At 41.8% G+C, this 71,436-nt stretch overlaps 5 protein-coding genes across 12 annotated transcripts in view; 1 reads left to right on the forward strand and 4 right to left on the reverse strand.

Annotated features, from left to right (window-relative positions):
* Positions 1-1,431: 1,431 nt before the first annotated feature.
* Positions 1,432-2,714, forward strand: LOC114363698 (uncharacterized). The gene is made up of 2 exons (XM_028319500.1): positions 1,432-1,871; positions 2,155-2,714. The coding sequence occupies exons 1-2, from the start codon at positions 1,515-1,517 to the stop codon at positions 2,215-2,217; spliced, it is 420 nt and encodes a 139-aa protein (XP_028175301.1). The 5' UTR covers positions 1,432-1,514; the 3' UTR covers positions 2,218-2,714.
* Positions 2,715-2,742: 28 nt separating this feature from the next.
* LOC114363302 (structural maintenance of chromosomes protein 1A-like) lies at positions 2,743-11,381 on the reverse strand. The gene is made up of 7 exons (XM_028318989.1): positions 11,350-11,381; positions 9,959-10,118; positions 9,560-9,680; positions 8,985-9,084; positions 8,391-8,539; positions 5,044-5,212; positions 2,743-2,760 (listed from the first exon to the last, which is right to left on the reverse strand). The coding sequence occupies exons 2-7, from the start codon at positions 10,074-10,076 to the stop codon at positions 2,743-2,745; spliced, it is 675 nt and encodes a 224-aa protein (XP_028174790.1). The 5' UTR covers positions 10,077-10,118; positions 11,350-11,381.
* Positions 11,382-14,987: 3,606 nt separating this feature from the next.
* Rbpn-5 (Rab GTPase-binding effector protein rabaptin-5) lies at positions 14,988-56,417 on the reverse strand. 7 transcript variants are annotated; one of them, XM_028319167.1, is made up of 18 exons: positions 56,229-56,417; positions 56,038-56,151; positions 54,787-54,924; positions 52,875-52,978; positions 44,832-44,921; positions 44,233-44,349; positions 43,414-43,483; positions 42,454-42,569; positions 31,962-32,194; positions 30,811-30,904; positions 29,569-29,673; positions 18,396-18,466; positions 17,615-17,717; positions 17,307-17,423; positions 16,924-17,034; positions 15,824-15,988; positions 15,469-15,498; positions 14,993-15,166 (listed from the first exon to the last, which is right to left on the reverse strand). In XM_028319167.1, exons 1-17 carry the CDS (start codon positions 56,257-56,259, stop codon positions 15,496-15,498), a joined length of 1,782 nt encoding a protein of 593 aa, XP_028174968.1. In that variant the 5' UTR covers positions 56,260-56,417; the 3' UTR covers positions 14,993-15,166; positions 15,469-15,495. The 7 variants fall into 7 exon arrangements, with proteins under 7 accessions (XP_028175011.1, XP_028175005.1, XP_028174968.1 ...); XM_028319182.1 differs by lacking the exon at positions 31,962-32,194 and adding an exon at positions 40,367-40,599; XM_028319210.1 differs by lacking the exon at positions 56,038-56,151 and having other exon boundaries at positions 14,988-15,166.
* Positions 24,133-29,042, reverse strand: LOC114363489 (salivary glue protein Sgs-3-like). 2 transcript variants are annotated; one of them, XM_028319230.1, is made up of 5 exons: positions 29,020-29,042; positions 28,712-28,828; positions 26,387-26,497; positions 25,424-25,588; positions 24,133-24,400 (listed from the first exon to the last, which is right to left on the reverse strand). In XM_028319230.1, exons 1-5 carry the CDS (start codon positions 29,025-29,027, stop codon positions 24,349-24,351), a joined length of 453 nt encoding a protein of 150 aa, XP_028175031.1. In that variant the 5' UTR covers positions 29,028-29,042; the 3' UTR covers positions 24,133-24,348. The 2 variants fall into 2 exon arrangements, with proteins under 2 accessions (XP_028175031.1, XP_028175023.1); XM_028319222.1 differs by lacking the exon at positions 24,133-24,400 and adding an exon at positions 24,654-24,841.
* Positions 56,418-60,230: 3,813 nt separating the features above from the next.
* LOC114363513 (uncharacterized) overlaps positions 60,231-71,436 on the reverse strand; it is a 24,895-nt gene continuing 13,689 nt past the window's right edge. Inside the window, exons 2-4 of the mRNA XM_028319252.1 lie at positions 63,519-63,624; positions 61,238-61,415; positions 60,231-60,919 (exon numbers count right to left, since the gene is read on the reverse strand). Of these exons, the coding sequence (XP_028175053.1) occupies positions 60,597-60,919; positions 61,238-61,415; positions 63,519-63,624 (607 nt within the window). The 3' untranslated portion in view covers positions 60,231-60,596. The remainder of the gene's footprint in view (positions 60,920-61,237; positions 61,416-63,518; positions 63,625-71,436) is intronic.

A 71,436-nucleotide genomic window follows, 5' to 3' on the forward strand; every position in this document is an offset into this window, starting at 1 on the left:
TATTTTAATATCAAGGTTTCGTAAAATTTTGAATATTGGGTTATCTGGTGACTCATTTGCAACTACTTTTTTATGTTTATCTATAATATTCTCATAATATTTAGATAACATAGATCTTAATTGTTTTCTTTTCAGTGAGCGCCTTTGTGCTGTTTGTTTTGCGAAATGAGTTTTTGTTTCCAAATAGTCCAATTTGGCCATCAAATTGTTATCTATTTGTTTGTTTTCTTTAAATTTTGAATTTTGTGTTTTGTTATGTGTTGTTATTTTATGTTCTAAAATTAAGGCCAAATATTTGCAATTTTTAAATTCTGATCTCAAGATAATTTTAATGCTAATAATATTATGTTCTTTTTCAGAGTTACAACGACGGACGAGGCAGTTGAAGACCGGGATAGTTGTGAGCTGGATGGTGTTATCGCCCGGGGCAACCTTAGCAGTACGCCACTGTGGATCTGGCCAACGCGTCCCACCGCCTGCGCACTGGGCAGTCATTGCTGAACGCATTGTGCTGGACGTGCTCCGCTTTGGCTCGCTGGCAGTTCCGGCACGACGGTGCCCCACCAGCGAGCTTCTCGGCGCAGTCGACGCTAAGGTGTGGCCCTCCACAGTGGCTGCAGACATCCGCGGGCTCCGTGCAGAATCGCTTGCTGTGGCCGTAACCCAGACACTTGGTGCACTGCACCAGCGGTGACTGGTCGGCCACTCGGATGTGCTGCAAGTCGATGTGCACGGTTCCCGCCTCAGTCGCTCTCTGCCAGATTGCCGGCGATACGCTCACAACTATGTGACGTGTATGGGGGTTTCTGGCTTTCTTTGTGTATCTTACTTGGACGCGGTCCTCCCCCTCGCGGAGTTCATGAAAAATACCCCTGTTCTGGTTGCGAAGAGCCTTCAGGACGTCCTCGTCGCTGTTAAGCAACAGGACGTCCTTCAGGACTAGAAGCGGGTCTTTATTTTTCATGTCCTCCGCGACTAGGAGGCCCCCGTCCACTATTCTAGCCTTTACTTTCCTCCTTTCTTCCTCTGTGCTACACCCCATAATAATCTTTTGATCCTTGGCCTTTCTGATCTTGTCGACCTTTACCCATCCCTCCTTAGCGTTGACGGCGTCCCTGACCTTCCGCAGCACCTCCTCCCCTGTCTCCATCGCGTCCTTAGACGTGACCACGATGGAGTGCAGGGCCGACCTAACAGGCAGGCGCTGCTGTCCGGGCACGGACGCCGCGACGCTGGCATAGGTGGTCGACGCGTTGCAATAAGTCTTCTGTTTCTCCGCCTCCTCCTTAATTTCGTCCAGCTTCCTACTATTTACCAGCAGGAGTCTCCTGTTCTCTCTAATCTCAGCTAGTATGTCTTCCTCTTCTACTCTTTCCTTCTCCCTATCCGCTTCCTTCTCTTTTACAGGTTCAGGCTCGGCCATCTTCTTCGCCGGAGCCTTCCCCTTCCTTTCCATCTCTGCCTCTTTTACCAGCTGATACAGCCGATCCAGAGCCTGCGTGACGTCGGTCTTGATGTCACCGCGCAGGTTTCTTGCTGTGCCAAGAGACATCTTAGCCTTCTGCAGGCAGGCTCTGGCTTCGGCTGTTCTTTCCTTAGTTGCAGTGGCGGGCAGCTTGGGTGAGCTCGCCGACGCTGCCTCCACGGAAGCCCGGCGCACTGGCGCGGGTTTCTTGGGGGCCTTCGGGGGCTCGGCCTGCGGCGGGGTTGAGTCGGAGCCAGAAGAAAGCCCAGCTTTCCCTGTCTCCCACTCGCCGACGCTGCGTCTCACCCTCCCTGCCCTCCTGATAGGTGGAGACTCAGGAGACCTCTGCTGGACCTCGTCGGTGGGCTTCTTCGCCGGAGTCCTAAAACCGAACATGTCGCCAGAGGTGCGTGTCGCCTAAAGTTCGGTACAATATAATCAACAGTCCGTATGACCGCTTAGTGATATTTGAAAAAATAATAAAATAAAATAAAATTGTGTCAATAAAAGGTTTGTAAAAGTTGTATAATAGAGTAAAAACACAAAACAAATAAAACAGTACAAAATAATAAAATATCAGTCTTTTTTCCCTCTTAAGGTACTTGTCAGTCGGGGCAGCAGCCGCTGCGGCACCCGGTAAGTCAATATTTTGTTTGTTTACTATACTAATGTGCGTCTTTTGTTCACAGGTGCCGGTTGCAGCAGCGACGCAGCCAGAAGCGGTCAAATTGAAAAATTTTTTGTCGCAGTAAAATTAGTTTACTGGTCCCTAATAGTCCAAAAAGACGTCTAAAAATACGTTGTGTCAACTTAAAACTAAAGTAACTCGATCTAGAGCCCGAATCACGCCTAATCGCAAAAAGTAATTTTTGGCCCAGCCGAAAATCTCCACCTGCCTAGAGACAAAAGGGTGGGTGGGCGGGCAAATTTTTAAACTTCCTGTCGTCGGATCCCTACAAACGGGGTGTCTATGGATAGGGCTCGCCGAGACGAACACGATAAGACGATAAACGTCGGGGGTGGCCCTAGAAAATTTTGAAAATGACGCCCAAAAACCGTCTCAGATGTTACCCAAAACACTAAAGACCGCCAAAAAAGCAGAATTTAGTATGGAGCGGTGTCAATCGGACGTCAGGGGGATGCTAAACCGAAAGGGGTGAGTCTATTAAAGCGAAAGAATTTTGAAAATCGGACCAAAAATGACAAAGTTATAAAATTTAGTATGGAAATTTTCTAAGTCTAAATTAAAAATACAAAAAGGGGTTTCAGTCTTGGAGTTATGGTTCTAGCTTTACCTGTCCGAGAACCTTAGAAAAGTGAACTGAAAGTTTTCGTGTTTGCTTTACTGAAAGTGGCATATCTTTTTCCTTCGCGGAACGAATATAGACAGGCAAGCAAAAAACGGGAGGATGATATCCGCGAATTAGCAGGGCCATTATGGCCACAAATAGCTAGAAACAGAGAAGCATGGAGATCATTGGAGGAGGCCTATGTCCAAGGACAAACTGGAGATGAGTGTAGCCCAAGTAACATTTTACTCCATTTAAGAGTTCACATTTAGTTCCAATGTGTACTTAAAGCATTAGTACAGTTCACTCGTGATGTATAAGCTGTATTATTGCAATTAATTACACCTATACCTGTCTAAGGGACTTATAGGAGTGTAGACTAGTGTAGAGTTATACTTTTATACGATTGTTGGTGTTATAATACTCTAACAACTATCCTTTAGTCAGCCATCTGACTAAGAGCATTATAGGAGGGTAGAGATACGGCAACCGCTGTTTAACGGCCTACTTGTACGATGTTATAGAGCTAGCATTTTAATAGAACACACGTGGTCATTTATAAAGCCAAAGGCTGTTATGTTTACTTGTTTTAGACTGTTATACAGCTAGTAGCTGTAGTAGGACTTGTTTGTGATAATTAAAATAACCTTTTTTTACTATCTGTACAAAAGTGTTTCAATGGTTCGCATGTACACTGTAGGCTGTTAAAAGGACTATATGTGTTGTCCATTAACATCAATAGCAGTTTATTTGTCCACAAGTACTACTCTTATTTGCTTTAAGCTGAACACGAATGTGAATGTGATATTCTATTACACATTTCCCCAAGCCTGTTTTTAGTTGTTCATGGTGGTTCTGTACATGATGCAGAGGAAAATATTATGCCTGAACCTGAAATTTCCCTTCAAAATATACCAGATATCAGAGTGTGATGATTGCAGTTCTTGTGATAGTGAATACCATTTTAATTTGGACAATTATTTAACCTTTCGAAAAAAAAAATAAGAACATGGGCTATTGAAAATCGTATTCCTCATTCCGCTTTGAATAAATTGTCAAGCATAATAAACGAATTTAAACCGGGAACACTACCGTCTGATGCTTTAGGTATTCATACTTGACTATTAGTACCTGGGCTAGGCGATTTAACGGACATTAATAATTTTTATTGCGGATCTCTAAAATTTCAGTATTTGAAAGAATTAAAGATACACAATTGACCTGAACTAGGTACATCTTAAAGCTGTACATAAGTTCACATTAGAATAAATTTATAGACATTAGCGCTGTAGTGGTACAAATGTGGAACTTCATATAGATAACAGCATTCTAACAGAACACATGTGAACCTAATATACGCTCACCGCATTAAATTGGAGTTATAACAGTTCACATAGCCGTATTTCATTTCCACCATTTTGTTCTACATAACCTAAAATATTTACCAAATAAATCTCCAAAATTAATGCAGATTTATCACAAAATTCGCAGATAGAGCGATTGAGTTTTGGTTTCATGTTATAATTAATTACCGTAATATAATTATAATGCCAATCCAATATCAAAAACTGAAAATTGTAGATTTCCTCTCAGCCAGTTTTAAATATTTTAAAATGAATATCGCGTTTTTACAGAGGCGCGTAAATATTTTAGCTGTAAATATGTATACATTTCACGATAAAGTTGCATTCCCAATGGCATTAACATTATTAAGTATTAAAAACCCGTGTTATTATTTGCATAAATGATTATCCGCCCGAGTTGTTTCCCTCTTGGCACTCACGTACAAATACCAAACTAATATTAAAATGTGGAAATAATTTAAGACACACGTGAACTTTAGGTAGCATTGGAGTACTTTTGTCGGACTTTATAACTTTGAAAGCTGTGCATTTAGCCACTTGTTACTCTTTATTGTCCTCTTTATCGTATGGTTCACACTGCGTCCCATATAGTGCCGTAAGTCAGCCTTAAGTACGATGTTACTACTTAAACTGCTATTATAATGCTATTATACTGCTAATGTACAGCCATAGTGAACTTAAAGCTGTCTAATTTGTGCCCAAACTGGTTCTATAAAAGCATTATAGCAAGCTATACAGCTCGTATACAGCTGACATACACAGCTTGTGGAGTATATGTGAACGACTATTGAACTCTTAAATGGAGTAAAATGTTACTTGGGTAGCTAAATAGTAAAATAAAATAGTTAAATAATGTTGTAAAATATCTTTTAATCCAGTAATAAAGGCTTATATTATTATTATAGGTAATAAGTAAGCATCTCACCAGCTCCTGCTTAAGGCGCGTGTACTTCTCGGCCTCCTCCTTCTCGAACTTGGCCTCCTTGCGCTCGGCCGCCACGCCCTTCTTCTTCTGGTACGAGAACTGCGCCTCCTCGTCGGCGCGGTTCACCTCCGCGCGGCACGCCTCGTACTGCTCCTTTAGCACGCCCGACCTGCAAGCATTTCTTGTTTAACTAGCGGCCGCTCGCGACTTCGTACGCGTGGGTCCCGTTTTTCCCCCGTAAGGATGGAGTTTCGTAAAATCCTTATCTTAGCGGAGGCCTACGTCATTATATCTACCTGCATACCAAGTTTCAGCCCGATTCGTCCAGTGGTTTGGGCTGTGCGTTGATAGATCACTATTATCAGTCAGTCAGTCACCTTTGAGTTGTCGTAGATAAATATATATACATATTTAGATAACTCACTTCTCAATATAGACATTTATCAACGATAGCAGCCCGACGCGAAGTACCGTATTTGAGGTGTCAAGCCCCAGAAGGAGGAGAATTGCCTAAGAGAAGGGACATGGATCAGAGAAGTTTGTAGGGAGTCAAGCAAAGCGCCCGGGGAAAAGAGCCCAGAGCAAATACCCGCGCGCTCTCCCGAGATTCGGTTCATACGCCGTGAGGCAGGAAGAACCAACAAAAACCATATTCTCAATATAGGCCTTATAAAGAAGCTCAAAATTGCACAGCGTGCTATGGAGAGGTCTTTGCGAGACGTTTCTTTGCGAGATCAAATCAGAAATGAGATCCGTACACAAACTAAAGTCGCTGACATAGCCCGACGGATTAGCAAGCTAAAGTGGCAATATGCAGGTACGAAGAACTGACGGCCGGTGGGGCAGCAAGGTCCTGGAGTGGAGGCCGCGTACCGGAAAACGCAGCGTGCAACGGTTGCAATACCGACAAATCGGGGGGCCATGAGAGGTGAGAGGCGATACGAATATGTACACGCATAAATCTCATAGAACTTGATTAGTTAAGGCGATTAGAGTCCTCAATGACCTTGGGCGTTTGACCTTCACGCCGCGAGCAACACCCGCGTACCCCGCACCAAAAACTCCGATTTGACACCGATCAAAAATACACGGGCATAGGTAGATACAGAATAGAAGCTCTTTCTTCATACATTACTGCCTATTATTTTAAACTTAAATTGATGAACCTTGATGTCGGTGTCATTTTTAACTCAGGCGTAAAGGTATTTAATAAAAATAACAAAATCCATGAACATTTTGTACGGGATAAAATTTTATTTTATTTTTCGTAAATTTTCTAATGCTTTTGTCGGTTCAGTCGTTCTCGAAATTTGAACAAACCCGACTTTATTACAAGCTTTTATTTAGCTTGCAATTTATATGATACTTTTTATTGTTGAAATCTATTAAGTGGCGATCGTGGACCGAAACGTAACCACAATTGACATTTATCATTGTTGACTGACAGAGCATCAAATTGACAAATCAACAACTCTTGGAAATGCTGCTATGCGATGTCCCCTTAATCCTCAGAAATAGGCATGTTTATGTAAAGCGATTTCATAGCAGCTATTTTGGTTGTTACTTCGTGCACTATACGATGCACAGTTGGCTGTTAGATGTGGAAGATATCACCTAGTACACGTTCATAACTTCCCATTGCGTAGAACAGTAGGGTTATAATAAGTATTTGGTCCACTGGTTGTAGGTATGGCATTTGGTGAGGGGTTTCAAAGAGCTTCCAAATTATGAATCCAGAAACAACACCGTTTCTTTAGAGACGCGGAACATCGCTCGGAATTGCATGTCATTATATTAATATTTTTCAATAGCGTTCAGCCTTATTGCGTTCCTGCGATTAGATCTAGGTATTTCCTCGAGGCTCGAAAGAAATGATAACGATGACACACATGATTTACCACTAAGTATTTAGGTCGTTTTAGGTATAACAATAGGATTTAAGATACCGCGCAAGCACTCTCAAATTTAACAGCTGCTTAAGACGATTTGACAGTTGTTTGAGTAATGCTTAGCGTTGAATGGCGTTTCAGTATGCGAAAATTCATTTAAGTGGCGTTTGAGTGCAACTTAATTTGAGAGGTGCTTAAAAATTGAGAACTGCTCAGATATTGTTTTGAGTATGCGAAATGTAAGTTTAGGAGCTGCTTAACTATTTGAGAAGCCGTCAAATATTTAAATGGCGTTTCAGTATTCGGCCGTCAGTCAGTCACCTTTGAGTTGTCGTAGATAAATATATACAGGGTGTTAGGTATATGGGTATATGAGCCGACACTAGCCCATGTTAACATGGTCATATAAATGGTATGGTGAAGTCAGAAATTTGATATCATCATTTTAATTTTTTTAATTTGTATACAAAATAAATTTTATAAAATCCGATTTGTATGATAATTAAAATGAAGATATCAATTTTCTGACTTCACCATACCATTTATATGACCATGTTAACATACCCATATACCCATTTACATAACACCCTGTATATCTAGATAACTCACTTCTCAATATAGACATTTATCAACGATAGCAGCCCGACGCGAAGTACCGTATTTGTGGTGTCAAGCCCCAGAAGGGGGAGAATTTCCTAAGAGAAAGGACATGGATCAGAGAAATTTGTAGGAAGTCAAGCAAAGCGCCCGGGGAAAAGAGCCCAGAGCAAGTACCCGCGCGCTCGCACGAGATTCGGTTCGCACGCCGTGAGGCAGGAAGAACCATGGGTGGTGGTGGGATATTCTCAATATAGGCCTTATAAAGAAGCTCAAAATTGCACAGCGTGCTATGGTCTATGCTAGGTGTTTCTTTGCGAGATCGAATCAGAATGAGGAGATCCGTAAACAAACTAAAGTCGCTGACATAGCCCGACGGATTAGCAAGCTGAAGTGGCAATAGGCAGGTACGAAGAATTGACGGCCGATGGGGCAGCAAGATTCTGGAGTGGAGGCCGCGTACCGGAAAACGCAACGTGCAACGGTTGCAATACCGACAAATCGGAAGTAGGGCCATGAGAGGTGAGAGGCGATGCGAATATGTACATGCATAAATCTCATAGACCTCCATTAATTAACTAGCTCTATTGCAATTATCACACTAAACAATAAATATGGTCCTTTGAGCCAGATATGAACCAGCAACAGAGTGTTTACTAATAGTCCAACCTGCTCACATCCTGACACAAGCAAAAAAATAATCCTTGGATATTTTACACATTTTAAATTGGACTCAAACAAGCACAACATTTACTATTGGTACCAACCAGGAAATGTAAACATGTTATTAATAAAATTTAAACAAGTGTTTATTTCAATCTATCGCTTGGGATCATCTCATATTGAGCTCCAGATACGTACCCACTGATCTCTTCAAAGAGCGCAGTTCTCTCTTTGGGGTTCTTCATGGCGATGCTCTCGACGGCGCCCTGGAACACCAGGAAGTTCTTGGCCTTTACATTGATGCCCAGCTTCTCCAGCTCGCCCAGGTAGCTGCTCACCGACACCGACTGCAATAGACAAAGGTGGTTAGTAAATAAATACATATTTAGTACTAGCTTTCCGCCTGCGGCTTCGCCCGGGGATTTCTCGGAAATTATTCGAATTTTTCTAGCCGTAAAAACCATGCTTGGAGTACAAAATGTGCTTACACTGCTTACCAACACATTTTGCGATTCATTTTTATATTATAGATTGTAGACACTACAAAATACTTAAAAATTGTGTTTAAAAACAGGAATCAAATCTGTAATAAACAGCAATATGTTGTGAAATTTTTATTATTAAGGACCAGGTAAGACTGGCTTTAGTTTTCTTTCAAGTAAATGCTTGCAAAAATTCAAAACCCTACTAAGTTAGCAAAATATCATTTGCTAGGCACAACTCCAGATAAAACTACATACTTCTTTTCTTTAGGCTTACATTCTCAAGCATTTGATTGAAAAATAACCTTACCTGTCCATCAATTTTGTGCTCAGATGACTGTCCCACCACAGACCGCATGAACTGCTTCTCAGTCATGTCTTCCAGCACAAATGTGGCCGTCACAGACGCACTGCAAAATAGGTACAAAGTTTATCAACATTTATTATCTAGGCATTACACCCTAGTTGGAAATAAGTTTAGTATGGAAATATCATGTTCAGCAGTAAAAAACTCATAAAACTCATTTATTTTTGCAAAAAGGCTTTTAAAAAGCACTTTTACACATCCTAGTATTAACTCTACCACTGCTTCGGGACAATAAATGGGCCAGTGCTGACAAGAAGCAGCGCAAGAAACTCAAGTCACTATAATTGTGGTAGTGGACATCCTATCGCAGAAAATAATGATGATCATTTTAATCCAGTGTTCATGCTAGGTGTAACTTTTTATTAATAAGGGGGTAAGAGTTTATTTTGAGACATTCGTGACATAAACATAGCACAATGCAACAATTGAAATGACAAAGTTCTACAGCAACTTGTAAATATTGTCTTTACTAAGTTATTATTGTAATAGGTCTGCTTTATCTCCAAGCTTTACATTACCAGCGTGACACTGGCTTGTTGATGGAGGCGCCGTGGATCAGGTCACTGAGGCGCTTCACACGGAGCAAGGAAGTCTTCTCACCCATCACAAAACTCACAGCATCCATAAAATTTGATTTTCCTGTCAAAGTTTTATATTACTTAAACACTCACCCAGGAATAATATTTCCCTATACATATGGTCAATTATTCATTAGTATTTTAGTTGCTTTAAAGGTAACTATATCAGAATATACAACAAAGTAACAGCAACAGGTACACATAGGTTCATTTTTGACCCATTTCCAAAAATGATATTTAGCAGAGTTACATACACTAGCTTGATTAGATTGTCAATTTATACATTAAAGACTTAGTACTGATTTGAATTAAGTAGTTTTAAGTCAGCCAAGCTCTCACCTGAGCCATTGGGACCTACAACAGCAGTGAAGGACTTCAGAGGTCCTATCCGGTGATGGCCCCGGTAGGACTTGAAATTCTCCATGTCTATATACTTCAAAAACGCCGGCATTTTCATATTTTATTCACTGTTTCATCAAAAATTTAATGAATTAAGCTCCTTCAACGTAAATACTTCTTCTTCTTCTTCTTTTTTTATGGCAACGGCNAACACTCCAGCACAAAAATATTCACAATTATTATATCGACAGGGTCTGTGAGACGTATGGTAGGCGGTTAAGGGATAACTCTACCACTGCTTCGGGACAATAAATGGGCCAGTGCTGACAAGAAGCAGCGAAAGAAACTCAAGTCCATCCTATGGCAGAAAATAATGATGATCATTTTAATCCAGTGTTCATGCTAGGTGTAACTTTTTATTAATAAGGGGGTAAGAGTTTATTTTGAGACATTCGTGACATAAACATAGCACAATGCAACAATTGAAATGATAAAGTTCTACAGCAACTTGTAAATATTGTCTTTACTAAGTTATTATTGTAATAGGTCTGCTTTATCTCCAAGCTTTACATTACCAGCGTGACACTGGCTTGTTGATGGAGGCGCCGTGGATCAGGTCACTGAGGCGCTTCACACGGAGCAAGGAAGTCTTCTCACCCATCACAAAACTCACAGCATCCATAAAATTTGATTTTCCTGTCAAAGTTTTATACTACTTAAACACTCACCAAGGAATAATATTTCCCTATACATATGGTCAATTATTCAAATTCAAATTCAAATCTTTATTGCATACTAAGTGACAATTATTGTAATGGTGGAAATTACATACACATGGGCTTAAGACTTAGTGACCTAGGAGGTATTGCAACAGAGTAGGTGGCTATATACATTATACATAATATGAGAAGTAACATAATTGCATACTTCGATGCTAAAAAATAACAAAACAAGCAGATTACAAATTAAAGTATCTAGAGACATTTTCGGTGGTCAGTAGTTAGATATTCGTTAATTGAGTAGAAACATTTAGTATTTTAGTTGTTTTAATGGTAACTATATCAGAATATATACAACAAAGTAACAGCAACAGGTACACATAGGTTCATTGTTGACCCATTTCCAAAAATGATATTTAGCAGAGTACACTAGCTTGATTAGATTGTCAATTTATACATTAAAGACTTAGTACTGATTTGATTAAGTAGTTTTAAGTCAGCCAAGCTCTCACCTGAGCCATTGGGACCTACAACAGCAGTGAAGGACTTCAGAGGTCCTATCCGGTGATGGCCCCGGTAGGACTTGAAATTCTCCATGTCTATATACTTCAAAAACGCCGGCATTTTCATATTTTATTCACTGTTTCATCAAAAATTTAATGAATTAAGCTCCTTCAACGTAAATATTAAAGCGCCAAACAGCGCATCACAACATCAACGCGAAAGAAGTATTTTGACATATTTGACATTGACAGACAACAGACAGAGCCATAAACAAAGTTTTTATTTTTTCTTATAGTGATGTAAACCGGAAATTCTGTTCGCACTAGTCGAGTAATTTAGTCGAGTGAAGAGTATTTTATTTCACCATTAATTTTTAAGAGATTCCTATGAAATATTAGGTAACACCTAACAGGAATAACCAACACCTAAGGGGCACCTTAGGCCATAAGGGATCATCATTTTTTTTAAGGTCCCGATTTCCGGCCCCCTAAGTGTTAGGTGACAGTTTTATTGTCGGCGAAATGGAAACTGAAATATAAGTTCCAAAATACTGGACTGTCCTATCGATGACATTGACAGTGGGGCGCCACCGTCAATACCGGATCGCTGGTTCCGATTTTTGCCATGTTGGAAACCATATAGTTGAACGATAGTAGCGCCCCCCTGTCATTGAGTTTGGTGGGACAGTTCAGCGTGGGTCATCTATAAATGATTTGTTTGAAACTTTTGATGTAAATGCGACAGTGGAAACACTTTCTCACTCAAGTTTAAAGTTCAGTATATAAAAAATTCATCCCCACTTTACATTAGGAGGGGAGCTACCCTAAAAAATGTTTTATTTTTCATAATTTTATTCTATAACGATAACGCCCGTATTCACAAACATTACTATGAGGTCTCACAGTGCTCGTGGACGCACAGGGTGACATACGAACCAATCACTGAGCTCTATTCAACGCTGTGCGTTCGTTTTGCTGCTTCACTTAAGCAAGCATCGTTTGTGAATACATACCTCCATAAAATTACAGCTCTCTAGTTCCAACAGTCTCTAAGCAAAACCTCGGATGGACAGACAGACAGACGGACGGACATGACGAAACTATAAGGGCTCCTTGTCAGGACTACGGAATCCTAAAAAGTGGAGGGGATAAAAATAACAATAGCAAGTTTTTGTAACCATAGCTCTTGTATTTACAATAAAATATACTTATTTTACAACTTACAATCGTTCGAGACATGGCGCGTAACTATACTCGTTCACTTATTTAGCAATAGGGATATGGACACCACTGTTATGTTACCTTATAAACACATCGTATAGAATTACTTTTTATCATCAAATATCACCACTTATTTAACTTAACAAAATTGAAACATATATCCACATCCCTATTGATACGGATCGAAGTTTACCTATTATTATTTCATTCATTGCCATTATTTCAAAAATATGAAAACCAGTACGCCACACGAACCAATATTATCGATGACATATAACAGGGTACTGTTCTTCACTGTAAACTATTTTTTGATATCTAGATCTATTAATATACTACATTTGACCCGGAATCTGTATCATTTATAAGAGTAGTACCTACTATCAAATACCGACACTAAAAGTAATAACAAACTTCTCTTCACACAAGCAAAAATATGAGAAAATCCGCAGGCGATATAAACTTTAAAAGTAAAATATTATGTAGCTTAAATAAATAATAACTAAATAACGTTAAAAAAGTATTACACTTTGCTACTACGTAACAATAAACCCAACAATGTGGCCAGATAATATTTCATCGTATGTAGAAACACCTGTGGGTAGTAGAAAAAAAAACATACACGTTTGTACCTCTACATATAAATTGATAAATAAAATATTGATATATAGCCTCTAAAGCCTGGTCCGTGAGCACGTAGAATTTTGTCCAATGACCCCAAGCTACCCATCCTTATCGCTCGCGCGTAATTATGTTGCTGTTGCGCTCGCACTCTCACTGTGGGCGCGCGTCGCACAGTCGCGACAGCAATATAATTACGCGCGAGCAATAAGGATGGGTCATTCTACGTGCTCACGGACCAGGCTTTACAACACGCAAAGGCACAAGTGCCACTCATAAATAACAATATGTGAGAAGCAACCTTTGTTGGCATTTTAAATTGACTGAACTTCGTACTAGCTAATGCACAGCATAGTTAATAATCTTATTTTATACATATTATTGAGTGTCATAATTTACTTGACTTGTAAATTTTAAATTGCTAGAGTTGATTTTTCTCACAAATTCATTAACATAATATAATTTTTACCAAAGGTCCGAATTTAATTACTTGTTTTAATGAACAAAAAAAATCTATTAAATTTAATAAATAGTAATTTGTACAATGCTTTTATTATGGGCCCATGCAATGATCATTGTTTTATCTCATTTTAACATGAAACATTTTTTTAGTTCAGTGTTATAATAAATAAATTATAAGACATCAAAACCACATCAAATTAAAATTGATATAACTATCAATTCCACATCGTAAGTCTAAAGTGTTTCTACTTTCAGGTAGACTATATTTAGAGCCTAAATTATAGATATCTAAAATTTTCTAGCTAAGCTATATTAATGAACAAAAACTTATCACATCTGCGATTGCTAGCGAGCCTTGAGCAGCGTCATACGTCGGGCATTTGTGGGGTAGGTGAAGTGTCAACGACGGACTGTGCACGTAATATAATGGCTCAAGAATGACGTGGATCCGGATTTTGGTACTAAAGCATTAAAAACTGGTACGTATATACCCGATTATTATAATTAGCAACCCATGCAGCTGCGTCGCGTCGCTTAGTTTATCGAGTGACCTAACAGTGCATGTCAAGTCGTCTTGCGCAGTTGGTATACACTCGAATGTGGCGCGGCATTAAAATAGCACAGGATTCAGATGGAATGCTTAGCACAGTGACGGCTATCGCAAGTTAAGCTGTCATAGTTATACTACTGCAGAACAAGACTGTGTGGTGACGGCAGAGTAGAATACATATTATGTCACCAACCACTACTCTTCCCGCGGGTGTCGTAAGAGGCGACTAAGGGACTACATATCAAACATAGAACGGGCAGCAGCGCTTTCTGAAAAACACCAATCAATCAAACTGCGATCTCCAACCCGCCTGCCAAGCGTGGGGATCATGGCAAAACCCTTTACTATAGTAGAGGGAGGAGGCTCATAGTCCAGCAGTGGACTGTAAAGGGCTGTTGATGATGATGATGAGAACAAGTCCTGCAGCTCAATACAGCAGGTTCCGATCGCGAGATGTCACTTCGGCAGCAGCGGCGGTAGGCGGACGAGTGTAGCGGCTCAGTGCTGTGTGCGGTCCTGGGGTGGGGTCGACGCTTTCACGCGCACGACAGGCGGTTGAGAGTGGCGATTGCGGCGACTCCCATTAAGACTGCTACATTAAGGCGCGGTGTGCGTCTTTGAGGTGGGAAAGACTCTCGCACATGTATTCTGGGTGGCTGTTGCTTGGGCGCCTGGTGGGCGGGGTAGGGCGGGCGGGCAGGGCTAGGCGGGCAATTGCGGCGACTCGGTGCTATTTTACGGCGCGGTTTGCGTCTTAAGAACAGGGCAGACGTTCGCACGCTTGCTGCAGGGCTGTGGCTTGCTTGGGCGCCTGGTTGGCGGCGGCAGGGCGGGCGGCACGCTAGGCGGGCGAGTGCGGCGGCTCGGTGCTGAAGTAGGGCGCGGTGTGCGACTTTGGGGCGGGGTTCGCAGTCGCACGTGTGGACGGCGCGCTAGGCGGGCGATTGTGGCGACTCAGTGCTACATTAAGGCGCTGTGTGCGTCTTCGAGGCGTGGCAGACGCTCGCACGTGTGTGCCGCCCACTCTGTGACTATAGTTTGCTAGGCGGGCGGCGCTAGGCGGGCGATTGCGGCGACTCAGTGCTGTATTACGGCGCGGTGTGCGTCTTTGGGGCGGGGCAGACGCCTGCACGCTTGCTGTAGGGCTGCAATGGGCTGTAGCACGCTAGGCGGGCGAGTGCGGCGACTCAGTGCCGCATTACAGGGCGGTGTGCGTCTTCGAGGCGGGAAAGACGCTCGCACGCTGCTGCGGCTGTGGCTTGCTTGGGCGCCTGGTGGGCGGCGGTAGGGCGGGCGGGCAGGGCGGGCGCGGTGTGCGTCTTTGGGGCGGAGTAGACGCCAGCACGCTGCTGCGGCCGTAGCTTGCTAGGCGGGCGAGTGCGGCGACTCGGTGCTACATTAAGGCGCGGTGTACGTCTTCGAGGCGGGAAAGACGCTCGCACGTGTGTGCCGCCCACTCTGTGACTATAGTTTGCTAGGCGGGCGAGTGCGGCGACTCAGTGCTACATTAAGGCGCGGTGTGCGTCTTCGAGGCGTGGCAGACGCTCGCACGTGTGTGGGCGGCGCGCTAGGCGGGCGATTGCGGCGACTCGGTGCTACATTAAGGCGCTGTGTACGTCTTTGGGACGGGGTAGACGCCCGCACGCTGCTGCGGCTGTAGCTTGCTAGGCGGGCGAGTGCGGCGACTCGGTGCTGCATTACGGCGCGGTAAGGTCCTGTCAATCGCCAGGGGTGCCAACTGTTAGGTATAAAAACGATAGCCCTCATTGCGGCGACTCGGTATAGTTTGCTAGGCGGGCGAGTGCGGCGGCTCAGTGCTGAAGTAGGGCGCGGTGTGTGGCTGCAGCAGCGTGCGGCACACGCTGCAGACGCGCGCGGGCGTGCGGCGCGGGCCGGCGGGCACCTGGTGGGACGCGCACGCCGCGCAGAAGATGCGTCCGCAGTGCCGGCAGTGCACCTGCACGGGAATGCCTATTAGTAATCACATTTTGGAACAAACGCCCGAGTGAAAGATGCCACATAGACGCTGACATTGCGTTGCGACGGCGCAACCCGCGTGTATGGTACACAGTTTAGTTTTATAGGTGAAAAAAAACTACGGAGCGGCACCGTTGCGACGCCACTGCGGCGACGCACCGCAACGTTAACGCCCATGTGGCATCTCTTTGAGCGCTTTCACATTAGGGCGTTAGAAGCGCGACAGTAGCGTGGCAGCGGCGTTTGTTTTTATAATGTAAAAGCATGCATCCGCTGTCACATAGTATAAAATTTTCGACAGCGCGTTTGTCGCTCTCCTAAATCGCCTAAATGTGAAAGCGTTCTTTAAGAGAAACAGTTGGGGCTATGGAGAACGCGATTGAGATCACTTTGATATGGGTCAATACAGAACTTAAACCTTATCATAGTTGACCGTAAGAGGTGCGTCACAACTGACCTTTACGTTCAAGTTAGACTTACCAACCAGGGATTTTCAAAGATAGAGACGAGAGATGGGAAGTTTTATCAACATAATATATTGCGTATAACCGCCTCTGTGGTCTAGCGGTTAGACCACCTGCTTCAGATGCAGAGGTCCCGGGTTCGATTCCCAGTGGGGGCAGATTTTTCTGTTCGGTTTGGTTGGTGGTAGGGCTTGTTCTAAATCCGCCTGGCTAGCTACCACCATCTTACCTATGTCTGTCGCCATAACAACAATGTTAACAGCATTATTGTGTTCCGACAGTTAGAGGTAAGATAGCCAGTTCCTCCGTGGTTGAGGATTCCGGGTGAAGCTCGCTTCCACCTTCGGCCTGATCGTCACTTACCATCAGGTGAGATACAGGCCAAGAGCTTCCTCGTTATGGATAAAAAAAAAAAAAAAAAAAATTATCATGTCAGCACTCTTGTGCGTACCTTCTTCTTGTTGTTGGGCAGCGGCGCGCGGCAGGCGGGGCACTCGCTGACGTCGTCGTCGTGCTGCCAGCGCACCTCCGTGTCCGCCTCGCGGATTCGCTGTAGCTGCACCTGCACACAACGGAAAGTTTATTTCATTTTCCTCGGTTTGCCTTCACTCAGCTGACCTAGTCCTGGTGAAAATATGGGTCAAAATCATTATTTAAGTCACAGCACGTCCACCACTGAACAAAGGCCTCAATGTATCAAGATTGGTGGTCGGTTGCGGCCTTCTTCTAGCCCATTCCTTATAACCTTTATAGCTCGCCTGCAGCATGCTAGCTCGCCTGCAGCATGCTAGCTCGCCTGCAGCATGCCAGCTCGCCCGCAGCATGCTAGCTCACCTGCAGCGACTGCGAGAGGCGCACGAAGTCCTGCTGCACCTTCTCGCTGTTGTCGAGCTCTTGCTGCAGCGCGCCCACGCGCCCGCGAAGCTCGGCCGCCTCCGCCGCCAGCCGCCGCTGTAGAAGGAACAAATGCATAATATATGATCAAATTGAAAGGTGTCGCCAATTTACTATAAGGTATATAGAACAAATCGTAATCGTAATTATTTTTCGGAAAAAAAAAAATTATGCGCGGGCATCCATTGCGGCTATTAGGCTTATTTTCCCGCGCCATATGACTGTTTGCAGTTTAACTGTTGCGTTACCTTGTCATCAAGCAGCTGTTCCGTGAGATCGTTGGCGGCCCGCAGTTTGTCCCCGAGCTCCGACAGCTGGCCTCGCTCCGTCTGCAGCTGCTCCAGTTCTTTCCTGCCGAAAACATAAACTCGTAACCAAAACACTAGACGTGATCCGTCAAAGGTCATTCCACATTTCAGGGATACCTGTAGATCAGTCTTTCCCAAAGTGGGCGATAACGCCCCCTTGTGGGCGCTGCAGGCTTAAAGGGGGGCGGTAAGAGACCCAGAAAAAAAATCGGGACGTTGTGTAGAGGCTTGGGAGGCGTCATCTACTAGGAGGACTCTTAGACATCGACTGAGCTCGACTCTTGACTACAAAAATGGGGGGCGCTAAAAAATAATTTATTCTCAAAGTGGGCAGTAGACTAAATAAGTTTGGGAACCACTGCTGTAGATGAACGAAAACAACAAAAAACACAGCAAGATTCGCTCGGAATCCTGCCGGGTGATCGGTGCGTGTGTCTTGAGAGTGCGGACTTCCCACGGGAGCCAGGCTCGGATGTCCCACCTGGCGTCGCTGTGCTCGGCGCGCGCGGCGGCCAGCGCGGCGTCGTGCTGGTGCAGCAGGCGCGTGTGCTCCAGCAGCTCGTGCTCGGCTCCTGTGGCTCCTGTGACTGTGTGCTCCCACCTGGCGTCGCTGTGCTCGGCGCGCGCGGCGGCCAGCGCGGCGTCGTGCTGGTGCAGCAGGCGCGTGTGCTGCAGCAGCTCGTGCTCGGCTCCTGTGGCTGCTGTGACTGTGTGCTCCCACCTGGCGTCGCTGTGCTCGGCGCGCGCGGCGGCCAGCGCGGCGTCGTGCTGGTGCAGCAGGCGCGTGTGCTCTAACAACTGCGCGCGCAGCTCGTGCTCGGCGCGCGCGGCCTCCTCGCGCCCGACCGCGCACACGATCATCTGCTCGCGCAGGCGCAGCGCCAACTCTTGTAATTCCTGTACAGAAACGTTTTATTTTACACAACATAGAGTGAAAACACTGACCTGTATTATTGCATATTGGGCAGGCTGTCTCCATACAAATGCCAGCTAATTTTGTGTGACAATTTGAAGCGCCACTACGATTATCCCGAGAACTAATTTTGACGTACATTGCAAGGAGTAAGTTAGAACATCACTAATTTTAGATCCATGGACAATCTTATTTGACTACAGTATGGCCTACAGCGCCAAACCAGGCCTGTTCATATTCGCGAGTTTGCATCGAAAACAAAACACGCGGGACTGTACCTACTGGGATATTTTTTCGACAGGACACTCAAGAGCGAGCATTGACGCACGCACGACGCACGTGTATTCTTCACCCATTTGCATTGTAATGTGTATTTCCTCCGCCATTTTCCGCAGTTTGGCACTTCACGTCACACATTATTTTACCGAAGTCAGTCATATGGAATCGGCATAGTACCGATCACTGACGTATGTCAAGAAAACGGTGCTCGACTCTTGAGACAAGCTAAATTACACCATATTGTTGACGACATTGAGCATATATTTTTTTAAATACCATCGCGAAGAAAACCTTCTGTACGTAGTACTTATTAATATTCTGTGGCCAAACTCAAATAGATACAGAAATATTATGACAGCAAACAGTCCAGTATGTAATGATACAGGTCAGTAAGTAAAGGGACAAGTTTGCGCTTGCCAGGTAAAGCGACATAAATGTGTTTACCTCGACGTTATCCGGGAGATCTATAAATTCGTTCTGTAATTCCGCCGCTTTCTTCGTGTACTGGCCGATGAGATACGCGTTGTCCCTTTCTAAACTGAAACAACGATGTCATATCAGTTTTGATCGCTCATTAAATTACGTGGCCGTTGTCACTTTTCCCCTGGCTTCCTCAACTGCCGCTAGCCTAAAAGAAACACAACTATGGCGCTGTCACTACGCCTCATCTATCCAGCTGGATTCACTTACGTTTTATCGCCAGTTGCGCATGACTTGCCCTCCATTTACATTTCAGCCGAAGTGCAATTCGGTATCACGGTAAAGTTCGCGCGGTAACGGTAAAGACGAAACAACAGATATATGTTCTTTCCATTAAAAGTCCGAACATCTTATTTCAGCAAAAGTATGTGAAGCGTTCGACATGCGTTTGAGAAAAAATAGCTTTCTGTCAGCTTTTACGTAAAGGCGCAGTTGCGCTCCGTTTACATTTTAACGTCGTTTGAACTAACTGTCAAAACGATACCGCGATACTGATTTGTCAAAATTCTGGTTTTCGTTCGTCGTCTAATCGCATTGCAGTTGAAAATTGTTTAAGAGCGTTTACNATATTATAGATGACCCACGCTGAACTGTCCCGCCAAACTCAATGACAGGGGGGCGCTACCATCGTTCAACTATATGGTTTCCAACATGGCTAAAATTTGAACACCAGCGATCCGGTATTGACGGTGGCGCCCCACTGTCAATGTCATCGACAGGACAGTCCAGTATTTTGGAACTATATTACCGTGGATATGGACAGTTGGACACCACTTTTATGTTACCTTATAAACACATCGTATAGAATTACTTTTTATCATCAAATATCACCACTTATTTAACTTAACAAAATTGAAACATATATCCACATCCCTATTGATACGGATCGAAGTTTACCTATTATTATTTCATTCATTGCCATTATTTCAAAAATATGAAAACCAGTACGCCACACGAACCAATATTATCGATGTTTAGACATATAACAGGGTACTGTTCTTCACTGTAAACTATTTTTTGATGTCTAGATCTATTAATATACTACATTTGACCCGGAATCTGTATCATTTGTAAGAGTAGTACTATCAAATACCGACACTAAAAGTACATAATAACAAACTTCTCTTCACACAAGCAAAAATATGAGAAAATCCGCAGGCGATATAAACTATTATGTAGCTTAAATAAATAATAACTAAATAACGTTAAAAAAGTATTACACTTTGTTACTACGTAACAATAAACCCAACAATGTGGCCAGATAATATTTCATACACGTTTTTGTACCTCTATATAAATAAAAATATATAGATAAATAAAATATTGAAATATAGATCTGTCTACAATACGCAAAGGCACAAGTGCCACTCATTAATAACAATATGTGTTAAGCAACCGTTGTTGGCATTTTAAATTGACTGAACTACATGCTAGCTAATGCATAGTACATATAGATATTAATCCTATTTTATACATATTATATGAGTGTCCAGCATTTCATACTTTACTTGACTTGTAAATTTTAAATTGCTAGAGTTGATTTTTCTCACAAATTCATTAACATAATATAATTTTTACCAATGGTCCGAATTTAATAACTTGCTTTAATGAACAAAAAAAATGTATTCAATTTAATAAATAGTAATTTGTACACTGCTTTAATTACTGGCCCATGCAATGATCATTGTTTTATCTCTGTTTAACATGAAAATAATTTTTAGTTCAGTTTTATAATAAATAAATTATAAGACATCAAAACCACATCAAATTAAAATTGATATCTATCAATTCCAAATCGTAAGTCTAAAGTGTTTCTACTTATAAGGTAGACTATATTTAGAGCCTAAATTATAGATATCTAAAATTTTCTAGCTATCTAAGCTATATTAATGAACAAAAACTTATCACATCTGCGATTGCTAGCGAGCCTTGAGCAGCGTCATACGTCGGGCTCCCAGCGCGATCAGACCGGCGACCGCGTGAGTCCATCAGTCATTTGTGGGGTAGGTGAATTGTCAACGACGGACTGTGCACGTAACATCAAATAAATCGCACCTCCCTCGACAAGCATTTTCAAACGTATGCATCCCCACTTCCCACCAATATTGGCACCATTTAAAAGCCTAGTTCTAACCTTCATTTCATTAAATGAAAGGTTTTTACCCCAAAAATGTGTCTAGGGAAGGATCCAGAATCACTTCTTCAAAAAATAGGTAGTTACGCTAAAGCCAACTTTTATGGGTATAAAACTGTTAAGTTGGGATTAATCGCTATCAATCTGTTAAAGAGGACATGTGAGATCATTATTTGGTTTTATAACCATAAAAATTGGTCTAATTGATCCCATAGGTGGGCCCAAAGTGAGGTATTTTTTCAAGTCACATTTATGGTATATGTTAATCATTTATATAGAAATTAAATGTGTTTTTCTTTAAGGATATTTATTGGGCTTTCAAATAACACCAATATTGTTGGGGCACCATGATTGTGTCAGAAGAAAATCGTTAAAGTTCGCGTCGCGGAAGGTGCGGTTTATTTGATGTTGAGTATATAATGGCTCAAGAATGACGTGGATCCGGATTTTGGTACTATAGCATTAAAAACTGGTACTTTGTTTATCCGATTATTATTATTAGCAACTCATGCAGCTGTCGCGTCGCTTAGTTTAGCGAGTGACCTAACAGTGCATGTCAAGTCTTGCTCAACTTGCGCAGTTCGGTATACAGTCGAATGCGGCGCAAGGTATTAATAGCTCAGGATTCAGATGGAATGCTTAGCACAGTGACGGCTATCGCAAGTTATGCTGTCATAGTTATACTACTGCAGAACAAGACTGTGTGGTGACGGCAGAGTAGAATACATATTATATCACCAACCCCTACTCTTCCCGCGGGTGTCGTAAGAGGCGACTAAGGGACTACATATCAAACATAGAACGGGCAGCAGCGCTCTCTGAAAAACATCAATCAATCAAACTGCGATCTCCAACCCGCCTGCCAAGCGTGGGGATCATGGCAAAACCCTTTACTATAGTAGAGGGAGGAGGCTCATAGTCCAGCAGTGGACTGTAAAGGGCTGTTGATGATGATGATGAGAACAAGGCCTGCAGCTCAATACAGCAGGTTCCGATCGCGAGATGTCACTTCGGCAGCAGCGGCGGTAGGCGGACGAGTGTAGCGGCTCAGTGCTGTGTGCGGTCCTGGGGTGGGGTCGACGCTTTCACGCGCACGACAGGCGGTTGAGAGTGGCGATTGCGGCGACTCCCATTAAGACTGCTACATTAAGGCGCGGTGTGCGTCTTTGAGGTGGGAAAGACTCTCGCACATGTATTCTGGGTGGCTGTTGCTTGGGCGCCTGGTGGGCGGGGTAGGGCGGGCGGGCAGGGCTGGCGGCGCAGGCGGGCAATTGCGGCGACTCGGTGCTATTTTACGGCGCGGTTTGCGTCTTAAGAACAGGGCAGACGTTCGCACGCTTGCTGCAGGGCTGTGGCTTGCTTGGGCGCCTGGTTGGCGGCGGCAGGGCGGGCGGCACGCTAGGCGGGCGAGTGCGGCGGCTCGGTGCTGAAGTAGGGCGCGGTGTGCGACTTTGGGGCGGGGTTCGCAGTCGCACGTGTGGACGGCGCGCTAGGCGGGCGATTGTGGCGACTCAGTGCTACATTAAGGCGCTGTGTGCGTCTTCGAGGCGTGGCAGACGCTCGCACGTGTGTGCCGCCCACTCTGTGACTATAGTTTGCTAGGCGGGCGATCGCGGCGACTCAGTGCTGCATTAAGGCGCGGTGTGCGTCTTCGAGGCGTGGCAGACGCTCGCACGTGTGTGCCGCCCACTCTGTGACTATAGTTTGCTAGGCGGGCGGCGCTAGGCGGGCGATTGCGGCGACTCAGTGCTGTATTACGGCGCGGTGTGCGTCTTTGGGGCGGGGCAGACGCCTGCACGCTTGCTGTAGGGCTGCAATGGGCTGTAGCACGCTAGGCGGGCGAGTGCGGCGACTCAGTGCCGCATTACAGGGCGGTGTGCGTCTTCGAGGCGGGAAAGACGCTCGCACGCTGCTGCGGCTGTGGCTTGCTTGGGCGCCTGGTGGGCGGCGGTAGGGCGGGCGGGCAGGGCGGGCGCGGTGTGCGTCTTTGGGGCGGAGTAGACGCCCGCACGCTGTTGCGGCTGTAGCTTGCTAGGCGGGCGATTGCGGCGACTCAGTGCCGCATTACAGGGCGGTGTGCGTCTTTAGCTGTCATAGTTATACTACTGCAGAACAAGACTGTGTGGTGACGGCAGAGTAGAATACATATTATATCACCAACCCCTACTCTTCCCGCGGGTGTCGTAAGAGGCGACTAAGGGACTACATATCAAACATAGAACGGGCAGCAGCGCTCTCTGAAAAACATCAATCAATCAAACTGCGATCTCCAACCCGCCTGCCAAGCGTGGGGATCATGGCAAAACCCTTTACTATAGTAGAGGGAGGAGGCTCATAGTCCAGCAGTGGACTGTAAAGGGCTGTTGATGATGATGATGAGAACAAGTCCTGCAGCTCAATACAGCAGGTTCCGATCGCGGGATGTCACTTCGGCAGCAGCGGCGGTAGGCGGACGAGTGTAGCGGCTCGGTGCTGTGTGCGGTCCTGGGGTGGGGTCGACGCTTTCACGCGCACGACAGGCGGTTGAGAGTGGCGATTGCGGCGACTCCCATTAAGACTGCTACATTAAGGCGCGGTGTGCGTCTTTGAGGTGGGAAAGACTCTCGCACATGTATTCTGGGTGGCTGTTGCTTGGGCGCCTGGTGGGCGGGGTAGGGCGGGCGGGCAGGGCTGGCGGCGCTAGGCGGCCAAATGCGGCGCCGTGCTGCTGCATTACGGCGCGGTTTGCGTCTTAAGAACAGGGCATACGTTCGCACGCTTGCTGCAGGGCTGTGGCTTGCTTGGGCGCCTGGTGGGCGGCGGCAGGGCGGGCGGCACGCTAGGCGGGCGAGTGCGGCGACTCAGTGCTGCATTAAGGCGCGGTGTGCGTCATCGAGGCGTGGCAGACGCTCGCACGTGTGTGCCGCCCACTCTGTGACTATAGTTTGCTAGGCGGGCGGCGCTAGGCGGGCGATTGCGGCGACTCAGTGCTGTATTACGGCGCGGTGTGCGTCTTTGGGGCGGGGCAGACGCCTGCACGCTTGCTGTAGGGCTGCAATGGGCTGTAGCACGCTAGGCGGGCGAGTGCGGCGACTCAGTGCCGCATTACAGGGCGGTGTGCGTCTTCGAGGCGGGAAAGACGCTCGCACGCTGCTGCGGCTGTAGCTTGCTTGGGCGCCTGGTGGGCGGCGGTAGGGCGGGCGGGCAGGGCGGGCGCGGTGTGCGTCTTTGGGGCGGAGTAGACGCCCGCACGCTGTTGCGGCTGTAGCTTGCTAGGCGGGCGATTGCGGCGACTCAGTGCCGCATTACAGGGCGGTGTGCGTCTTTAGGGCGGGACAAACGCCTGCACGCTCGCACGTGTGTGCCGCCCACTCTGTGACTATAGTTCGCTAGGCGGGCGAGTGCGGCGGCTCAGTGCTGAAGTAGGGCGCGGTGTGCGTCTTTGAGGTGGGAAAGACGCTCGCACATGTATTCTGGGTGGCTGTAGCTTGCTAGGTGGGCGGCACGCTAGGCGGGCGATTGCAGCGACTCGGTGCTACATTAAGGCGCGGTGTGCGTCTTCGAGGCGTGGCAGACGCTCGCACGTGTGTGGGCGGCGCGCTAGGCGGGCGATTGCGGCGACTCGGTGCTACATTAAGGCGCTGTGTACGTCTTTGGGGCGGGGTAGACGTTCGCACGCTTGCAGCGGCTGTAGCTTGCTTGGGCGCCCGGCGCTAGGCGGGCGAGTGCGGCGACTCGGTGCTACATTAAGGCGCTGTGTATGTGGCGGGGCAGACGCTCGCACGTGTGTGCCGCCCACTCTGCGGCTATAGTTTGCTAGGCGGGCGAGTGCGGCGGCTCGGTGCTGAAGTAGGGCGCGGTGTGCGTCTTTGGGGCGGGACAGACGCTCGCACGCTTGCTACAGGGCTATAGCTTGCTTGGGCGCGCCTGGTGGGCGGCTGTAGCTTGCTAGGGCGGCACGCTAGGCGGGCGAGTGCGGCGGCTCAGTGCTGAAGTAGGGCGCGGTGTGTGGCTGCAGCAGCGTGCGGCACACGCTGCAGACGCGCGCGGGCGTGCGGCGCGGGCCGGCGGGCACCTGGTGGGACGCGCACGCCGCGCAGAAGATGCGTCCGCAGTGCCGGCAGTGCACCTGCAAGGGAATACCTGTTACGTTATCACATTTTGGAACAAACGCCAGAGTGAAAGATGCCACATAGACGCTGACGTTGCGCTGTGGCGCCGCAACGCGCGCGTAAAGCCCATATGGCATTATGATCAGATGTATAAGTGAAACTACAGAGCGGCACCGCTGCCACTTCGGAGAAGCACCGCAACGTCACGTCCATGTGGCATCTGTCTAAAAGAAGACAGTTGGGGCCGTGGAGAATGCGATTGAGATAGCTTTGATATTGGTCAACAAAGTAAGGTACCTAAATTTTATTATAGTTGACCGCAAGAGGTGTGTTACAACCAACTTCTATACAGTGTGAGTCACGTTAAAGTGTACATATGAAAATAGATGAAACTAGACCTATTTTTAGCGACAAAAAAGAGGTAAAAAAAATTTGAGATTTTTTTAAATTTTATATAGATTTTTTTTTCTTTCAATTACTTATTGTAAAGAAAACGTAATAACTTTTAAATTAAGCGGTACATCCCGATAAAATAAAAACAGTAATAATGCTAAATAACAGGCGATACTAAAAAAATACATAAAATACACAAAAAATGCCAACAAATAATAAAAACTGATACTTTTAGAAAAATATCTGCTTTTAAATTCGCGTTTTTTTGGTTATTTGATAAATTTCCCCCAAAAATGCCCCTATAACCGGTGGTTTTTATTACTTTGTATTATTTTCTATCGTATTACCTTCGTAAAACCTAAAATTGCATGTCTTTATCCCTATCACAACGTTTGCAATCATGTCAGGATTCGTGTGCGTACCTTCTTCTTGTTGTTGGGCAGCGGCGCGCGGCAGGCGGGGCACTCGCTGACGTCGTCGTCGTGCTGCCAGCGCACCTCCGTGTCCGCCTCGCGGATGCGCTGTAGCTGCACCTGGACACAACGAGAAGTTTATAAAATTTTCCTCGGTTTGCCTTCACTCGGCTAACTTAGTCCTGGTGAAAATATTATAATAATAAATAAATAAATCATTTATTTCCCCTCACAAACTTAGGTTAAATTACATTTGGTAAAAAATACATTACGCTATAGGTACTTAATACTAAGTTTGTGTGGGACTGGTGCCTGAAATAGGTTTTGTTTAAAACCTGTTCTACAGGTCACCAGTAGGCCTAAGATGCGCGCCGTGATAACTTTTATCGACGTCAATTTGTATGGGCAAAATCGACAAAATGGCGTGATAACCACCTATCACGGCGCGCATCTTAGGCCTACAGGCCCCCACCCGTGGAATATTATATGGTAGTATAGCGGTAAGTCCCTTAAGTGCGATAGTTTGCGAAAACAAATTGATGTTTGCCTGTTACTTTACACATCTATTCGAAAAGCCATAGGACGAATTTGTTGTTACTTGACAGTATTATTATAAAGATAACAGAGCAGCTTAATGTAATATGCTCTAATACTAATTATTAAATATTATATATATNCTTTGGGACGGGGTAGACGCCCGCACGCTGCTGCGGCTGTAGCTTGCTAGGCGGGCGAGTGCGGCGACTCGGTGCTGCATTACGGCGCGGTAAGGTCCTGTCAATCGCCAGGGGTGCCAACTGTTAGGTATAAAAACGATAGCCCTCATTGCGGCGACTCGGTATAGTTTGCTAGGCGGGCGAGTGCGGCGGCTCAGTGCTGAAGTAGGGCGCGGTGTGTGGCTGCAGCAGCGTGCGGCACACGCTGCAGACGCGCGCGGGCGTGCGGCGCGGGCCGGCGGGCACCTGGTGGGACGCGCACGCCGCGCAGAAGATGCGTCCGCAGTGCCGGCAGTGCACCTGCACGGGAATGCCTATTAGTAATCACATTTTGGAACAAACGCCCGAGTGAAAGATGCCACATAGACGCTGACATTGCGTTGCGACGGCGCAACCCGCGTGTATGGTACACAGTTTAGTTTTATAGGTGAAAAAAAACTACGGAGCGGCACCGTTGCGACGCCACTGCGGCGACGCACCGCAACGTTAACGCCCATGTGGCATCTCTTTGAGCGCTTTCACATTAGGGCGTTAGAAGCGCGACAGTAGCGTGGCAGCGGCGTTTGTTTTTATAATGTAAAAGCATGCATCCGCTGTCACATAGTATAAAATTTTCGACAGCGCGTTTGTCGCTCTCCTAAATCGCCTAAATGTGAAAGCGTTCTTTAAGAGAAACAGTTGGGGCTATGGAGAACGCGATTGAGATCACTTTGATATGGGTCAATACAGAACTTAAACCTTATCATAGTTGACCGTAAGAGGTGCGTCACAACTGACCTTTACGTTCAAGTTAGACTTACCAACCAGGGATTTTCAAAGATAGAGACGAGAGATGGGAAGTTTTATCAACATAATATATTGCGTATAACCGCCTCTGTGGTCTAGCGGTTAGACCACCTGCTTCAGATGCAGAGGTCCCGGGTTCGATTCCCAGTGGGGGCAGATTTTTCTGTTCGGTTTGGTTGGTGGTAGGGCTTGTTCTAAATCCGCCTGGCTAGCTACCACCATCTTACCTATGTCTGTCGCCATAACAACAATGTTAACAGCATTATTGTGTTCCGACAGTTAGAGGTAAGATAGCCAGTTCCTCCGTGGTTGAGGATTCCGGGTGAAGCTCGCTTCCACCTTCGGCCTGATCGTCACTTACCATCAGGTGAGATACAGGCCAAGAGCTTCCTCGTTATGGATAAAAAAAAAAAAAAAAAAAATTATCATGTCAGCACTCTTGTGCGTACCTTCTTCTTGTTGTTGGGCAGCGGCGCGCGGCAGGCGGGGCACTCGCTGACGTCGTCGTCGTGCTGCCAGCGCACCTCCGTGTCCGCCTCGCGGATTCGCTGTAGCTGCACCTGCACACAACGGAAAGTTTATTTCATTTTCCTCGGTTTGCCTTCACTCAGCTGACCTAGTCCTGGTGAAAATATGGGTCAAAATCATTATTTAAGTCACAGCACGTCCACCACTGAACAAAGGCCTCAATGTATCAAGATTGGTGGTCGGTTGCGGCCTTCTTCTAGCCCATTCCTTATAACCTTTATAGCTCGCCTGCAGCATGCTAGCTCGCCTGCAGCATGCTAGCTCGCCTGCAGCATGCCAGCTCGCCCGCAGCATGCTAGCTCACCTGCAGCGACTGCGAGAGGCGCACGAAGTCCTGCTGCACCTTCTCGCTGTTGTCGAGCTCTTGCTGCAGCGCGCCCACGCGCCCGCGAAGCTCGGCCGCCTCCGCCGCCAGCCGCCGCTGTAGAAGGAACAAATGCATAATATATGATCAAATTGAAAGGTGTCGCCAATTTACTATAAGGTATATAGAACAAATCGTAATCGTAATTATTTTTCGGAAAAAAAAAAATTATGCGCGGGCATCCATTGCGGCTATTAGGCTTATTTTCCCGCGCCATATGACTGTTTGCAGTTTAACTGTTGCGTTACCTTGTCATCAAGCAGCTGTTCCGTGAGATCGTTGGCGGCCCGCAGTTTGTCCCCGAGCTCCGACAGCTGGCCTCGCTCCGTCTGCAGCTGCTCCAGTTCTTTCCTGCCGAAAACATAAACTCGTAACCAAAACACTAGACGTGATCCGTCAAAGGTCATTCCACATTTCAGGGATACCTGTAGATCAGTCTTTCCCAAAGTGGGCGATAACGCCCCCTTGTGGGCGCTGCAGGCTTAAAGGGGGGCGGTAAGAGACCCAGAAAAAAAATCGGGACGTTGTGTAGAGGCTTGGGAGGCGTCATCTACTAGGAGGACTCTTAGACATCGACTGAGCTCGACTCTTGACTACAAAAATGGGGGGCGCTAAAAAATAATTTATTCTCAAAGTGGGCAGTAGACTAAATAAGTTTGGGAACCACTGCTGTAGATGAACGAAAACAACAAAAAACACAGCAAGATTCGCTCGGAATCCTGCCGGGTGATCGGTGCGTGTGTCTTGAGAGTGCGGACTTCCCACGGGAGCCAGGCTCGGATGTCCCACCTGGCGNCCAACAACTGCGCGCGCAGCTCGTGCTCGGCGCGCGCGGCCTCCTCGCGCCCGACCGCGCACACGATCATCTGCTCGCGCAAGCGCAGCGCCAGCTCTTGTAGTTCCTATAAGAAAAATTTTTACACACTGGACAGCCTGTCTCGGTACAAATGACAGCTAATTTTGTGTGGCAATTTGAAGCACCACTACGATTGTCCCGAGACCTAATTTTGACGTACATTGCTAGGAGTAAGCAAGTAAAAACATCACTAACTTTAGTTCCATGGACAATCGTATCTGCTTACAGTATGGCCACGGTAATATTATCATACAGTATTATAACTTCATATAAACAGGCGAAACGCGAGCTTTCCTTCGAAATTCAAATCTCGGTATGCGCTCGACATGCAAAAGTCGGGGGTGTCGCGAATGTGCAATCGGACGTGGTGTTGTTTTTTAAACAGTAAGCGCTCTTTTAATATAAACATAATTACAAGTACCTATTTATACAGGGTGTTAGGTTAATGGGTTTATAAGCTGACACTAGACCATGTTAACATACCTATGCATATAAATGGTATGGTGAAGCCAGTGATATCATAATTTTATTTTTTAAATTTTCATACAAAATAAATATATAAAATCAGATTTGTATGAAAATTAAAATTATTAAAATAATGATATCAATTTTCTGACTTCATCATACCATTTATATACCATGGGCTAGTGTCGGCTTATAAACCCATTTACCTAAACACCCTGTATAATAATCAAGCATTTTGTACGCCTAAGTCGAGACGCATACATTTTACGGTCGTAAATTTATAAGATTTGTTACTAAATCTTAATACAAATATATTCTTTTAATTAAATCTACTAATCACAAAACAACATGCATTTTTATCCTATTTCATTCACAAAGTATTTTGTTTGTCAAAATAAAATAAAGATTACAATCACAAAATACATTCACAATACTAGATAAAAATTCAAAGTAGGCATAGATGTAATGAAAATAGGTCTGCAAGGCAGGCAGCCCTATCGCATCTTGTCATACGGTGACATTCCGCGCGGCTGTTGACATTTATTTCAAAAATATGCCCGAGTTGGAATACTGTATAGATAATATTACCGTGGTATGGCTTACTGCGCCAATATTACGAAACTCAAATAGACACGGATATATTATGACAGCAACCACGCCAGTGTGTCATACAGGTAAATGAATGATAGGGACAGTTAAGCGATATAAATGTGTTTACCTCGACGTTATCCGGGAGATCTATAAATTCGTTCTGTAATTCCGCCGCTTTCTTCGTGTACTGGCCAATGAGATACGCGTTGTCCCTTTCTAAACTGAAACAATGATGTCATATCAGTTTTGATCGCTCATTAAAACACATGGCCGTTGTCGCTTTTCCCCTGGCTTCCTTGAGAACGGTCTAAAAGTGCCTATAGCCTGAAAGAAACAACTATGGCACTGTCACTAAGCCTCATCTATCCAGCTGGTTTCTTCTAACTCGGAAGAGAGAGCTGGGCCCCGATTGCGCTAATTTGTAATGTCTCCAATTCATTCACATTTTATCTCCAGTAGCGTGTGACTCGCGCTCCATTTTCATTCCAGCTGAAATGCAATTCGTTATCACGGTAAAGTTCACGCACTAAAAAAGACGATACAATAGATTTATGCACTTTCCATTAAAAGTCCGAACATCTTATTTTAGCAAAAGTATGTGAAGCGTTCGAAATGCGTTTGAGAAAAAATAGCTTTCTGTCAGCTTTTACGTAAAGGCGCAGTTGCACTCCGTTAACATTTCAGCCTCGTTTGAACTAACTATCAAAACGATACCGCGATACTGATTTGTCAAAAATCTGATTTTCGTTCTCGACGTCTAATCGCATTGTAGTTGAAAATTGTTTAACGCAATCGGGGCCCTGATCTCAAGTCGAGCTTCTCTAGCTTAAAAGGCAGCTTAATATCTAAATCAGAGCCTTCTGAGTTGGATGTTGTAAAAAGTTATTTGTAGGATACCGCCTCTGTGGTCTAGTGGTAAGACCACCTGCTTCAGACGCAGAGGTCCCGGGTTCGATTCCCAGTGGGGGCAGATTTTTCTGATCGGTTTGGTTGGTGGTAGGGCTTGTTCTAAGTCCGCCTAGCTAGCTACCACCATCTTACCTAAGTCTGTCGCCATAACAACAATGTTAACAGCATTGTTGTGTTCCGGCAGTTAGAGGTAAAATAGCCAGTTCCTCCGTGGTTGAGGATTCCGGCGGAAGCTCGCTTCCACCTTCGGCCTGATCATCACTTACCATCAGGTGAGATACAGGCCAAGAGCTTCCTCGTTGTGGATAAAAAAAAGTCATTTGGGCAGATGATGGTGGTGCTCCACCTACAATTACAAGTACGCCTCACCTGTCCAGCTTCTTCTGCAGCGTCTCGCGGTGTACTGTGAGCGTGGTGACGGCGTGTAGCGCGCGGCTCTCGGCGTCGCGAGCGCTTGCAGCGCGCTCCAGCAGCGTGGCCTGCGCCTCGCCCACAGCGGCTTGCAGCGCTTGCAGCGTGGACGCGGCCGCGGCGCGCTCGGCGTGCCACGCGCGCACTGTTTCATCGTGTAGCGAGCGCACGCCTTCTAGCTCCTCGGTTGCCTGGCGATTGAAGCGAGCGATTTTTAGCGCGGCTGGATTCTCTTGAACTGTAGTCGGGAGCGACTGTACTGTAACTGGAGCGATACCCTTGAGTTTCTTGTGATGCTTTTTTTTTAACAGTGGAAGCTATAATGGTAGGGAACGATAAATAAATATGTTGGGATATTCAAATTTTTTGTACGTTGCATGAGCCTTTTCACACTGACGATTTTCCCGACAAATACGAAAAAGGAACTCTGCTCGCTCTGAAAGGAACCAGCAACTTTGAACGTGACCTTCCAGCGAAATGGCAGGGATTTGAATAATTTGAATTAGATTATCTAAAGCCTGGGCCCCAAGTCTGCTATTTTAAATTAAATGACAAGCTATTGTTATTCAATTGATATTCAATTACGATTCCATTACGATTGAGACAAATTTGGTATTCTGCTAAAACTTGTTTACAATATCAATGAAGTCGTAATGTAATTGTAATGGGATCGTAATTGAATAGATAATGGTGTTGCCATTAAAATCCTTTCAAAATCTACTAAGGGATAAAATGAGTGAATGAACTATTCTATTGTTTTAAATATACGTTTTTTTTATTTTCTATGATTCTATTACAAAGTAAACTAATTAAAATGAAGCGGTTTGTCGATAAAAATTGATCTAGTCATTTAAAACCATTTATTTCTAACACATTGGCTGTAATTACATGGGACAAAGTCAATAATTAAAAAAGCATCTGTCAACTGACATGTCAATGTTATGAAAATCATCAAATTTATTTAGGCCAATTTCAATTTTGGTTTGAATTTAATGATATTTTGAATGAAAATCACAATTTTAAACCAGTAGGTATAAGCACAATTACTTTTTTATGTCTGAAGTAATCTGTAAAAGTGTATAAGTGTGTATTCAACAATCTAATATGTTGATTTTAATGTGTAATGTTTCACACGCAGGATGTTATGTTCAGAATCACATAAATCTTAATTAAATCAAGGCAAAAACAACCACTTGATACAAACATTACATTNCGGCCTCTGATAAACTTGATACTAGTATATTCGCTGCAAGATTAGCATCTGAAGATTCAAGGATCCGTGTAAAGTCTAAGTCTTCGACGGTTTTGTCTAGAACTTCAAAATTAATACGGTTGACTACATTTGTCTTAAATAAGATATCTGATTTGAAAGTAATATTAAGAGCAACTGTGTAATGATCAGTAATAGACGATTCAATTACAAAACAAGACGCTTCAAGCTTCGTTTTAGCGATGATATGGTCAAGACACGTTCGGCCGTGAGTGGGTTCAGAATGAGCGGGTAGCATACGATGACTCGCCAGAAGATTTAGGTAGTCCTGTGAGCGACTATCATTACCATCCGGACGTATGTCAATATTAATATCGCCGCACAGGACTATATTTTTAAAGTTACTTAGCTTTGACAGAACTGAGTCAATGGAGTCTATAAAGTTACTAGTATCACTTCTAGGTGGCCGGTAAATTCCAATGACGCAGGTCTCGTGGTTCAATTTTAAAATAAGACAATTGGCATCTTCTACATGGGGCTCTTCAATTGTTACGTTTAGGTGTTTATTGTAGTAAATGACTACACCTTCGTTTTGCGTCCTATGCCCAGTAGTGCAAGCGTGTTCATAGTTTTCAATTTCAGGGATGGGATTACCCAAGGTAAGCCAGCATTCAGACAACACCATTATGTCCCACGCTAGATCAGACCTATGGAGAAGGGTAGAAAAATTAGGCATATTGCAATTTATGCTGCGAACGTTTTGAGTAATTATATTTAAGGAGCGTTTGTTTACGGAGATATGTTGTTTCAGCTCGTCTACATCACAGGTCACCACTCGTGCAACCGACAATGAATCCAATTCAAGGCCTATTTCTTCAAAGTTTTGCATGTTGTTCACTCGCGACTTGTATATATTAGTTTATCACGTCTCATACGTGATGAATATAAGTAATGAAGAGTACTATATAAAATAAATAGGCCCCGAACCAAGATCCTAGCTTCCAAATTGGTGTATTTATTGTGTAAAGTATAAAGTGTGTTGTGTGGTGTATTAATGTGTGTGTGCTCATTCATTTTATATTTAGGATTAATTAATATACGCGTACCTAAAGTAAACATTAGACTGTAAAATTTCAGTAGTTTAATATACACGAAAGTTGGATATTTAGAGCCCAATTGATTAAAGAAAAGAGTTGGACAATATCTTAGATAATTTCTATCATGCAATAAACAGATAATAATATTTAAGGAAAAAGATAAATTCACTAAAGCAGAAAAACCGCCAGAAACATCACTAAGACTAGTCACATTGTAATTTTGAAAATATCTTCCTCTCCGTTGACTCGAACTGGTGGTGCACCTTCATCTTTCCTCACGTACACCTTTCCGAAGGATGTCCAAGCGGAGGCGAGTTTCTTAGATTTTACATTTTCACGAGCTATGTAAAATAGGTGTCTGGCTTTGCTGGTCAAGGATTCAGAAATGTAGATGGTTTGAGGGGCACCTGGCAGCTTGAGATGTTCCGAATTTAATGGAGGTTCCTTGCTTTCACGTCTCTTCTTATTAAAGTTCTTGTAGGAATACATAAGGTTTTCTTTGCGGGTAACTGTAGTAAATTCCACTATCACAGTGTTAGATTTGTTCCGGTAAACATCTCGGATCTCGGATTCAGCTATTGTCTTGTCAGCGTCAAGCGTCGAACTCAGAGTCTCTATAATACTTGTTAAAATCCCCTTATTTTCCACTTGTTGTTTAGGGAGGTTACGGATTTCTAAGAGAGTGGAGCGGCTGTTTTTTTCGAGCATATCAACCTTACTCTCAAGTGCTAACACTCGGTTTCTATATTCACAATTTTCCTTCTCTAATAAATTGATTTTTGATAGCAATTGTTCATGTTTAATGGACATGGTTTCGACGGATTTTTGTATAGCCTGGTTTTGAGTCACAATTGTAAGTAAGGAATTATTTAATATTTCAAATCTGCTATCGAACAGAGATTGTATTTCTGAGATGTCTCTGTTTGTATTTGGAATACCGGCTTGACTTTTCACCGTGTCATCTAAAAATCGTTTTGGGCGCTTTGTAATATTGAAGTAATTATCCTCCTGAACACAGGTAGTCGCCATATTGAGGGCTGAGTCGGAGTTATAATGAGTAGGATTCTGATTTACTGGGCTTAAGGCGATTACATGGCCGAACGACCTTGAGCATTAGAGCGAGACAACGCGCCTCCCGCTGGGCGCCCGCGCTTCTTGCCCGATATCAAAGTGCGCTCAGAATACAGATGCGAAGCGCGGCCAATTCTAACATAACTGCCTACGGGAATGTTGACTCGATTTTAATTTACGCAGATCGAAAAAAATTGCGATGCTTATTTTGTGCTTCAAAACAGAATTTAAAAAAAGAAAATAAATCATATCTTCTATACTTATAATAAATCTATAGAGAGGTCAATTCTGTACATGAAATATATTTTCAAAATAACTATCAGGGGGTGATTAGTGATCGATACTGATGCCAAAAATGCAATCAGTAAAATTTTTGTCTGTCTGTCTGTCTGTTTGTCTGTATGTTCCTTATAGAAACAAAAACTACTCGACGGATTTTAACGAAACTTGGTACAATTATTCTTCATACTCCTGGGCAGGTTATAGTATACTTAGGAATTCCCACGGGAACGAGAATTAGCGAGAAAATCCTTTTGTATGAAAAATCTAAACCGCTTAAATTAGACGCTTGAAATTTGGCATGCAGGTACCTTATTAAACTTAAAGCTTAGTTACAACAGGATATTGCAAAATTCCCACGGGAACGGGAGTTAGCGGGAAAAAACATTTGTATGAAAAAATCTAAACCGCGTAAGATAGATGAAGGGGGTAAAACGGGATCCACGCGTACGAAGTCGCGGGCGGCCGCTAGTACAGAATAATAATAATTATCGTCAGCATATTTTCAAACTGAAACAAAATTAAAATAAATGATTATATTTCAATTAGACATCATTATCCAATATCTAATTACTACAAGTGATAGGTATTTAGTTATTATCGTTGAAAAGAAGAGATAATTAGATGTTTTTAATGATCTTAAAAACAATCCACTAACACACATTTTTTTTTAAATCAATTTCTAAGTTAATTTTTTTATAGTGTTTTATACTTTTGTTAAACTTTGGCGGCTCGTAATTAGCTATCCAATCATTATCTGGATATAAAATGTTTTTAGACGTATTGGATATTCATACCAAAATTTGACCTAAAACTGCTTCTTTTTTTCTCACGTTTTCAACCGATTTTTTTATTTAATAAAAAAATCGGTTGAAAACGTGAGAAAAAAAGAAGCAGTTTTAGGTCAAATTTCGGAAAAAAATAAATAATTATAAAAGTAGCTCATTTAGGGTCAAATGGGCGAACTTTTATTCAAAATGACCTTACATACGAAGTTTGTCTAACGTTCTACCAAACACCTGTATATTTAATATTATTATCAGGGATCGAAATAGGTGGTATCAATTTACCTAACCTTATTCGCGACGAGATGATTGAGCTGGATGAATCGAAAATTCCCTGGGAAAAATTCCGATTTTTTGTGGGGACAATGAGATAAAAAAAAAACTCATACCAACCAAAACCAATATACCAAACGGGGTACCCTGTAGATTACCAATCAAAACGCAAAATGCACAAAAGTGATGTGATAGTTTCCAAGAAATTAATAAAATACGTTTTTTTTAATTACAGAATTTAAATAATCCTTAGTAGGTATTTTTTATTGTCTTGTGATTTCCTATTCCTAAGTGCGTTGTTTTATTATTATTACCTACTAATACATAAGAAAAAAATACCTATGTTATATCTCGAAGTATATAATAAATCTAGAATAAATAGATAATCAGACAAATAAAACTAGAAAAAATAGATAATCAGCATCTTGTATACCTATGTATTTAAATTATCTTAAACATTTAATAATACATAATTATTTAAAATGACGAAGTAAGTACTCAGATCACTTTCATTCAGCCGCCGAACTACTATGAGTACCGAGTGTACCATCTGCGCTATAAATTCTTTATAGAAAAACAAAGAAGCGGAGCGGGCCGAAATGCGACACAGCCTCCCCGTGCGAACGCTAGTGAAAGACTGAGCTCCCGCTATCGCGCGGCCCGCGTGTGGGAATTACAGGGTATTTTGAATGTATGACACGTAATAGATTATTTTTGAAAAAAAATGAACAACAATTTTTTAGGTAATTAAATTTTCTATCATTTGGTGAAAGAATCATTTAAATCGCTTCAGCCGTTTAGGAGTAGTAGGAAATTTCTTTGGTGAAATTAGAAGAAAGTTAAGAATTTTTTCTGTCAAAACTAATAGTTGTAACAAAAAAAACGAACAACAATTTTTTAGTTTAAGATATTGTACATCTCACACATATTTTTTTTTCTTGTTTGGATCATCCATTTAGGAGGAGTAGGGATTCAAAGAGAGGTCTATTTTGCAGTTTTGCCTCACCTATCGCCTTAAGAGGCTCTGAGTGCCGGGCGGCGAGCGTTGAACAGACATCTGTGCGGATTGTAGGCCTAAATGAGCCGACGGCAATCGATCAATTTCGGTGGGCGGGGCTTGCGTAGGCGCGGCTTCCGGAGTGATCGGGCGGAGCATGCGTGTTGAGTAGTGGGATGCGCTTACGCACATGTATTTGTATTTGTCTTCACAATGTATTTGTCTTCTTCTTGGAATGACGTTGCTCTCTGTCGCTCTTCAATTCGTCCTTGACTTTCACTAAATTTTGTGTACGGAGCGTCCGCAACACGTCTGCACTGTACAGAGTCCGCGGGGAAAAGATAATTAAAGTAATGAACAGCCCAAATCATTAGCGGAGTACTTAGAAATTTATTTTAATGCCGATCTGTTTGTAATGTTTGCTATCGCTGCTGAGCAATATTAAATGGCCGAAAAAGGCCAGCAAATGAAATCGCAATGTAGATCTAATGAAATCAAAATAATCTTTGGGGTTCATGGGACTATGAATTGCATTAAATGCCCTCGAATCAATTTTTTTTGTATCGGGACTTTGAATGAGTTGGGCCCACGATGATACAATTGTACGCCCCCTGAAAAACCATGAAAACAACATAGTACCACTGAAAATGTTCAATTTTCATTTTCTCTGATCCCCAAAGATAATGAATATCGAGTTTTTTTATTACTACCTTGTTTAGTTTCGTCGTGGGTCTGAAAGGGCTGTTTCTAGTGTATATTAATGACCTATGCCAATATCAACTCAACGGGGGTAGTGTCTTTACTTTTGCTGACGACACAGCCCTATTTTTCAGCGGAGACTCCTGGGATGACACCTTTAATAACGCTCAAATGGGATTTGACGGGGTAAATAATTGGCTGAGGCACAACCTACTCACACTGAATGTCACTAAGACGAAATATGTAGCATTTGCGTTCAGATCCAGCCTTCTTCCTTCGCAAGTATTCTCAATTACAGCCCATGGGTGCAGCCCACAACCTCCAGTAGCGCAGTGTCTCTGCCCAGTGGTACAGCGTACGGAGTCCATGAGATACCTCGGAGTCATAATAGACCAAACTCTTGCCTTTAAGTCTCATATTGACACCCTTACTTCAAGGCTACGTAAGCTTATTTACGTCTTCAAAACTTTAAAAAACGTGGCTAGCCGAGGTGTTATAAGGGCAGTTTATTGTGCACTAGGACATTCTTTATTAGAATACTGTGTCTCAGCATGGGGTGGTGCTGCCAAGTCTCATATATTGGGTCTCGAAAGGGCTCAACGTGCCCTTCTTAAGGTGGCAGCTGGGTTACCCTTCCGTTATCCTACCGTAGAACTTTACAAGAACTGGAACGTACTCACAGTTAGGAAAACTTTCATTCTCAATATCATCTTAAAAAAACACACCCAGACAGAGTATGACCCCGAGCTACTAAAGGGTAAGCGGCGAAAAGATAAAGTTTGTCCACCTTCGAAGCTAAATACCTCCTTCTCACATAAATTCTTCTGCTTCCTCGGCCCTTACTTATACAACAAAATAAACGGTAAACTTGACATTTATCCGCTCCCCAAGTCTAGCTGCAAAAAACTGGTCATAAAGTACCTCAATACATTAGACTATGAGGATACTGAAAAAATTCTTCATCCGCTTATCTAGGAGTATCAAATACTAGTTTTTGCCCGCGGTCTCAACCGCGNCTTAACGCAATCGGGGCCCTGATCTCAAGTCGAGCTTCTCTAGCTTAAAAGGCAGCTTAATATCTAAATCAGTGCCTTCTGAGTTGGATGCTGTAAAAAGTTTATTTGGTTTCGTCCGCCGTAGGATAAATTCATTTGGGCAGATGATGGTGGTACTCCACTATCTACAATAGGGATGTTTCCTGGGTAAAAAAGCAAGTTTAATTAGTCCGTCAGTTAACTTATCAAAAAATACTCGACACGTATTTTTCACTTTTTCAAACTAATGAAAATTTAAAGAGATAAAGCGCGCCTAAGTTCAAAAGAAGAGGCTGGTGACGTCAATGAGTGTTTTAAAGTGCAGCACTTTGTGAGGTCGCGCGGAACTTCAACGGACCCTAACTTTGTAATTATTTGTTTGATTGACAATGAAAAATATACGTGTACAAGTGTTTACAAGAACAAAGTTCGTAAAACTACCTGATTTTTTTAAAAAAGTATCATTTTTTATTATTTGTTGGCCTTTTTTATGTATTTTATGTATTGTTTTAGTATTGCCTGTTATTTAGCATTATTACTGTTTTTATTTTATCAGGATATACCGCTTAGTTTAAAAGTTATTACGTTTTCTTTACAATAAGTAATTGGAAGAAAAAAAAATCTATAAAAAATTAAAAAAAAATCTCAAAATTTTTTTGACCTCTTTTTTGTCGATAAAAATAGGTCTAGTTTCATCTATTTTCATATGTACACTTTAACGTGACTCACACTGTATAGTAAAATCTGTTTGTATGAAATCAACTATCTTTGGAACAATATACCGTTATTTGCGAAGTTGGCTTTTATTTAGCCTAGCATTCCCTCGACTGGACCTGGGGTGTGTACAATACGTGTCCAATTTTTTTTTATATTGAAATTGACGGACTAATAAACTTTTTTTAGGAAATTACGCCTCACCTGTCCAGCTTCTTCTGCAGCGTCTCGCGGTGTACCGTGAGCGTGGTGACGGCGTGTAGCGCGCGGCTCTCGGCGTCGCGAGCGCTTGCAGCGCGCTCCAGCAGCGTGGCCTGCGCCTCTCCCACGGCGGCTTGCAGCGCTTGCAGCGTGGACGCGGCCGCGGCGCGCTCGGCGTGCCACGCCCGCACTGTCTCGTCGTGTAGCGAGCGCACGCCTTCTAGCTCCTCGGTTGCCTGGCGATTGAAGCGAGCGATTTTTAGCGCGGCTGGATTCTCTTGAACTGTAGTCGGGAGCGACTGTACTGTAACTGGAGCGATACCCTTGAGTTTCTTGTGATGCTTTTTTTTAACAGTGGAAGCTATAATGGTAGGGAACGATAAATAAATATGTTGGGATATTCAAATTTTTTGTACGTTGCATGAGCCTTTTCACACTGACGATTTTCCCGACAAATACGAAAAAGGAACTCTGCTCGCTCTGAAAGGAACCAGCAACTTTGAACGTGACCTTCCAGCGAAATGGCAGGGATTTGAATAATTTGAATTAGATTATCTAAGGCCTGGTCCGTGAGCACGTAGAATTTTGTCGAATGACCCCAAGCTACCCATCCTTATCGCTCGCGCGTGATTATATTGCTGTCGCGACTGTGCGACGGGCGCCCGCAGTGTGTGTGCGAGCTCGACAGCAACATAATTACGCGCGAGCGATAAGGATGGGTAGCTTGGGGTCATTGGACAAAATTCTACGTGCTCGCAGTAGTGTCCGACCGAATATGAATTTTCAGCCGAAAACGGAAACGAAAACGAAGCTTCGGCTGCAGTCTCATTTTCGGCCGAAAACGAAAACGAAAATGACCTTCAACTCTCAAATTTCAATCTGAAATTATGTAAAATCTTTGAAAACCGTTAATGTTTTGACCAAAACCATAATGACATTTGACATTTGACAGTTGATTTTGATAAGAATTGATTAAAAAAACTGGCATGAAAACACATAAAAATTATTATGAATTCTTAGTAGAATATTATTTCCGGTGTATATTAAAATATTGGGAAGTGAAGAAGAAATAAAGGGTGTGTCCAGTGTGGTCCAGTGGGAATTTTTGAACTTCAAAAATGAATACAAATAAATTAATGATTTTTTATTATTTATTACTAATGCAAACTGGAGTTTAACAATGCGGATTTAATTTTTTATAGGCAATGTCTTTTAAATGATGCCCGTTTTACTAATAGGCACTCTCACAGCCGGACACTTACATTCGCAACTATGCGAGAGCAAATCGCGCTAATAATTTTCCTGCAACTTCACGGCGGATATTTTCTAACAGAACCTGAATTATTTAATGATTGTTTGCTGTAAACTTTTGACTTGAGATATCCCCACAAGAAAAAGTCGCATGATGTGAGATCTGGTGACCGAGGCGGCTAGGGTACATGTCCCTGTACTTGCTGATCATTTATTTGAAAAAAAAAAGTCCTCAGTGTCTCCATCGAGGTACTCTCCGTGTGCGGTGAGACACCTTCTTGCTGAAATAGTTACGTAGTTGACCGGGATGCAGGTGCAGTTGTGGTATCAGACATTCGTCGATCATTCGACAATACATTTCAAATACTTATTGCTCATCTGCGAACGCTCTGTAGGCTCCCGACCAGTGACTCATGGCGTATTTCAAATCCGCATTAAACTCTATTTTGAAACAATTAAGCTTAATGAAAACTCTTTGGTTTTATTTGTATTCATTTTTGAACTTGGAAAATTCTCGCTGGACACCCTCTACAACGTAACCTCACTTCACATCTTCAAAAGAGTGAGACAATACCGCGTCCGTTCAAGTCTAATTGGAACCATGAGTGCACCAGATTCACTCCCGAAGATATCGGAACGATAAACGTCACCGTCTCATTCATTTATTCACCGTTCATATATTCGGTTTGGCCGAAGCTTCGGCTGGTTTTTGGCCGAAAACGAAAATATGGCCGAATGTCCCTTTTTTGGCCGAAAATGGCCGAAAACGAAAACGAATATTCGGTCGGTCACTAGCTCGCAGACCAGACTATAGCAGAAATACTAAGCTACAGGCTGACCAGCTTGAGCGCGGTGTCGCGCTTGTGGGCGCGGTCGCGCGCGGCGTCGGCGGCGGCCTGCTCGGCCACCAGCTGCTTCTCGTAGTTCGCGCACATGTCGCAGCGCCGCGCCGCGCCTGCAAGATGAGGATAAAACTACAGGATGTTTGGCGGTAGGTTAGACAAACTTAGGGTCAAATGGGCGAACTAGTATTCTTAAAATGACCTTACCTAAAGCCCGGTCTGCGAGCACGTAGAATTTTGTCCAATGACCCCAAGCTACCCACCCAATCTTATCGCTCGCGCGTAATAATATGCTGCTGTCGCGCTCGCACACACTGCGGGCGCCCGTCGCACAGTCGCGATAAGATAAAATTGGGTAGCTTGGGGTCATTGGACAAAATTTTACGTGCTCGCAGACCAGACTATATACACCCACGAAGTTTGTCTAATCTTCCGCCAAACACCCTGCATATTTTGGCACAATAAGGCCCAGAACAGACGGTGAAACGCAACTGCAACATTCTGATGATTCTTATGAATGAAACTGAAAGTTTCAAACTGGTCGCGTCATGTGTGTTCTCTCAACGGACGCTATGGCAGAAACTTAGATGCAACTCAAAAGTAACTAGCAGTTGCAGTTTCGTTGCAGTTGCGTTTCACCGTCTGTTCTGGGCCTAAGTGCACATAAAACAACAATACAACAAGAACGAAAGCAATTACTGAGCCACCCCGCTCCCGCTCATTTATCTTGACGTGCTCGTAAGGGCATAAAACCTTGCCGACCTTTCTGAAACATACTATGGTAACGTAGGGCAACTACGGTACCCTACGGCACGACATGCACTTGGCCGGGTTTTTTTCATTTGTTTGTAACTTTGTATAGACTACAGAAAAACATATTCCGTAAAAAATTCATGAAAAAATTATAATTACAAGAAATATTTAACAATTTTGATATCAAATCAAAGATATAAGTACCTGCATCTGTCTTGATGTCCCCGCTGGAGCCGGTAGGCACCGGGCTGCCCGTTATCGCCGCTTGAGATTTCTATAAACAATATTTTATATTCATTTTGAAACTTCTCTTGTCTCTCCTGAATGATCAAACGGCAAATACATACTGACGTGAAAAGATCTTTGAAATTAAGATGGTGTAAAGTACAATATGTATGCTATATTTATTTACACGAAAGGGAAATTAATTAATAATGCAATAATTATCACGTGTTTACGCCACTCAGTAACATCACGAACGGAAAATATTCACCGCTAGATGGCGTTGTACTCTTTTAACTCGCGGTGGTAGTAGACTTCTATTCTATTGACTTACATAAGTCATCTTTTGATGTACAAGATGTCCCAAAATTAGCCAAGCTACAATACCGGAGGTGGTGAGGAGGTAGACATGCCTGATGACGCATCGGACAAGTCTAATAATAATATGATAATCCCAAAACTCACGAAACTTCTATGATGGACATACATGTATAGGTTTTTTCACCGTATCCTAGACCCATCTATCTCCGGCGTCAGTGTGACATGCTATAGTCTGGTCCGTGAGCACGTAGAATTTTGTCCAATGACCCCTAGTTACCCATCCTTATCGCTCGCGCGTAATTATATTGCTGTGCGACGCGCACCCGCAGTGAGTGTGCGAGCGCGATAGCAACATAGAACAGAGAAACGATTTACGCGCGAGCGATAAGGATGGGTAGCTAGGGGTCATTGGACAAAATTCTACGTGCTCACGGACCGGGCTTTAATTTTGGAACATCCTGTACATAGTCCGTCGCTTACCAAGGCCTCCTGTAGTTGTGTGTCGGTGTCTCGCAGCTTGCCCTTGAGCGCGGCGATCTCGTCGTGCAGCGCCTGGTTGATGGAGCGCAGCAGCTCGCCCTCCTCGGCACTCTGGGGCTAAACGACGCATAGCTCAATATAGGGCTTAAGGGCGACGACTTTTTACGTGTACTTCAGTTATTTAATTATCAAAACTCACTAAAATATACTAAAAAGGCGAAAAGTATGCAAAATTAAATGTGATAGAGTTGTTAATTTTTTTTTTCGTTTTTATGCTCGGAGTTTCCCTGCTTGATCGAATTAGAAATGAGGAGATCCGCAGGAAAACCAAAGTGATCGACAATGCCCGCAGAATTGCTAAAATCAAGTGCCAGCGGATAGGAGACATAGCTCGTAGAATAACAGCCGTTGGGCAGAAAAGTTCTCGAGTGGCGACCACGGGCCAGACGACGTGTGCACCGACGATCTGATGAAGGTCGCTGGAAGAACCAACGCAAGACGCGGTCGTTATGGAAATCCTTAGGGGAGGTCTTTGTCCAGCAGCGGACGTAATTTGTTTAAACGAACGATGTTTTAATCTAATAATAAATGTAGCTCACCTTAGCCTTGGTAGCAGGCTCGAGGTCCGCATCAGCGCCGAGCTTCCTCGCCAGCGACCGCACGAACGTGGCCGGCGCCAGAGACACCTCCTGCCACGCGCCAGACAAGCTCACATACATGCCCGACATCATCACAAGTCACAACACTACCACACTCACACTATAGGCGGTACGGATCTTGAGCGTGAGCAAAGAGCTGGGATCGCTTTGCGCATCGTTTATTTCTTCCAAAATAATGATTTAATAGGTTTATTTCTGGCAATGTCGAGAGGAAAACTGATATAACTTATTACAACAAAACATCAGTGCTTTAGTTGTATATTTTTTACGGATTCTGTGGAGACAAGTATCCGTAGGTAGTTAACTTTTCTTCGGGACAAACTTGATCTTTACTGGTTGGGTTTTTTTTTTGGCGGTCAAGCTGTAGATTTAAAACAGATCGATCGTGCATTCCGTTTGACTACACTCTACTTGGTTTATTCCTCCAAACGGTATTTTCTGTGACTATAGTTTTAAAAGAGACCCATAAAAATACATTCTTTGCTAATATAACCGCTTCAAAACATTCCGTTCAAGATCCGTGCCGGTGTATCACGTAAACCTCAGATGCACAAGGGATAGTCGCGATGTCTGACAACTTTGTCACTTGTACTTCACCAATCAAGGATACGTGTCGCGCGACTGTTGTCCCATTGTGAACTAAGAGGCTGAAGGCTCTTGGAAACGACCAACGATGCGGGAAACATCGATAATGCTACNCACTCACTACTATAGGCCGCACGGATCTTGAGCGTGAGCAAAGAGCTGGGATCGCTTTGCGCATCGTTTATTTCTTCCAAAATAATGATTTAATAGGTTTATTTCTGGCAATGTCGAGAGGAAAACTGATATAACTTATTACAACAAAACATCAGTGCTTTAGTTGTATATTTTTTACGGATTCTGTGGAGGAGGAACTTTTCTTCGGGACAAACTTGATCTTTACTGGTTGGGTTTTTTTTTGGCGGTCAAGCTGTAGATTTAAAACAGATCGATCGTGCATTCCGTTTGACTACACTCTACTTGGTTTATTCCTCCAAACGGTATTTTCTGTGACTATAGTTTTAAAAGAGACCCATAAAAATACATTCTTTGTTGATATAACCGCTTCAAAACATTCCGTTCAAGATCCGTGCAGGTGTATCACGTAAACCTCAGATGCACAAGGGATAGTCGCGATGTCTGACAACTTTGTCACTTGTACTTCACCAATCAAGGATACGTGTCGCGCGACTGTTGTCCCATTGTGAACTAAGAGGCTGAAGGCTCTTGGAAACAACCAACGATGCGGGAAACATCGATAATGCTACACAAATTCTATTTACGTCTAGATTATACTAATTCGTAACGATTTTGAACGTAATGAATGTTCTCAGATGTTATCAATGACTTTACTGCAATATTGCCCAAAAATGTTGGTCGTTTACAAAATATAATAGAATAGAATAAATTCATTCATGAAATAAGCAAACTTGTATTCTTTTAAGTTTACTGGACTCAGGGAAAGAATTGACGAATAATGAATTTTTCAAATTCTCTCCACAAATGCAAAAAATATTCACTGTCAAACACACTTAGTCTGGCAACCACTAGCTAAACTTGTAGACCACTGAAAATCATTCAAACCAATTCCAATTAAGGTGTTACAAATCAATATGTTTTACATTGAACACGAAACGTAAAGATAATTGTTTGGACTATTATTTCAGTTACTAGTTTTAGAAGCCCGTAAGTATTGAAAACTGAATTTTGAAAGGATGCTCTTTGAACAGAATTCCGTATGCGTACAAAAACCGTGTGAGACAGAACTAATTCCACAGTGTAAGCAGGTTCGTATCGATAATATGCAAATTCGTCATCGACACGCCGATAGCGTTAGGTCGGGGATACATTTGCGGAAAAATCTGCTATCAATATTTAAATTGACATTGATAAAGTTATTTTTGATTAAAATATAAGTTATATGACTTTATAATATTGCACTTTTAATTGACATATTATCTGCGTACAACATGCATTTGTGTGTAGTTGAATGAGAAAGGCAAATCATTGACTAAATTGAATTAAATACTACCTGTATTTTGGCTTACATATCATACTAGATTTTTTTTACTATTTCATAGAAAAATGGAATATCATACAACCATAAATAACGATAATTTTTCCATAAAAAGTGTGTCCTAGACCCGGATAGGGGTAGATAACGCCACCGGATGTGGCACCGCAGAAGCATACTACCGTAAGTGTGGCGTAAAGACTACTATTGAATTGGTACGGGCGCTAAGTGACGCCTCGGACCGATAGTGACAATCGTAAGACGCAGGCTAACTGAGCCACTAGTGTTTGTATTTTTTTGTAACCCAACAAACGTGTTGTGCTCATTGGCAGTAAGTTCTAAATTATATCTAGTAGTGGCGTGATTTCTACGTAAGATACAAGGAATTTTTTTCAGCTACTTTTAGGGGCAAATAAAATTATTTATTTGTTGTAAATCAGGTATAAAATTTACTTTTCGACTCGATCTAATAAACACCAATTTTGATTTGGATCAGTAATTTTATGTCTGGGCGTACTTTCACGGTTCAAAAAGTAAAGAACTACTATAGTTACAAATACTTTCTTGTGAGTATAGGTAGGTTGTATTCCTTGTAACATCAATTTCGACAGTCGAGCCGAATTTCTACACTTTTAGACCATAACTCTTGTTGTGTTTTTATGCTGTTGTGCAAATGAAATTATGTAGGTATTCAGTTTTCGTTTTCAATACTTTAATAAATTGCGGTTGTAGTTAGCACTTGCACCTTTTTGCATTTGTTTGGAGAATTCGTTCTACCTTCTATTATTTAAGTAAGACCTCCGCTACGTGGAGCGGAATCCTCGCGCGGATGCCATCTTTACGCAGCGGAGACCCTAAGGCCCGGTTTCATTAAGGCCTAAAGGAGCAGAGATGTGCTTTGAATAACCTTCCAGATTTACTGGTTTCCTGAATAATGAATCCGCTTTGGTGGAAACCGGGCCTAAGGCCCCTCGCCCACGGCGACTTTTTGTAGCGATGCAGTAGCAATGCGGTCGCTAGCTATGTCCCCTCGCTCGCCCACACATAAACACGATTCAGTCGTGATGCAAACGCGATACTGTCGCACTTCTGTCGCAATGAGGGCTATCGTTTTTATACTTAACAGTTGGCACCCCTGGCGATTGACAAGACCTTACTCTACAGTGGCGCCATCTTGATGAGTGCAAATGCGATAGTCCTCCTAACACTTTAGCGCTCACCAGTTGGCGCCACTGTCTTCGCTACTAGCAAGTGACAGGACCTTACTCTACAGTGGCGCTAACTGGTGAGCGCTAAAACGATAGCCCTCATTAAAACGCGATTCAGTAACGATTGCTAGAGTTGCCGTGCCACCCTCCATTCTTCCCTTCCCGATGTCGTCGGACACGGTCGCGCGTTTATATCGATACAGTCACGATGCTGTAGCTCGTTAGCTAGTAGCGCGTTGGCATCACTTCTGTATAGTGATGTACAAGACTCGAGGCGTCGAGTCCTATTTTTGAAGCCTCGAGGCGGGATGGCAAGACTCAGTGAGCTCGGTAGGCTCGGTGCCCCGAGCTTAGTCGAGCTGCGAGCTCTCTAAGCCATGCCTCGAGGCTTTAAAAGAGCTCGAGCCTTCTAAAGAGCTCGAACCTTCTAAAGAGCTCGAACTTTCAAAAGAGCTCGAACCTTCAAAAGACCTCAAACCTTCGAAAAAAAAAACCATCACCTGATTGATCACATTGATTTTTATTATAAGATTCTTAAAATTTACTTATATTTTATTTTGTTAGGAAAAGTTATAATTCTAATCGTATGTAGTCATTATTTGATTTGTGTCCTTTTGTGAAAAACGTTTTTCAAATACATATGTATTTTATTGTAGGCATCAGAATTTCTGCACTTTGATTAAATAGCACGATCTTAACACAAAAGTTAACTGGGCTTTCAAAAAGGCTCGAGCTCTGCGAAAGACTCCAAGCTTCATACAAACGAGGCGAGCCCCGAAAAAGGCTCTAACTCTAAAAAAGACTTCCGAGTCGTCGAGCTTCATACAAACGAGACGAGCCCTGTAAACGACTCTGAGCTCTCGGCAAAAGGACTCGGAAGCCTCGAGCCTTGTACATCACTACTTCTGTAGCGTGTTGCAAATGCGACACTACAAAAAGTCGCCGTGGGCGAGGGGCCTAAAGGTAGCATTCGGATCAAGACGACCGCGACGCGAGACCGCGACTCGAGACCGCGACCAGCGACCGCGACCCACTGCTTTGTATGAATTAATATGAAGTGCTGACGGATGCAAGCAACCGAGTCNTCACACTATAGGCGGTACGGATCTTGAGCGTGAGCAAAGAGCTGGGATCGCTTTGCGCATCGTTTATTTCTTCCAAAATAATGATTTAATAGGTTTATTTCTGGCAATGTCGAGAGGAAAACTGATATAACTTATTACAACAAAACATCAGTGCTTTAGTTGTATATTTTTTACGGATTCTGTGGAGACAAGTATCCGTAGGTAGTTAACTTTTCTTCGGGACAAACTTGATCTTTACTGGTTGGGTTTTTTTTTTGGCGGTCAAGCTGTAGATTTAAAACAGATCGATCGTGCATTCCGTTTGACTACACTCTACTTGGTTTATTCCTCCAAACGGTATTTTCTGTGACTATAGTTTTAAAAGAGACCCATAAAAATACATTCTTTGCTAATATAACCGCTTCAAAACATTCCGTTCAAGATCCGTGCCGGTGTATCACGTAAACCTCAGATGCACAAGGGATAGTCGCGATGTCTGACAACTTTGTCACTTGTACTTCACCAATCAAGGATACGTGTCGCGCGACTGTTGTCCCATTGTGAACTAAGAGGCTGAAGGCTCTTGGAAACGACCAACGATGCGGGAAACATCGATAATGCTACGCAAATTCTATTTACGTCTAGATTATACTAATTCGTAACGATTTTGAACATAATGAATGTTCTTAGATGTTATCAATGACTTTACTGCAATATTGCCCAAAAATGTTGGTCGTTTACAAGAACCATTACAGAATAGAATAGAATAAATTCATTCATGAAGTAAAAAAACTTGTATTCTTTTAAGTTTACTGGACTCAGGCAAAGAATTGATGAATAATGAATTTTACAAATTCTCCCCACAAATGCAAAAAATATTCACTATCAAACACACTTAGTCTGGCAACCACTAGCTAAACTTGTAGACCACTGAAAATCATTCAAACCAATTCCAATTAAGGTGTTACAAATCAATATGTTTTACATTGAACACGAAACGTAAAACTAATTGTTTGGAATATTTCAGTTACTAGTTGAAGAAGTATTGAAAACTGAATTTTGAAAGGATGCTCTTTGAACAGAATTCAGTATGCGTACAAAAACCGCGTGAGACAGAACTAATTCCACAGTGTAAGCAGGTTCGTATCGATAATATGCAAATTCGTCATCGACACGCTGATAGCGTTAGGTCGGGGATACATTTGCGGGAAAATCTGCTATCAATATTTAAATTGACATTGATAAAATTATTTTTGATTAAAATGTAAGTTATATGAATTTATAATATTGCACTTTTACTTGACATGTTTTCTGCGTAAACATGCATTCGTGGACCTTTTCATATTAAAATAAACTGCATAGTTAAATAAGAATGGTAAATATAAGCTACTTGTATAACTTCGCCTTAAAAATCATGTTTGAAATTTTGTAGAATTTCATAGAAAAATGCCCAAACAGTAATATGACTTATACAACACACCTAACTCCTAAGTATTATACAACTATAAATAACGATAATTTTCCCATAAAGTGTGTCCTAGACCCGGATAGGGGTAGATAACGCCACCGGATGTGGCACCGCTGAAGCATGCCGCAAGTGTGGACTAAAGACTATTGTTGAATTGGTACGGCGCTAAGTGACGCCTCGGACTGATAGTGACAATCCTAAGGGCTATATTTCACCGGGACACCATGGCGGCGCAACCAGTCGCCGCTACCAACAAAATGTATGCAGCTTTGCGCAACCAAACGGACACCAGGTGAGTAACTCTCTATAGAGCTGTATACATTTTGTTATATGCTGCTGTATACATATTATGTTAGCCGGCGACTGGTTGCGCCGCCATGGTGTCCCGGTGAAATATAGCCCTAAGACGCTGGCTAACTGAGCCACTAGTGTTTGTATTTTTTTGTAACCCAACAAACGTGTTGTACTTTTTGTCAGTAAGTTTTAAATTATATCTAGTGGTAGTGGCGTGATTTCTACAAAAAGGTACAAGGAATTGTACAACATTAAAAAATAATTTCAGCTACTTTTAGGGGCAAATAAAATTATTTATTGGTTGTAAATCAGGTATAAAATTTACTTTTCGACTCGATCTAAACCATCAAACCTCAATTTTGATTTGGATCAGTAATTTTATGTCTGGGCAGTTAACTTTCACGGTTCAAAAAGTAATTACTACTAGTTATAAATACTTTCTTGTGAGTATGTAGGTTGTATTCCTTGTAACATCAATTTCGACAGTCGAGCCGAATTTCTAAACACTTTTAGACCATAACTCTTATTGTGTTTTTAAGCTGTTGTGCAAATGAAATTATGTATTCAGTTTTTGTTTTCAATACTTTAAGAAATTGCGGTTGTAGTTTACACTTGCAACTTTTTGCATTTGTTTGGAGAATTTGTTCTACCTTCTATTATTCAAGTAAGACCTCCGCTACGTGGAGCGGAATCCTCGCGCGGATGCCCTCTTTACGCAGCGGAGACCCTAAAGCCCGGATTTCACCAAGGCAGAGCGGAGCAGAGATGTACATACTTTGAATAACCATCCAGATTTACTGGTTTCCTGAATAATGAAGTCCGCCTTGGTGGACACCGGACCTATAGCCCCTCGCCCACGGCGACTTTTAGTAGCGATGCAGTAGCAATGCGGTCGCTAGCTATGTGCCCTCGCCCACATAAACACGATTCAGTCGTGATACAAACGTGATACTGTCGCACTTCTGTCGCAATGAGAGCTATCGTTTTTATACTTAACAGTTGGCACCCCTGGCGATTGACAGGACCTTACTCTACAGTGGCGCCATCTTGATGAGTGCAAATACGATAGTCCTCCTAACACTTTAGCGCTCACAAGTTGGCGCCACTGTGTTCGCTACTAGCAAGTGACAGGACCTTACTCTACAGTGGCGCTAACTGGTGAGCGCTAAAACGATAGCCCTCATTAAAACGCGATTCAGTAACGATTGCTACAGTTGCCGCGCCACCCTGCCTTCGTTCTCTTCCCGATGTCGTCGGACACGGTTGCGCGTTTGTATCGATACAGTCACGATGCTGTGCGTTGCAAATGCGACTATGGCGTGGCGCGTACTACCAGGCCTGTTCATCTCCGCGAGTTTACATCGAAAACAAAACACGCACGATGGCCCACCTACAGGATACTATTCGACAAGGCCTCACATACGAGCGAACATTGACTCACGCACGAGTATTCTTGTGTATGATGGAAGAAAATAAAGAAAATGGTGCACTAAATACTGTGCAGTATTTAACTGTCCTTTTGTGTACTTTTTTAAGTTGCCTCAAGACACTGAGAGGTAAATAAGTATTTAATATTATTCATGATAAATAATTCATGCTAAATCATGTATTTCCTCCGCCATTTTCCGCAGTTTGGCACCTCACGTCACATCATTTTACCGAAGTCAGCCCTATAGCTTCGGCGCAGTGCCGATCACTGACGTTTGTCAACAAAATGGTGCTTGATTCTTGAGACAGGCTAAATTACACCATATTGTTAATGACATTGAGCATACATTTTTTTAAATACCTTCGCGAAGTAAAACTTCTGTACGTAGTACTTATTATTATTCTGTGGTACTACTACAAAGTCGCCGCGGGCGAGGGGCCTAAGATTGCCAATGTACATGTATCTTGGTTCCTATAGCCACTGACCTGGTTCTGCTGTCGCAGCAGGTTGAGCTCTCGCTCGAGGTCCAACGCGCGCGCCGTCAGCCGCCGCACCTCCTCCGATCCTGATGACGACGCCTCCACTGTCTCTGAAACACAACACATCAACCTTTATTAGCAATCGCCCTACCAGTCTAAATTTGTTTCCCAACGATGGAAAACGAGATAAGCCTTAAGTCAGTCCAGATGCACTTGTCTAAATAGCAAATAATATAAATAAATAAATATCCTTAGACATTTTACACTGCGCTTCTAGTCCCAAACTAAGCAAAGCTTGTACACCCATAGTACAAGCTTTGCTTAGTTTGGGACTAGACAACGGATATAAACATACTTAAATACTTTTTTTTGTAAATACATACTTATTATACATAGAGAACACCCAGTCCAATACAAACAAATATTATGTTCATGCACACAAATGTTTGTACTGTACGGGAATCGAACCCGCTACCTCCAGAATAGTAGTCCGTTTCGAACCACTACACCAAACGGCCGACTGTCTGTCTAAATAGATACTGCAGTTTTGCTCAAATATGAATCTAAATATAATAACTCAAAGGTGACTGACTGACATAGTGATCTATCAACGCACAGCCCAAACCACTGGACGAATCGGGCTGAAATTTGGCATGCAGGTAGATGTCATGATGTAGGCATCCACTAAGAAAGGATTTTACGAAACTCCACCCCTAAGGTGGTAAAACGGAATCCACGCGTACGAAGTCGCGGGTGACCGCTAGATCTAGCATAAAATTGGCGCGCGGTCATAATATCAGTACATTTAGCAAGTGTCAATGGACAAGGTACTGCTGCAGTGCTAAGAATCGTGCAAACAAATTTTCTGCTTATATGTTTGCATGATAACAATGAGTCAGACAATGCAAATAGCCTAGATTATAATTACAAGCATACACACCTCTCGGGCCCCATCCTAAGCAGAATGATTGCAGCATCACTGGCACGGTACTCACACTCAAACAGCTCACAAATAAAAAGGAAAATATCACTTTATCACGGTTGTTATCAATGGGATATTTATCAATACTCATTAAATCAAACCATTAATTAGTTTGCATGTGGGGGAATGTCATGTTTTAGTTTTCCACAAGCTTTTGTCTCAGTGCTGTGTAGATATAGTAAATAAAATAAAACCACACTTTCCAGAACAACTGTAATAAGTGATAGTAATTTATTTCTAGATGTGTCAACATATAATTTGGCTGAGAATCAATAAGCACTCTGTATACAAGCATTTTGATATTACGGAAAGGATCGCCTTGTATGTGGCATCAGAAATGACATTTGCGATATAATATTGTGGGTATTTTTCTTTGTTTATTCACATTGTGGGGCTGATTTTTATATTAGACTAGCGGCCGCCCGCGACTTCGTACGCGTGGAAACTTCCAACCGCCGTTTTACCCGTCTTAGTGAGCACCTACATTCTAAAAGGAACCTCCATGCAAAATTTGGATGAAGCGCCGCAAGTGGAACTGGATTGGCCACACTCTCCGAAGGGATCCCGATCACATCCCTAAGCAGGCTCTGGATTGGAATCCCCAAGGAAAACGCAAACGTGGTCGACCCAGGCAAACTTGGCGGCGCACTGTAGCGGACGAGGCGAAGAAGATCGGCAAGACCTGGAGCGAGATCAAGCGAGAAGCTCAAGACCGAACGAGATGGAGGACTGTTGTGGACGCCCTCTGCCCCATCTAGGGGACATAGGACCATAAGTCAAGTAAGTCATGCAAAATTTGACTCCTAGCACTTGTAGTTTCTGAGATTTCGTGGTGAGTGAGTGAATGAGTGAGTCAGTCAGTCAGTCAATCAGTGACCTTTCGCTTTTATAGACAATGGGCTTGGTCTAAAATAACTGCTGTATAACGTTGTTTACCATTGACTAGCAGCTGCAAGCTCTGTATCTCGGACTTCTGGTTGTGGCTGAGGGTTTGCAGCTGCTGCAGCTCGGCCCGGAGCCCGAGAACCTCTGACTCCAGCTGCTCCTTCTCCTGGCGCACCTTCCTCATGTCCTCTGCAAACGGACAGAAGTACAGGTGACTCCAAAGTTTATAAGTCAACAGATACAGATTGTTTCATCCACGAAGACGCGCCCCACCATTCTTCCGCTAATGTTTGAGTGTTATCGGTACACGCTAAATCATCCGTGAGTGCACACGCACACTACAATAATGACGTTCGGATTGCTCGGATCAAACTCCCCGCAACCCCGCGCTTCCCTCGACCAAAAATTTGTGGGGCGCGTCTTCGTGAATGAAACGATCTATGTATATGCTGTTGTCTGTTTCAACCCTATGTTACTAATCTGACTAGATGAAAATAGGATGGTTGATCTAATTGGATTTTTAATTCTAATTAGAAATAGAATCAACACAAATTGTGAAAAAACTTAATGTTTTAATGACTGAGCATAAAGAATGTTGAAATTGGACAAGACACAAAAATGTAGGTAAAAATGCAGAAGTTAAATGTGATCGCATTTTTGTTTGGTAATATCAGTGCTCTAATACACTCAACATAAAGTAAGTGCATTGCAAAACACATTGATGATACTTCTACCTAAAACTGTAACATTTTACAAATGTGATTAAATTTTACAAAACTAGTTTCCTAACAGACAATTATGTAATATTTCAACTAGCACAATTTCACAAAACACTCTTATACATATAAGTTTAATTTACTATGCTAAAATAAATTTATTTAAATGGTCATGTGAAGTATGTAATTAAATTAATGTATTTATTAATTTATTTATTTATAATAAAATATATTTATTTTGCACAAATACAAGACACTGAGTAGTAACGAATCAACTGAGACCAAATACTTGTAATAAGAATATACAACACAAAACTCGGTCAGCTAAACGTTAAATAATTCCAGTTCACCCAACAACACCAACATTAAAATCAAATGGTGAGAAGTTAAGGAGTGTGAGGACATGTGGGACAAGGTGGGTCTACAATCAAGCTCGCTTCCAAGCATCCTTGTTTGTAACGCAACATCCAGGTTATTGACGACCAACAAAAACATGAGATTGGTAAATGGACATGCAACGCAACGAACACTGTTAATGTCTACGTCATGCTCCCAAGACCTGCACCGCCGGGGACGAAAGACGAACCTTCTTTCTGCAAGAATAGCTCTTTCATTCGCGCTCGTTGCACGTTGAACTCCTCTTCCAGCTCCCGCCGCGCCTGCTCCGGGGCCGAGCCCGGGCGCCCTTCCGCGCTCTCCACTTGAAACAGAAACACTATAACGTCCTCCGGAACTAGTTAAAGGCTAATTTGCTAGAAGCAAAGTAAAAAAACACACCTTTACTTTCATCACTGGTTTCAGATGACATTTTGCGCTTCTGGTGCAGGAATTTGGACAACTAAAGATGATTTTTAAAGAGTCTTGTAATAATCAACGTCATTCCAAGGATTTCACCACATTTATGATGATATTTTTGCAAAAAAAAAGATTTTACGAAGTGTTACAGCGGAAACCAAAATGACAGACCATGACAGATGATGACAAATATAATTTTGACGTTTGTTTGACAATAACTAGTGTTGCCCAGTGACGGTACGTTACGTGACCAAAATACTCGTGAAAGTATTTGTAAGTATGAGCCAAGTATATTTGTCAATAACAGCTATTAACTTGGCTTCAAACTTTAATATCATTTTTTCTAAAAAAATCTTACTAATTCGTCCCTGAACCCTGTGCGTTCTCGTGACCGTAGAAATGTATGTCTGCGAATTTTGAAATGTGTTGTTATATAGCAAAGCAAATTTTGACTGGTAGTCAATAACTGATTTATAATTTCACCTGTTATCTTGTTTTATTTATTAACTATATTTTTTATTATTATTTTTAGTATTTGATTAATTTATCATAATAATATTACCTATTCAAGTTTCAACCACAATGCTTACCACCCCTGGCGCTGTCAAAGTCTTCTTCTTCTTTTTGTTTAATAATATTATGGCCAGGTATGGGATATTATGTTAAAAAAGGTTACCAAATTTTTACTAAGATAGAATCTTGTGTGACCCTGGCTGAAAAATTAAAACCTACTAGATTTTAAAAATTTGATCTGTCAACAGCACTCAGAGAGCAGAAATAACAGTGGGTCTAGACAAAGTGCAAATTATAATCGCAAACCAGTCGATAAGTGGTCGAAAAGCCCCTTTTTTGTATGGAGTTTTGACGGATTCGATTTTCGATTCGATCAAAAAGTGCGTTTTGTCTAGGGGGGCTGGAGTAGCAGCGCGCGTTTATTTCCATACAAAAAAATTTCGCCATTTCCTGAGGGGGACGAGGTAATGACATTTGTGTAACAGCTGATGGCGCTGAGACACTATCGATATTTTTGTCGATGAGAATCATTGCTCTATGGTTCATAGTCTATGGCTCGTTTAAAAAAATGATATGAATTAATTTATTATCCTATGGGAGATTCAACATTTCAGATCTCTATTTAAAGGAAAATACGCAAAAGTTTGGCATTTCTTCCCTAGCACGAATACGAATTGTGAAAGTTAAGAGTTATATGAAAAAAACTAAAAAGTCATTTATATAGGCTCTTAAAAAGCACTTTTACACGTCCCAGTATTAACCCTACCACCATTACCCTACACTACCCATGAAATAGGTACCTAATATTCTTATATACCAAACATGACCCACGGCCACACTCCCTTGGCAAAGGGGATCGACTATCAGCCTTAGGCCCGGTTTCCACCAAAGCAGAGCGGTACGGAGACGAGAGATGTACGACGAAGCTGGCAGGCTATTTCCACCAAAGCGGAGCGGAGAAGAGCGCAGCGGTGCTGAGACGAGAGGAGATGCGTGAGCTGTGCGTAGCTGTTAGCTGTCAGTCTATTGCTATCTATGAAATACCGCACNTCAAAGTACAATTACATACAAAGCAAATTAACGGATTTAAAAATATCTACATGTCTCTACCTCGAATACTAATGAGTTCAAAGTGAATAAAATATAAAACAAAATATCAGGAAAGTCTTTGTTAATGTTAACAAAATTACCTTAATAATTATACTTTAACTGTAGTCTCATCGGCATGTGTTGTACTTAATGTTATTTTAAATTTTAACCTTACCTTTAAAACTTTATTTTCACGTAAAAGGTTAAATTTAATTATGTTTAAAGGGTAAAATATGCCCACAAGTGCTTAAGACTAATTAGAAAATCTGAATCATATTTTTTCTAAATTAATCTTATTTAGTTATAATGTCATGTTAATAGTAATTTTGCGCTTAAAAATACATATTATGTAAAAGTAAATCCCTTTAAATACAATTTTAAGAATGCGTTTCATATTGCTGTGACTGCTGTTTTTGCTTTTAATGCCTGCTCAATTGACCATAGACATTTAAGATCTTTTCTGAGAATTAGATGTAGGTGAGTCTTCAAGATGTAGCCTACATAGACTCCTAGAAAAAAAATTTGAGAAAAAACAAGACGAAAAAAATATTCTCTGAGACGGAAGTCCAAGTCTCAATAGACTGGACAACAAAACTTAGGTACTTTATTTCTTTACAGAGTAATTTGAGACAATTATCTTAATTTCTTTATTAGGTGTCTTATTTGATGCGAGAGAAATTAAGAATAATACAAATAATTAACCTACATAGACTAAATATTTACAAATATTTACAAATAAAAAATATGTCCCAAATCGCTGTCCAAACAACGCGACATGGTGCCCAGAATGCTGGCTGCATTTCCGCGCTGAATGGCCAAACTGATTCGTTGGCCAAGAAATGCGCCAGCTCTTATATCACCTGTACAGTCAATCAGCCGCTTGGCTAATTCCCTGTACAGGCGATGAGCACTTGGTCCCCACGGACCTAGCATCTCGACCCCAAATGGCTCAAACATGTAGGTAAGTACTACTAAGACCTACATATTTGCGTCGCTTGAGGGATTCCGCTGATGCAGCGGCAGTACCATTTAAAACACAATTTTTGAATACTTACCTTATTAATTAATAACCTCAGACGAGACTCGAACCCGCGACATTTTTTTGCTCGATATTTAATTGTATATCGCCTTTTAATTGACTTTACCTGTCACATGCCATTTTCTGTTCACACTTAACAACAGCTAGAAAGCAAAGTTACGCAAGGAAGCAGAGTTTAACCCATTAACTTAAGTCAACTATGAAATTAACTTCCAAAACTGCAGTTCGTGAACTCGTGACAATATGTTAACAAGATGGCTTGCAACTTGATAAGTGGAGCTAGGAAAGCTCTGGTACTAAGCTGCAGTGCTTGTGTTTTAAACTTAACATGTTATACAGCTTTAAAATAGCTTGGGAGAGCTCTTGTATCGATTTTGTATGTCGGTTGATCGTCGAGCATGAGGTAAAAGTGCTTATTTACAGAAATAAAATAAATGAGTTTTATGAGTTTTTTTTATCGTAATACTAGCTGACCCGGCGAACTTTGTTCCGCCTTAATGGCAATAAATAAGCTGACTTTTTTTTATTNTTATATTGTTATAAGTACACTATCCTTAAAATATTACACAATTAGGAATTTTTGCTTTCCAGTCATTCCAGTGGCAACACTTCTAGAAATTTAGTTTTTTGCAAATTTAGTGTATTAATTAATGTGAAATAAATAAAATAATATTTACTGATGGAATGTAATGTTGTCCTTTTCAAGATTTGATGTTTCAGATCTCTTCTTATCCTCTATCTCCTATTAAAAACACTGCAATTCACCATTTTTATCGCAGCACGTTACTCTTCAATAGTGACATTTGGAATATGTCATTGGTGGCGCTGCAACTAGTTTTTATAAACTGAGTGAACCACTGGTCTACTTACATTGCTAGAGGGGATTGCCTGTCAGTTCCACTCCTGTTATTTCTGCTCTCTGACAGCACTGGACCAGGCAGGGGTGATTCACTGTTTGTAATCTGAAAGAGTGGCGTGAAGTCACCGTTCGAATGGCGCGAAATATTTGTTAAGCGCATCTTTAGCTTCTCTAGCATCTGTAACTTCTTTATTTGTAGATATGTTTTCATGACTCTTTTATAAATATTATTGGTTAGTTTTACTAATATGAAAAAATGGAAACTTCTCCATTATGATATGCAGCTTTCTGGTTTACCTATCTAATTACATTGATATGATAATGATGGTGATATGTGGCTAAGGGTAGTTCACGATTGGAGATTAGGGAGAGGTTTAAAAGATGAAAGAGTTGTAACTTGATGCATGTGTAACACAACTGATTAGTAAAAATAAAACGAATTTATAAAACATTTAAAATAAATATATTTTATTTGGTTCACATTTATCGTTCTTGGTAATTAATTACAAATAGTCGTTTGATAAACTATAGTTCTTATGTGTAAAGTACTAGAGTACAGTTTATTTTTTCGTGAAAATTGAATCAGTTATTGCAACAAATAAATTAATTTCTTAACTAACATACAATTAAAAAATTATTTGTTTTCATTTTTTCGAGCGCCATCGTCTACACATTAATAAAGGCACAGACATATCACAGTTTGATAACTAATGTTAACGTAGAAGAATATATTAATTTAATTATTTACACGTGGATTTCAAATGCAACAAACATACAACAAAACTCTGTGCAAGAGACATCAACAACATCGCTACTAGATGGCGCTTAAAGTTATTTCGCTAATGAGTAATTAAAAGCCCTGCTTAGCGTCTCTGAAATGTCTTCCAGCTGGGAAGTCTTCTAAGCAAGGCACTTGAACTAGGTTGAAGTAGATGTGGCCCATGAGGTGCGAAGCCGAGGTGTTGGTGGCCTTGAGGCAGTCGAACAGCATGTCGTCACAGGTGCAGTGGGACTTGCTGTACAGCGAGTTGTTTGTGAGGTTGTATCGCTGGGAGAAGGCCCGCACCTTCGTGGGACACAAGTCGTGCGTCCGACAGCATCGGTCGAGGCGACGATCGGCACCTAAGTCGTGGTAGTCAGCAGCTATGTCACCCGTGCCGCACCATTTTGTACCTGTAAGTTAATGGAATATTCGTTTAGCATAATTTTTATCGGAAAATGAAAACAAAAAAAAAAAAATAAGTTGGATAAAAATAGACAGTTATGATGCCCTATGTATTCAATTTAGATAGAAATGCTGACTCTATTTTTTAGTACTTCTTCAGAATGAAATGTAAGCAACAGTAACTATTTATTTAGTATCGAAACATTTGTAACCAACCATTGAAGTGAATAAAAAGTACCTATCTTGGTAATTTGAGGTCTATGCATGGAAAACTCCCACATGGATTTTGAGTTTTGACTTTTTAAGCGATCGACTTGTCCACTTACCAGGGATAATCCCCTGCAGCAGCGTCAAGGGGCTACCACCGAGCAATCCGGCGTGGGCACCACCGGCGTCCAGACGGGCTCTCGCTGCGTTTTCTCCGGCACCCTCAGGCCGCCACTCTCCCCTCATGGCTCCTGGTAACGGTCTTCTCGTCTCATCCGATGCCTCTACTCCTTCCACCTGCAACACAAAATTAATAAACAGTCAGAGCAGCAGTCAATCACCAATTAATAACAATGAATAGCAGGTAATTATAGTGTATCAGCATTAGGTATTCTCATTTGATTCAAGCTTAGGTCCATTAAAATGGATGTACCTGCAGAGACGACTTGTATAGTTTTGCATAAATAAATGTTTAATACAATTAATGCTTTAAAGGTCTGGAAGTACAGGCTACATGGTACGTAGTTAATTAATAAGCGTTCTCTGAATCTCCAACCTCATGGAATACCGATCTATTGACTCAGTACGTATTATTCAGTAATGTTATTGTTCATAAGCAACTTTACAATAAGACGATATTAGTAGCTGTTCCAAGAGTTCTAAATTGCGGTACTTTTTTCCGGCTGCATGATTAGAATGTTGCAAAAATGTTTAACCTTGATGTTAGCTGCATGTTCTTAGAAATCAAATCATAAGTGACCTCAAAAGTATTCATGACTAACTAAAGCAAAAACCCAAAAGTAATGAAATGTCGGTACCGAAGACTTAGATTATTGCCAATTAATCGAGCAATTAAAAAGTTACCTGGTTACCTGATTACTAAAAATACAGTTGTCTATTTACGCATAACAAAGCAGGTATTTGACCACAATCGCACCTGATGTTAAGTGGGATGCAGTCTATCTGCCCTGTAAGTGCAATCAATATAATTTATCAGTATAATACTTAGTAGGTACTTTCGTTACCCTCTTCTCTGGATACAAAAATTGCTAAATCTTTCAAACAACATAAATACATCTCTAAGCGAAGAAATTGTTCATCATCATCATCAACAGCCCTTTACAGTCCACTGCTGGACTATGAGCCTCCTCCACTATAGTGGAGGGTTTTGCCATAATCCCCACGCTTGGCAGGCGGGTTGGAGATCGCAGTTTAAAAGATTGATGTTTTTCAGAGAGCGCTGCTGCCCGTTCTGTTTGATATGTAGTCCCTAAGTCGCCTCTTAGACACCCGTGAAAAGAGTAGGGGTTGGTGACAAATGTATTTTACTCTGTCGTCACCATACGGTTCTGTTAACCCAATGTTATTAAATTATCCATAAATTATAGAACACGCTGATATGGGTCGGAACGCTATGGTACTAACTTGGTTGCAAATGCTATTAACTTTCACAATTTTCCCTGAACGCACAGGGAAAGTTCCTAAGGCTACGAAGCTCTACGAGTCACTACTATTGGATCATGTTTTCTACCTACTCGTAAATACATAGGAATATTCGACAGCATATCAAACTAGTTACACTTTAACATGCAAATAAATAAATACGTTCGTGGACATAACACCTGGTCTGTTAAAATTACTAATTATATTTACTTTGATGTGTTATCGTCTGTACAAATTATTTTCAGCTATACAACATCTACTAAATCTAATAGCATTACGAGGCGTTAGGCCTTTGTCTATTCGTTTACCTTGAAGTCTTTCTTACATGCTCTGAATTCGTAATAAACGCTTGCCACATCAATAAACAATAAACCTATATTGTTAACCCGGTAAATCTATATTATGCGAAACATCTATGTATATTATACGAATCATTATATTATTATTATCATACGCACTGTTAATTATTTCATTAGTTATCTATTTAAAAACGTTGCTTAATGAGTCGTATTTTAGTTTTAGCAATAATTACGAAACGAATGACACATTATAATGTTATACAGTAATTTGATAAGTGCCAATACATATAAAAAATAATTACACATAATAAGTAGTCTTTGTAAGTGACTGCGACGCGTGTTTAGTTATTTTTAAGTAATTCGCATAGTACAGGTTAACTGCTGTTTCTTTAATTGCATTAAACAGTTATTGCGATATATTTTTGCTTTATGTAACATTACATCGTTATGTAGCTGCTAATTCGTTATTTATTATTAATGAACAGTCCGTTATTATATCAAATATTTACTAATCACAACTATTTTAGTTGGGAGTTTGCTCGTTTTACCACAACTCATCGTTGAACGTTTTTTCTGTAGTTTAATATTTCATACTAGACTTTTAAAAATACATGAACATGCAAATCAGTTTAGTCCAAATAAAAGCCCATATAAGTACCTGCTGGCACTGACTCATTAGTTTGATCATCTGCGGGAATGTGACTCCAAGAGGCCTGTTGATCCGACTCAGCTGCCGCAGCAGCCTCGCTGTGTCTTCTTCATCGCTGTAACAAAACAAAAGAGGTATGATTTATAGGCGAAATGAGACACAATTAATATAAATATTAATTGTGTTTTACAATTAATATAAATATTAATTGTGTTTTACAATTAATATTTATATTAATTATCAAATAAATTTATTTGATAGTTGTTTTATTATTCAATCATAAAAAATAACAAAAATATATTTAAGTCATTAAAATATCACGTGATATTTTTTTACTTTTTCCTATCCCTATTCGGTAAGGAACGGTTTCGTAGCGTTTGATTTGTTTCCCGGTTTTTCCTACGCTCAGAAAGAAGGACTTTCTTGGATGTATCAGTGGTAGGCCTTCTGATAGAGAGCCCCACATAACATAGGTAACCCGTCGTCTGACCATAGCGACGGGTGTGCAGTTTTATGCATTTGTTCCACGCTTAAGAAATGTTTGGGCACCATGATGCTGCATGCTGCTCATAGTTAAATGAGTTCAAACAAGAATAGTTTTCTCCCTTCTATATTTTCCTGCAGCCTACTGAATCCTACCTACTGATACAGTTTCACAGTGTCGCTGCAGTAAGGTCACATGTTATAACATCCGAGCGTTGACCCACGCTTCACTTTCACCCGAGCCTCACTGTTCCAGCTGGGCTAGGTCGCGAGTCCGCTTGACCGATCAAAGTTGGTAAACAAAGTGAGATAACGCTTTTTGTTTGGAAAGCTCGCGCAAGTCATATGCGCCTACCTTACGGTTGGTTAATGTTGACATTTAGTAATAGATGGTTAGTAAACACAGCTTACACAGTAACAAAACAAAGGCGAAGTAACTGAATCCCTACATACTAGATTTTACTTTAACTTTCGTTTATGAAGTTAAAATCACCGGCCGGCGATTTCGGAATTACAACTGTCACGTTTTGTAACTTGTCACGTGCGACTACGGGTCCCAGGTTCAATCATTTCTTAAGACTTATGTTTTATTTTAATTTACTTTAATTAAGTAATTAAGATAAAGCACTAGAGTTAAGTTGCCAGTGTTGAGCTTGATGTGCTAGCACTGCCAGTGTCTGTAGATAGAGTTTGTCCGAGTTAACTTACATAATGTGTTAACTTGTTGCTAAGTTGTTGACAGCAGAACTAATAAACACTTTCAATAAAGCGATTGCATGTTCATAGCTCGTGTAGGTACTTACACGCTAATAAAAACATTGATTAACTAAAAGTAGCAATAAATTGCTTTTGCAATAAACGAGAATTTGCTTACGTGAATTAATTCGTCGTATGAATGAAAAAAAGGTAATAATTTATCGCATGTTTCTTCATAGCCAAATGTTTGCTGATTTTATTCAGTTTGAACCACCATTTTCTGAAATTATTTTTTACCCATAACGGGGAAGTTTATGATCTGCATCCCACCTAATAGACCTAGGATGCACGTTATCGCGCCATTTTATCGATTTTACGCGATAAGCCCAAACATTTGTAGTCTAAAATCGTCGATAAGATTTTATCACGCGCGCACGCATCCTAGGCTCCTAGCTCGGCTGATGGAAAGTGATATCTGGTGGATGAATGTAAGCGAGCTTCATCCGGAATCTTCAACCATAGAATGACATACACATCTGCACTACACTACACTCCATTCTCACCAATTCTCATTTCACACGACAATGGCATGAAGAATACAACTCAATTATTGTGCGAATAAGTTTCCATATGCGAACTTTGTAAAAGTCCACAGGTGCTTGTACACTATTGTTAGCAAGATCTTTTGTTCTAGCTAAGTAATTAGTGTATCTGACCCCGAAGCAGTTTCTATTTCCTTTGTTGGTGAGAAAGCTGCGGTAGAAATCAATTTATTTTATGTATCCGCCATTGCTTTTACGATTTCCGGAATGTATGGTACACGTTTCTAATATTCCGAAAGGCCTATGCTTTGGGTTGTAAATAGCCGACTTAATTGCCTTGTAAACACTACACGGTATACTTATCACTGTAAAATTATAATGCAGCACAGGGCTGAATTCCTAAAGTTGAGGTCCCTGTGCACTCAAATTACCTAAATCTGGCCACAATAAGTCTAGGTTTGCGGCCATGCTGGACCTCTGTCAATTGCCAAACAAAAAAGTTTTTGCGCCAGTATGTAACTATTTTTACTTCTCGTTCCCAACCACTGCAACTCCTGTGTAACCAGGATCTACAGCTTGACAGTTAATAAACACAACTAGAGAAGGTCAAGTTTGTCCCGGGGGAAAGTTTAACTGTCATTGGATCCGCAACGCAATCAGAAGAACATAGGAGGAGTTCGAAGTTAAAGTTCAACTGGTTGCGCCAGTAGTTAATTCGAGCGTTGATGCACGATATGTCACATTCATCATTGTCATACGACCCACAGTCAAGGCGATTCTGCTAACCGTGGTCCCATCGTCCCATCATGTAAGTAATGGTACGAACGATTACGTAAGATTAGATGATGTACAAGTGCACAATTTGACGGAAGAACTTGAAGTGCATAAGGTACGTAGTTATTTATGTCGGTAGCTGGACATAACCCATGCTTGACTACTTCAGGTTAATGGAATGGAAATTTCAGTGTCAACAACAACCTAGTGATTGAAAAACATGTGCGGGAATGCAGCCAACGGATAATGATTCCGTAAAAAGGGAAACTAGACATACTTAATTACTAGGTATTTAATTTAATAAATCAAGTAGCGTTTGCTAATTCTATAAATCAAATAACTATAAATATTTAAGTACCTACTAAAGATAAACAAGGTCGAATGTCAAGTAAATGAACCGTTAATGTGCAAAAAAATCGGTTATGAACTTAAGTGTGCGCGATTATTACGAACAAACATTTTAGGCTTTAGTATTTATTATCCTTACATAACCCAACCAGTCAACTCCAAGTTTAGTTTTAGAATCTGGTTAGACAAGATCCGAGAGTCAAGTCCATGCAAGTGCATTTCATAGCCAATTTAATCGCCGAAAGGACACAATATTAGGTAAGTATGCTAATGAGCAAAAAGCCACGTAATTGACGTTGGCTTTGCTAACCGAAGTCGAAGTTCTTAATCTAGCCGATTCTAGCCACGTCGAGCAGACATCCTTGGGCTAGATTTCCATATTTCACAATTTGACTGCTGCGACCATTGCCATTAAGACCAATTTTAAGTTAAATTAGATATGATTTTATGTTAGGTACTCAGTCGTCAGTATTAGATATTTATTTATGATTACATACAAAGCTAACTTCCATTTACCAGCTAAAATATTCTTGAAAGCTCCCCAAGATACATTGACTGGTAAAGAATTAAATCAATTGGTCATTTACCAATTGAATTCTTTCTGGGGTCGATAGATTTTGGCCTGAGTTCATTTATTAGTTTACATTTGGTCAAAAATAGGGCATGAATATCGGAATCTCGGAATCTCGTAATATCGGAATCTCGGACTGCGAGATCCGATATTTCAATTCCGATATTGAGCGACCCAATATCGTAATATCGGAATCAGATAAAAGTTTTAATTGAGATTTTAAACAAAGCGTTTAAACTCGCCACAACCTGCCACAAAGCCCAAAGTACATGATTGGCAAAGACCAATGATTTTCTCATGTCTCTCACTATCACTTTTTGTCCCACTGCAAATATTTTAATATCTTTACTATTTATGGTTAATTTAACTTGTTCTAAATCAATTTTAGCAATTGCCATAGGTACTTGGTCAACAAAGAACGACATCTCAACTCCCTTTCAAACATTAATTTTACTGGACTATGGACCGTCAGTTCTGCGTACTATGTGCCCTGCCTAATTGAAGAATTTCATCTTCATATTCGACGATTTACCTCTTTCTCGAAATTGCATCTAACTACCTAGCTAATCGTTTGTCCGAGATGGACATACTTACTTGTCAACAATCTCGAGAATCGAGTTCCTAACCGAAACTGGGTAAGGAGCAACATGGACATTCGACATAAGCTTCGTTTTTTCCATATTCATCCGAAAGCCTACCTGTTGGGAAACTCGATTAAGGTCTTCGAGCATTGTGATAAGGTCTTCCAACGGTTCTGCCTTAATACGCAAAACAGACGGACGATGAGGCAGCAAGGTTCTGAAGTGGAGGCCACGTACCGGAAAGCACAGCGTAGCACTCATAACCGACGACCTCATAAAGGTAGCAGGAAGGCGCTGGATGCAGGCCGCCACCAACCGGCCATTGTGAAAATCAGCATCGGAGCCTGTGTTCAGCAGTGGACGTCCTATGGCTGACATGATGATGATGATGATGGCTCGTGGTTTTGTGAGTTGTACAACGATAATCAAAAAGGAACAAATTACAAGCATATTCAAGATTTTTTACACTCTCTACGATTTTTGTAACACGTGATTTGAATGACTCTAAAATTCGTTCCGCCAACATAAAACAGGGTAATATAATGAAGGAGTAAAAGTTTGTTTGATACCTGTGATTTTACAAAAACACTTTAATTATTTGCTAGTCCATATAGGCTCATTATCAGTAACCATTCATTATCAGGTGATCCGTCTGTTCGTTTGCCGCTTGTCACATAAAAAACCAAATGCAATGGATACCCATAACGTAAAAATTGTTTTAAAATAAGCCTACTTCAATTTTATAAAGTGATGTTTTGTACCAAATTAAAGATTTTGATTAAAATCATTTTTTTATTGTAAACAATCCAAAATTCTTACGAATATAACCAAATATTAATTTTAGAGCACATGAACTCAATTCCGATATTAATATCGGAATTACGATATTAAGATATAATATCGGAATCCAATATTAAGATATAATATCGGAATCCAATATCGGAATTGAAAACCTTCCGATATTACATGCCCTAGTCAAAAAGGAAGAAAATGATTATAATAATCTCTCAATAAAGTCGGCATCGTCAACTTCCTATTTATTTGCAGAGCGTGGGTTTATCTTAAACCACATTATTGACCACACACACGTCATAAGACCCTGGCAAAACCATGTTTTTGTTAAATCACATTACCTATCACCTATTTCGGTGATCTGATTGTAGCTAGGACAGCCATCCGATACTGATCTGGTCTGGTAATACTCTCTAACGGGGACTCTACCTATTATCGCTTGTGTAATCGCAAGATATTCAGGCGAATATTCTATTTTTCAAGACTCTCCCAAAAACCAGTCAGCTCTAGTTTGGGACAGGTTCGATTTTCAAGACCTGAAAATCAAACCTATCACAAACTAGAAAACCTGGTCTGGTTTTAACAACCATACGATTCTGTATGGTAAGTAGTTGCGTCCATTAAAGAACGTTTCTGCTTCAAAATCTGTCGGCTCAAGACTGAAGCCAAGGAAATGCTCATGATTTTAGTGAATCTCAGAAGGTCACTGTTCAGATTACTCTACATCGTATTATTACGTAGTCTGACGGAACTGACGAGGTTGAATCATCGTCTGCTGAGGAGAGAGCCAATGGTATCACAAACGTGCTGTAACAATAAAAGAGATTGTCCGTCTGTATCGCTCACGTGTTAGCCCTCGCAAATCGCGCGAGCAATTTGACGGGGCATGCCGCACGGAACCAAGCGCGCGTGACTCTACGATGAAAGCTGACGATAGTAAATATTCTTTAATTCAATTAGTCTTGCCTTTACACTAAAAATTCTAAGATCTTGTAAGTAATCTTGATCGATAAAGGATTTATTCTGATTCCGAACGTGCCGAGTCGAGACAATAGGAGAAGATTGTTTTGCATTGCATTTGAATTCCTGAAAATCAACACGATTGTGCGAAAATGTTGAAGAAACAGTCTATGAAGAAGGATTTAAAAAGGCATGATTATGATTTATCTTTTTGATGAAAACCAGAAAAAAATGTTGCAAGATAAAGAGGTTCGAGTGAGCTCATGAGGTTACGAAAAACTTACATAACAATGTGAAATTTTACCAGATAGTTACTTAATTTGACTACTGAATTGGCCAAGAGGAACCAAAATGACGACACATACGAGTAATAAGTAGCTTTGTTTTATAACAACGGCAAGAAATAGAAGTGCTATTATTTAACAAAACCACTCTATCTTGGTTCTCAATGGCGATGGGTTATTGATTGACAGTGGCAGTGGCCTACATTAAAACATTCATGGTCACTAATAACTAGCAACATTAGAATTGATTTTATTGTTCCGTGATCATGACGCGTGCAATAATGCTGAAATATTTATAAACTCGTTATTATTGTCATGTAACAAAGGTAATTCCAAAAATATGCTGTTTGTAAAATTGTGAATAGAAGCCGATGTACTTCACTCACAATGATCTATGCAAAATTTAATATTTAATAACAAATGACATGAGGCATAAATGAACATGGTTGCTCTTGGCCACTTCGCGGCCACGTTGCATAACCCCGTCAGATTCCTGCCCGCAATCATCCAATGATCCAATCATGGCTGCCCCTCCCCTCGGCATCTAGACCAGACTTGACACTTCTAGAACGTGACTTGATTAAGGGAGGAAAGTTTCGCCGACTGACATGTCTGAGTCAGGCGGAGGATGAAGAGAAAGTTCTGTAATTAATTGAATTGAAGATGACATAACGATCATACGAGCCTAGGACTTGTACCTATGTATAGAAACCAATAACTTACAGCCTGCAAGTATTGCTCTCTACTACGAGTACAGAAGATACTTATTTCATATTGATTCCTATGAAAGGAAACATTATTATGCTTAGACGAGATTTTAGGTAAGATGCGTCGAAAACCCTTTAGCTTCACCCAAAATAAGAAATCCAAAGCACTCTCGTGAACTTTCTCCAAAATTGAGTCGTATTCCAAGATTTGTAACATACTCGTAGAAAGAAACAGTAGTTAAATGAAGTGTGAAGTTCCATACGGGCGTGGCACACGACGAGAAAGCGTTCCAGTTATCACATTAGCGGACAATACACGGCTTCACGTTGCCGAGCATGCAAGCTGAACCGTATTGTGATCTATTTTAGAACAATTTGGTTCTTCACTGTTTTAAGTAGCTGATAATGTAAGAAATGCTTGGGAAGAGCCTTAAGGTCCGTAGCTCAACGACACGCTCAAGATTCAAGAATAATCGAATTTCAATATTTAAATGCATGGTTGAATACTTGACCATCATTTTAAAGTGCTTAAATTAATCAATCATGCATTTTAAAAAGAAAGCTTCTCTCGATGAGGTGATATGGTCTTCTGCAGGGTGGTATATTTGCCCATCTACTGAATCAATTTAAAAAATTAAGTAATGAAAATAAAATAAGAAAGCTTTTTTAAATACAATTGAATTAATGGCTACGTGATTGACTTAAATGCCTTGATGCTAATTATTTAGACATGTTAATTTAGAGAGAGGCGAGAAAGCTTTAAGTTTACCATACAATGTACATACAAAGCGTTTACGTTGTCTAATGTCTGTAACGATCGCGATTGTGTTATGCGATCGCGCGATAATAACCACGTAGGGGAGATATTCGGCTAGAGAGTGGAACCGGTATGACTAGGTGTCTAGCTCTTCTTCATAGTCCATTTATTTCTAGAAACTTACGCCCTTTTTCTTGATGAAATGATGACGGAAAAATAATGTTTTGATTAGATTTTAGCTTGTAATAGCAGTTGTTGACCTTTGACGCTTTATTGCCTTGACCAAAATGTCACTTTTGAAAGAAAATCTCATTGAATTTCATAGTTTATTAAAACAGGGGTCGAAATGAAGAGATGTAGAGACACAATCACTATCTGAAAGAATGACGGTCGTATAGTTCAAAATAATATGATAGATTTGCTCGTTTTTAG

The sequence above is a fragment of the Ostrinia furnacalis genome, unplaced genomic scaffold (assembly GCF_004193835.3).
Source record: "Ostrinia furnacalis isolate ACB-3 unplaced genomic scaffold, ASM419383v2 OfSCF0398, whole genome shotgun sequence".
NCBI lineage: Eukaryota > Metazoa > Arthropoda > Insecta > Lepidoptera > Crambidae > Ostrinia > Ostrinia furnacalis.

Excerpts from the sequence above, each read along its gene's own strand:
- LOC114363302 (XM_028318989.1), bottom strand. The coding sequence starts at position 10,076 with ATGAAAATGCCGGCGTTTTTGAAGTATATAGACATGGAGAATTTCAAG. Across the intron at positions 8,540-8,984 it reads AGCACAAAATTGATGGACAG|TCGGTGTCGGTGAGCAGCTA; the intron begins GTAAGGTTATTT and ends TGTCTATTGCAG. Across the intron at positions 5,213-8,390 it reads CTCTTTGAAGAGATCAGTGG|GTCGGGCGTGCTAAAGGAGC; the intron begins GTACGTATCTGG and ends AAATGCTTGCAG.
- LOC114363698 (XM_028319500.1), top strand. The coding sequence starts at position 1,515 with ATGTCACCGCGCAGGTTTCTTGCTGTGCCAAGAGACATCTTAGCCTTC. Across the intron at positions 1,872-2,154 it reads AACCGAACATGTCGCCAGAG|GTGCCGGTTGCAGCAGCGAC; the intron begins GTGCGTGTCGCC and ends TTTTGTTCACAG.
- Rbpn-5 (XM_028319195.1), bottom strand. The coding sequence starts at position 56,259 with ATGTCATCTGAAACCAGTGATGAAAGTAAAG. Across the intron at positions 43,484-44,232 it reads CACAACTACAGGAGGCCTTG|AAATCTCAAGCGGCGATAAC; the intron begins GTAAGCGACGGA and ends TATTGTTTATAG. Across the intron at positions 17,035-17,306 it reads GCCTCTCGCAGTCGCTGCAG|GTGCAGCTACAGCGAATCCG; the intron begins GTGAGCTAGCAT and ends CGTTGTGTGCAG.
- LOC114363489 (XM_028319222.1), bottom strand. Across the intron at positions 26,498-28,711 it reads GCCTCTCGCAGTCGCTGCAG|GTGCAGCTACAGCGCATCCG; the intron begins GTGAGCTAGCAT and ends CGTTGTGTCCAG. Across the intron at positions 24,842-25,423 it reads AGCCGCCGCACTCGCCCGCC|TAGTCACAGAGTGGGCGGCA; the intron begins TAGCGTGCCGCC and ends CCTAGCGAACTA.